This window comes from Neopsephotus bourkii, unplaced genomic scaffold (genome assembly GCF_033783945.1).
Source record: "Neopsephotus bourkii isolate Nb327-2 ecotype Australia unplaced genomic scaffold, CSIRO-AGI_Nbou_v1 NB_1542, whole genome shotgun sequence".
In the NCBI taxonomy this organism is placed as follows: domain Eukaryota; kingdom Metazoa; phylum Chordata; class Aves; order Psittaciformes; family Psittacidae; genus Neopsephotus; species Neopsephotus bourkii.
In genome coordinates, this window is record NW_026902018.1 from 284,915 (window position 1) to 354,089 (window position 69,175).

The following is a 69,175-nucleotide window of genomic DNA, read 5'->3' on the forward strand; positions in this document are numbered from 1 at the left end:
GATCCCTTCCAATGCCTTAAACATGCGGAGTTTATTAAGTGCATTTTGACTTCAATCGCGCTGCTGGGGTGGCCACGGCTCCTTTCAGGGAGCGCTCGGTGCAGGTGATGAGATCAGTGCTCAGCACAGGCCGAGCTGCAAACTCGTTTCAGCAGCGTGCACAAGAGGGTCCTGGCTTGAATTAGCACAATGAGAGATCCGCCAAAATGGACTAAAAATGCTTTAGAAGCAGGAGGTTTAATATGACTTCAAAGCGTGCTGGAGAGGAGTAGAAATGGCTGTGTTGGGAGAACGTGGAGCATCCTCAGGCAAACAGGGCATCCCTAAAACACCCTTGGATATACATTTCCTTTTTTCCCTTTCCCCTGCTTGTGCTGGGTCACTTGATGATCTTAAAGATCTTTTCCAGCCTGGTTGATTCTATGATTCAATGATTCTATGCCTTTTCCCCTCCCAGTGTCACATCCCCACCACCACGGTATGGAGCAGACCCTGCCTTGATCTTGCCATCTTCATCATCTCGCCGGGGCTCCTGCTCTCTTCCCAAGGCTGTTTCAAGGGTCAGTGGAAGCCTTCTGCTGTCTGGGCATGTCTTGACCCCAGACCCTCAGCAGCAGCATCTTCACCTCGACCCTGAGCAGCACAGGACTGGAAAGGAGGGACCATGCATGAGGCTCGGCTGTGGGGTGCCCGGGAGGAGGCCGAGGGGCTCAGCCATGGAGCAGGGACAGCTCCAAAGGCACAATCCGGTGCCTTTGTGCCCCTGTTGAAGGTGTCCCGGCTGAGGGGTGCAGGGAGGGGGCCGCTTGGGCCCCCGCTCCACTGCGGACATTCCTCTCCCTTGCTTTGTGCTGCAGGAAGTCTGTGCTTCCTCCCTTCCCAGCGCTGCTCCCGCTCAATCGCTACCAGATGTGGTTCCCATGCGCTTCTCATTACCCTGGCCGGCTCCAGGCGCTGCCTGCTGCAGGCTGGTGGGCTGGAGCCTGCAGAGCATGGGGATACAGGGGACCTGGAGCAGATCTGTGAGCTGATGTGCATGGCAGGAGGCAGCTGGCTCTGGTCTGTAGAGGGCTCATGCTGCCTTTGGTGTTGGGATGGGATGCGGGTGTTGATTGCAGGGTGGACTTGCTGTGGTGGATGGAGCTGGAGCTGAAGGACAGGCACTCTGATGACACATGCATGAGTGGACATGGGGCTCTGAGCTGAGGGAAGAAGCTCAAGGAGATGAAGTGCAGCCGGGTCACCCACTGGGGACAATTTGCAGCCCCAGGCAGGATGAAGCTTCATGCATGTGCTATGAGGAGTCAACAAGAGAGCAGGATGCTCCTTGCTGCAGCACAGAGGGAGCCAGGGGAAGGGGTGTCAGCACCAGCCCTCCAACTCCATTTGGTGCTGGGTGCGTGGTCACCCACCACAGTGGCTTTGCCACCCATCCCCAGCCTCCTTCCCCCTTTTTTGGGCCACTCGAACCTTGTGTCTGGCCTTGGCCTCCTGCAGCTCATCCCTGGGTGAGCGTGTGGCCAGGGCCGCCGGAGCCTCACAGCCTCAGGCTCACCGGATTGATTCCAATTTAAACAGTGCAGAGTAAAAGTGTTTCCCCCACTCTGGCCTCTGGAGCTGAATATCTGAACGGGAATTTCACCCCTGAGCTGCAGCTAAAATAAGATCTGGATCGAGGTGGTCGCTGGCTCGGTGGTGCGAGGTGAAACTTTCCTGCTGCCTCCCTGATGGCTGCATGGAGCTGGTAGAGCAAAGGCTACAGACATGGAAAAGTGAGGTTTGACCTGCTTGCAAAATTAGAAACATGGCCGGGCTTTGGCTGTCCAGCTGAGCATCCATGGAACCCAAGGAGATGCTGCACACACACACACGCCCTGACGGCACAGCAATCCCTGCGGGGAGACAGGGATGCTCAGCCACGGTGAACTCATGTTGGTTGTAGCTCAGCAGCGCAGGAGCCCCAGAGCAGAGGGGTTGTCAGAATGTCTGCTTGATGTGGGGGGGCAGGTCTCTACCACTCCATGGATACCTGATCCTGCTGGGTGAGCCAGGCACGGGAGCTGCACGGGGCTCTGGGGTCACTGCAGGGTGCTTCATACATGGGTGGGAGATGGGGTGGGAGAGAGAAGAAGTGGGGGCTTGGCCTGCAAGGACTGCGAGAGTGCAAAGGATGCAAAAGGTGCCATGAGCTGTAAGGGATGCAGCAGACCACAGCCAGTCTTTTCCACCTCCTGCCCCGGGGCTGCCCCTGCCTCTTTGTTTCAGCCTTCTGCACTGACCCAAACCCGTGGGTCCTGTCCAAGGACTGCTCCAGAGGGTCCATCTCGCAGCCACCCCATGAGCAGGGACAGCTACAGGACATGCTCCCTTCCCCTAAGGATATCGTCAGGGTCTTCAGACATCCCTTGTAAAAAGCAGGTAAAGCAGGTAGCGATGCTGGGGATGCCTCTGCCTACCTCCTGCTGATTATTGTCCCTCTCCTGCTCGAGTACGCTCATGCTTCCTGTGCAGAAATAGGGATTTTCCCCAAGTGATACCAGACAGAGCTTCCAGAGGCTGGAATGAAGGCTCAAGCGCTTGGATCTGCTCATACGCATTTGCAGCCCCAAAGCTCTGCAGCTGATGAGCTTCACCCCTTTGCTCTGTGCACTTCATTAGGGCAAGGGCTTGACTGGTGCTCTGAATCAGGCAGCTCTGAGGAGAAGGACTTTGGGGTGTTGGGTGAGGAGAAGCTCCCCATGACCTGGCTTCAGTGAGCGCTTGAGCCCCAGAACCCCCCGTGTGCTGGGCTGCACCCCCAGAGCGTGAGCAGCAGCTCAGGGAGGGGATCCTGCCCCTCTGCTGTGCTCTGGGGAGACCCCCCCTGCAGCCCTGATCCAGCTCTGGGGCAGCAGCACAAGAGGGACGTGGAGCTGTTGGAGCGAGTGCAGAGGAGGCCATGGGGATGCTGCGAGGGCTGGAGCAGCTCTGCTCTGGAGCCAGGCTGAGAGAGCTGGGCTGGGGCAGCCTGGAGAAGAGAAGGCTCCTGAAGGGGAGACCTTAGAGCAGCTCCAGTGCCTAAAGGGGCTGCAGGAAACCTGGAGAGGGGCTTGGGACAAGGGCCTGTAGGGACAGGCCAAGGGGAATGGCTTGAACCTGCCCGAGGGGAGACTGAGCTGAGCTCTTAGGCAGAAGCTCTTCCCTGTGAGGGTGCTGAGGCGCTGGCACAGGGTGCCCAGAGAAGCTGTGGCTGCCCCATCCCTGGCAGTGCTCAAGGCCAGGTTGGACACAGGGGCTTGGAGCATCCTGCTCCAGTGGAAGGGGTCCCTGCCTGTGGCAGGGGTTGAGGCTGGATGATCTTTAAGGTTCCTTCCAACCCAAACCAGGCTGGGACTCACCCATATGTCCAGGGGACATTCCAGTGCTTCCAGACTGGCCATACCTGGAGTCCGCTCTCCTAGGGAAGGCAACCAGGGACCATTCCATCCACTTTTGGGGCAAAGAAGAAAAGGGCCATTTCCTCATGTATAACACACCCACTTGAAGACACCATGTGAAATATCAGTTGAATATATACTTATATCCCCATAGCCCTGACTGGTGTGGTGATGGTGGAGCTGATGGAGCTCCCTAAGCGCCTCACAATACCCCCTCCAGTATGAGATCCCCCTGGCACTGATGGGAGACACATCCCCAATACAGTGTTGGGAGCCTGCTGTCCTGCCCATGTTTCATTCCCATTGGAGCTCCTCTTCGGAGTTTATTTTTGGTAGGGCCTGAAATAGAATCTGGATCATTGGCATCGGGCTCCCTTTTATCGCTGCTTGCGGGCCAAGCCAAAGCAAACGTGCTCTTGTCCAACCCAATGGTTCCTTCTTCAGGTTGGAAAAGCGGGAGGCAATGGGAAGCAGATCGGTGTCGCAGTGCTGGTGAAGATTGGCCACGAGTGCTCATGTGCTCCTCTGCTCCCCTGCATGAGGTGCTGGTGGAGAGGAGGGCTGGTAGCTGTGGGACAGCATCACAGCATCATCTGCCAGCCTCAGCCACTGCTCTGCCCTGGTCACATGCAGTGCCTTCAGTGAAGCCATCACGCTGTCACCAAAGGCGTGACCTGTCTGTCAGGGAAGGTGGCTCCTGCTCCATCCCAGGGGAGCAGAAGCCCTGGATTTGCTCCACATTATGACCTCCTCCTGTGGTTGGGTTCTGCTGCTTTTTCCTTCGAGGTCAGTGATTCCTGCACCTCCAGGAGAGCAGAGCAAAGCAGCTTAGAAAAGCAAATGGAAGTGCTGTGGGGCTCAGCTGCAGAGGAAGCTGTTCTGTTTGTCAGCCTCTGCTAGCTTGTGGAACCCTCAGGAAAGTCCCTTCAGCAGTGTCTACCTGGGGTGCTGCCAGTCAGAGATGAGTACAGTGCATCCTGCAGGCCCCAGTAGGATGCTTGGAAAGGAGAATCACAACCACACTATGTGGACAAACCAGCTCCTGGTGATACTGAGGAGTGGCAATGCCTCATCCCTTGCGATGGCAACGTCCCTCATGGCCTGTGGAAGCGCATGAAGAAGCATCTGACCCACCTGAGCTGGAAGGACCCTGCTGGAGATACCTGGAGGCTATGGTGGACCTCAGGGTGACATTGGCTTGTTGCTGCCCTTCTCCAGAGGAAGGCAAAGCTGGCAGTGGGAGACGCTGGGAAGGTCATGGGCAGCCACCTGAAGGAAGCTGCTGATGCTCCACACAGTAGGGTCCAGTGTGGGCCTCCCAGGTCAAGAGGGATATAAAGAAACTGGAGGGGCTGGAGGAGGACAACCAGCATGGCCACGGAGCTGGCACACATTGAGGATGCTGGATATGCGGGATGAGGGGCTCCTCATCCTGCCCTAGGGCTGATCTTTGCAGCCCCTGCCTGTACCTGCTGCCAGTCCATGCATCTCCCACTGCATCTGGCTCAGGACCAGGCTGAGCACCCCAGTGAGGCTGGGTGCTGCCCAGCACATCCCTGCCCTGGGGGCAGCTGGAGCACAGAGAGACAGCACCTGGCTATGGAAGAAATACACTTTTATTGGGAAGCGCTCTGCAGAGATGCCGGGCTCTGTCGTACCGAACGGTACCTCCAACGCCGCTGGGGGGGAGGGAGAGCCCAAAGGACATCAGCACTGGCCATAACCAGGGCCCTCCTCCAGGCCAGAAGCAACCCCAGGGCTGGAGGGGAGGGTAGCATCGGTCGAAACCAGCTCGACCCCATGCCGGGCATGGCACGGCTGCGGCAGCACCAGCAATGGAGCCGTGCCTGCAGCCCAGGGTGCCGGGGCAGGGGCTCGGTGCCGGTGATGGGCGCGGGGACCCCGCACCCTGCTGCACCCCAAGCATGGGGTGTGGGAAGCGAGCGGCTCCGTTACTGCAGAATACACTGTGGGTACAAGCGCTGCTTATGCGATCAATAATACTGCTACAAAAAGGGGGGGGGGGGATGCCAAGCATGGACCCCCCCGGGGCTGGTGGCCAGGCCAACTCCCTGCGGTCCTGTCAGGGAGCAGGCAGCGGGGCATGGATGGGGAGGACCAGGTCCTGGAGCAGGGGAGACTAAAGGAGAGAGGGGGGTGAGAGAGATGGAGAGAAGGGGAATTGGAGGCTCAGGACTGCTCCTGTGCCCCCTGCCCTGCGCAGGCGCCCATGCCCACCGGCCGTGCTGGCAAATGTCCTTCCTCCGGCACGGGGCCGGCTGGCAGGGGCTGGTGCCCAGCTCCCCGTCACTGCACGGCCTGAGCGGGCGCGGCGGCGGCTCTGGGAGGCTCCAGGCTGGCTTCTCGGCTCTTCTTCCTGGGGGGCTTTTTGATGGGGGTTTTCTTGGCCGCCTGCTCGCCGGAGGGAGCCGGGTCCTGGCTGCTGCCGGTGCTCAGCTTCTCCACCCACTTGTGCTCCCCGGCCACCGGCTCGGCCGCCCCGGGGATCAGTTTCTGCAGGGGGGGAGAAGCGGGCAGCAGGGGCTTGCTGGTCTTCTGGCCGCCGGCGGCCGCCGAGCGCTTGGCTTTCTGCGGGGGAGTGGGCTTCTCCCGCTGCACTCCCACTCCGTTGGCCCGGGCGCCTCCGTCCCCCTTGTTGAGGCTCTGAGTCTTTTCCTTCAGCTGGGCAGCCAGCTCGGAGGCCAGCTGGGGATGGAGGGGCTCGGAGCGGGGTTTGCCAGCGCCGGGGCTGCGCGGAGCATCCCTGGTGTCCCCAGCCCTCCTCTCTGCCTGGAAGGCGCCCATCTTCCGGAAGGCGTTCTGCACCGCCCCATTGATGCTCTCTGTGGGCTCCGAGCTGGCTTTGCTCCTCTGCTTGGGCTTGGAGGGCGACTGGGGCTCCCCGGGCAGGCTGGCTTTGCCCTCAGGGACACCGGGCTCCTTCGGTTGCTTCTGTGCTTTCTCCTTGCCCCGCGCGCTGCCCCTCTCCTCTACCCTGCCCTGCACGCCGGCCGATGTCTCGCTCGGGCTCCTCTTCCTCTTGGCCAAGCCCTGTCCGTGCTCGGGGCTGTCGGAGCGGGCAGCTGCTCGCTCTGGGGACCGGCTGCACACCGGCAGCGAGTTGGACTGGCTGGAGCTGTACCTGCCGTGGATCCAGGAGACCTTGGGCTTTGTGGCTGGGTCTGGGGGACGGGGCTTGGCCCGTTCTGGGGACGGTGGCTTCCCGGGGCTGCGTGGCTCTGCGGTGCCATCCTCCTCCTCCTTGGACTGCTTGGAGAGACGGGCAACCCGGGCATAGAGCGCGGCACCGGCCGAGCCCGAGCCACAGGACGAGCGCTCGCTGTCTGAGGACTTGAGCAGGGGCGTTTCGCTGCTGTCAGCCGGGAAGGCTCGCACCGAGCCCGTCTCCTTCAGGAAGGTGTATTCCCCCGCTTCCTCCCCGCCGGCCGGGGCCGCCAGCTTGTCCCCGGGGCTGGCAGGTGTCCCCCGGTCCCTGCTGTCACCCACGCTCTCTGCAGGAAGAGAGCACGGGGGGCGTCAGGAGGGGGAGGTCTGAGATGCTCCTGCAGCACGATGGGACAGCATCCCCCTCGGCGTCCCACACCCCGGTGTTGTCCCCAGCTCCCTCCTCCCAGTCACAAGAAGGCCTTAAAGCAACCCCAAAGGAGGGAGCTGTGAAACCAAATGGGGGGAACATTGTCACCTGCATCCCTTCTCAGGGGATGGGGAGCCAGGGTAATAGTCCCCACCCCCCAAGGGTGATGTCTCTCCACTGAGCAGGAGATGGCCCCGAGGAGCCCTGGGGAAGCACTGTTCCCTGCTCACCTTCGTGGGGGACGCAGTACACCGGCCCCTCATCCGTGGTGTCGAAGGAGGAGAAGGAACCGCGGGATGACCAGGACGGGGAAGGCTGCTCCACCACAGAGGGCGGCTCAATGAAGCTGCAGTTCAGGGTGTTCTCCAGGTCATGGTGGGCAACTGCAAGGGCAAAGAACTGCTGTCAGTGCCAGGACTGCCGGACACCCCAGCCCAGCCAGCAGGGTGGGCAGAGAACCACAGGGCCATGGCAGCACCCAGCTCGGTGGAGGGGCCCGACCCACTTCAAGACTTAGGCACCTCCAGATGCTCTGGTAACCAAGAAGCCCCCAGCATCGTGGCCTGTACCAGCACCAGTGCGGCAGCAGGGCCAGGGCAGTGATTGGCCCCCTTCACTGGGCACTGGTGAGGCCGCACCTCAAATCCTGTGGTCAGCTCTGGGCCCCTTTGGTGTTGACAATTACCCCCAGGTATTTGTCACCTCTGCCCACACATCCCAACACCTAAGGCACGCTGCAATTTCCTGCCTGGCCTGAGGGATTCTTGCACATCCCTGCTTTACAATAAAATAACTCTCAGTGTCATTGGGATGTCCTCCTCTCCCAGCACATTGATTCTTTATTAGGACTGCGTTAAAACGAGGGCAGCGATGCCCACCTGCCCCTGCCCAGTTTGGCTTCTTGCAGAAAGGAAAGAAAACCCCAATACAGCGATATTTCAAGAGCAAACGGCTGCAGAGGGGAGGTGGCAGTTCCAGTATGGCTTTCCTTTAAAACAAACCAAAAAGGGAAAATTAAAAGCAGCTGGCTGGAAGTAGATGAAGGGAGACGCTTCCTGAGAGGAGGCGTGATGAGCGGTCCACAAGGCGCCTCTGGGACCTCAATGAGACCCAGGATATGGCTAGAAGATACAAAGAGGATGTGCAGCACACCCAGAGGGGGCTGGAGGCTCCTGCGTGGTCCCTTGGGATTTACCTCCCCTGGCTGATATATGCCCCTGGCTGATGGGCTGGGAGAAACATGGATGCTTCTCACCAGTCCCCTCCTGCCACTGCTCCCCAGAATCTCCCAGGGCCACAGCATGAAGGTGCCAACCTCAGCCCTGCCTTGGCAGTGCAGCCACTAGGGTCAGCTCACGCTGTGGGCCTGCTGGCTGCCAGCTCGGTGCGATCCCCAGGGAGATGCTGCAGATCCCAAGCTGATGCCAAGGCTGGGAAGAAGCTTTCCAAGGGGACACCTGGGGCTACTGATGAGCTTCAGGAAGACATGGTATCCCACCTGGGAAGGTTCTACCATGCTCACAGGCTTGTGCTCACTGTTATTGACCGTGATCATGTTTGAGCCCAGAGGGGAAACCCACCCAGTGTCAGCAAACACAGGGCTGGGGCAGCAGCTCTGCAAGGACATGAGTGGATCCAGAGCAACCATCTGCTGGGCATCCACAGCTTCAGGCAGCACCGGTTTACCCATGACATCCCCACAGGGTCCTGAGCATCTCCAGCTCTAGTCTGGCCTTTGGGATGGGGCATTCCAGCATCCCTGGACCTTCCTGCTGGTGCAGGACCAACATGGCAGCAGGCTACTGTGTTGTGGCCCCTGTGGCTTGCAGGTGGAGCTGTGTGCTGATGTGGCACCGCGGTCACCGGCACCACCGGGATGGAGCTGCTCCAGGCACGCAGCAGCTCCCCCTTGCCCAGGGGGTCCCCAGAGCCAGCAGGGGCTGGAGGTGTTGCTGCACCATGCACTAGAGCTGCCAAACCCCACTGGCTCCAGCACGGGCTGACGTGATGAACACAAGGCAAGCCCTGACCAAAGCCTGTTCCCTTTTCCTAACAGCCCCCGGCCTCCCCACCAGGCTCTGGGAATAGCCACAGCCCTGCCAGGACACGAGGCTATCCCGAGCATCCCTCTGGCACTGTCCTCACCCCTTCCCGGGCCTGCTGCCGTCCTGTTTACACAGAGGAGCTGGATGGGCTCCAGCTGCCTCTGGGCTGACGCAGGGAAGGTGCAGGCAGCCCCCCTTGAGCTCCCCCTGCCCTTGCCGCACACAGGCACCCTCTGTCCTTCCCAAGCCCTGCCCGGCCCCTTCCACAAACACCGCCTCTGTTATCCTTGCACTAGGAATGTTTCTCCGGCCCCGACACACCCTGCTCCATGGCAGGGCTTTGCTGTGCCCCACACGGCAAGGAGGCTGTGATGAAGCTCAGGAACCGTGTGCTGGGATGGGGCCATGTCCCACCCTGAATGGGGGACTTGGTATCATGCTGAGCCCCTGTCCAGTGGGATGTCTGAATGTCACTGCACACCCAGGGAAGGGAGGCTGAGCCCCACGGCAGCGCAGCATCCCCTGGTTTATTCAATGGGGTCCCCTTGGGGGCAGTGCATCCCCAGCTCCTCACGCTGGGATGAGCACAGGGAGGGTCTGGTGCAGGGGACGCTGTCCCCCAGCTCTAGGTCAGGCCCTTTGCCACATGTGAGCATCTCCTGCAAGTGCAGTTTGTGCCCAGGCAGTGGGGCGAGCTCACCCAACGTCCCTGCCCTCCATCCTCACCCCTGCTGCATGCCCCAGCTGGGATGCTCAGGCTCCACACAAAGTTCGGGCAGGGTTAGGTCAGGACCAAAAGGCCAAACGAGGCAATTCCCTGGTGCAACAGGGACATTCCCCTACCTGGGGAACCTCAAATCCCCCCAGAGCAGCTCAGCAGAGCTCAGTTCAGGAGGCAGCCACCCTTGCAAAGCAAAATGATAGCATTGACATCCAGAAGCTGCAGAAAGGGCTCAGCACCCGTGAGCCATGCGCTCACACCAAGCCCTTTGATGGAGCTGGGGACCTGTGTGTCCCCGTCCCCGCTGTGCTGTGCTCACTGGGGGCTGTGAGTCCTGCTATGTCCTGTGAGGGCTGTGGCTCTGTGCCCCGTCCCCAGATGGCAGCACCTTACCCACGACCTTGGGCAGCTTCTGGCGGCGCAGGGGGATGCGCGGGAGCTTCATGCCGATGCGGCTGAACCGCCCGCACAGGCGTCTCGGTGGCTTCTTGGCTGCTGCTGGGTCCTGGCCAGAGCTGCAAGAGAAGGTGAGAGCCCCATCAGAGAGGCACCAGCAGCCACCCTGTGGTGGGTACAGCATTCATGGGGTGATGGAGAGAGTCAGGGGCCTGCAGAGACAAAGGGCGTTAGGGGGAAATATTGGGGCAGGTGAAAGGGGGGTCAGGGACCTGCTGGGAGTGCTGCCGGCGTGGGACCGGCTCACACCACACCGGGATGCAGAGCAGCGCCAGGGGGTGGTGGCAAGGCCAGAGCCGGCCATGGCTATTGGCATCCCAAAGCACCGGGAATGCCCAGCCAAGACCCCAGAACAAACAAGTGGCTTCTCTTTATTTGCTCTTTGGTTTTGAGGCGTTTTCAGGCAGTTGTGCCCATCACTGTGCCCATCACTTGGGATGCTGAAGCATTTTCAGGCAGTTGTGTGCATCACTGTGCCCATCACTTGGGATGCTGAAGTGTTTTCAGGCACTTGTGCCCATCACTGTGCCCATCACTTGGGATGTTGAAGCATTTTCAGGCAGTTGTGCCCATCACTGTGCCCATCACTTGGGATGCTGAAGCATTTTCAGGCAGTTGTGCCCATCACTGTGCCCATCACTTGGGATGTTGAAGCGTTTTCAGGCAGTTGTGCCCATCACTTGGGATGTTGAAGCGTTTTCAGGCAGTTGTGCCCATCACTGTGCCCATCACTTGGGATGTTGAAGCATTTTCAGGCACTTGTGCCCATCACTGTGCCCATCACTTGGGATGTTGAAGCGTTCTCAGGCAGTTGTGCCCATTACTGTGCCCATCACTTGGGATGTTGAAGCATTTTCAGGCACTTGTGCCCATCACTGTGCCCATCACTTGGGATGTTGAAGTGTTTTCAGGCAGTTGTGTGCATCACTGTGCCCATCACTTGGGATGCTGAAGCGTTTTCAGGCAGTTGTGCCCATCACTGTGCCCATCACTTGGGATGCTCCACAAGGCAGTGCCGTGGGGGTGGCACTGGGGGTGACCTGGATTTTGGGGGACACTGCAGAGGTCCAGGCACCATGTGAGAGAGGGAACTCATGTCCCCTCTCCCTGTCCAACACTTCACCACAGGACATTGTGCCGGTGCTTTTCTCTGTGGGTAATTGCCTGCAGCCCTTCTGAGCCAGATGTGCAGGACAGGGCTGAGCTGGCATGGCTGCAACGGGAAAATCCCAGAGCAGCAGCTGCCAGCATGAGAGAAGGGATTCACCATGGCCAGAGGAACTGCCACATCCTGGCCCGTGCTGAGCAGCACAAACCTTTCCCCCTGTAATGGGGATGTCACCCGGCACTGCCAGCATGCTGCCAGCATCAGCATCCCAGCCTGGCAGTGCTGCACCCCCCTCCAGGACTCATGCCATAGCCCAGGGGGTTGTTCCTGGGGGTCTTGGTCACATCTTGATGCCCTCACTGTGTTTTAGGGTTCCTTTTGCAGATGAGCTCCATCCTCCCAGATGATGGAGAGTACCTAGTAGGTCTCTATGAAGTGGTGGCCCATGAGAGCGAAACAGTCAGGGCAGAGGCTCACTCACCCTGAGTCCCTCCATCACCTGCTGCTTGGGTGCTGCCCTGAGGATGCAGCAGGACCTGCTCATACCCCTGGGATGTGCAGGACACACGGTGCTGCTCTGCCTCAGTTTCCCCGCAGCACCGCTGTCTCAGTGCGGTCCCTGCATCCCCATCCTGGTCCCAGCCATGCACTGGTCACCGATGTCCCCAGCCATCCCCTTTCCTGCTCAGGCTTTGTGTCAAAGCCCGCCCGGAGCCCGCCTGGCCCTGGTACTCACCCACAGGCTTCGTCCTTCTTGCGGCAGATGCAGCAGCAGCAGAGCAGGGAGAGCAGGAGGATGAGCAGCAGTGCCAGAAGCGCTCCTGCACCGATCACCCCCATCCGCTGGTTGGCCTCTGCAAGACAGAGCAGGTGCCTCAGCCCCATCCAGCCCCAGGCACCCCCAGTGCCCATTCTGTGCCCATCCCGGCTCTCACCCATGTGGCAGGCGCCCGTCAGCGGGTTGCAGGCATCATCGTGGCACCTGCAGGCTTCAGCGCAGTTGGCTCCATAGCGGCCGGGCGGGCACGTGAGGTTACAGCTGGGAGGAAACAGTGATCATGAGCCAGGCTGGAAAAGACCTTTAGGATCACCCTGTCCAACTGCTCCCAGCACTGCCAAGGCCACCACTAACCCATGGCACTGAGGGCCTTGGCTACACGGTGCAGTGGCTTCAGGGATGCTGGTGGCACTGACCCCTCCGGCAGCTGTTCACCACCAGCAGCGTCCTGGCCGGAGCGGCTGCAGCCGCAAGGAGCCAGCGGGCCCTGGCCCAAACCCGCTCCCCTGGGAATGTCCCGGCCCTCGGCACCGTGCCTGGGGGTGGCTCAGCCCATTTCATCCTCCAACAGCTCCCAAAGCCCAGCCTCGTGCCTGCCAGGCGCTGGGTGCCGGCTGGGTGCACACCGAGCCCGTGGCTGCTCCGGCAGCTGGGAGCAGGGACCACTCCTTGGCAAAACTGCTCATCCCACCACCCGGACCTGCATTTCCCCACGGCTATGGGGCTCTCTGGGAGAGCGCAGGGCAGGAGTTTGCTTTCCTGTCACCTCTGGTCCTGACACCTCTGGGAATGATGTGGAGGAGATACACAACTCTCTGCACGCCGCACATCCTCCCAGTGCAGAGCTGAGAGAACCCCCTCCACAGGGAGGACATCGTTGTGCCTTCCTTCCAGAAATCATCCCTTTCTAGCAAAATTATACACTGACAAATGCATGAGTTTGCACATAGTCGCAGGGTGAGCCTGGAGTGCACCCATACAGCACAGCTCAGCCCACAGATACAGTGCTGCTGGGGATGCTGCTGGGGCTGTGGCTGCATCCCGAGCATCCTGGTCCCCACATTCCTGGTGCTGTGCTGGGATCTCAGAAGTCTAATCCATGTGCTGCTGTCTGGCACTCCGCTGAGAGCAGCACCAGCACCCAGCTCCTTCCCCCCCTGCTGACAAAGGTGGACACGATGCCCTGGCCTGAGCTGCTGCCACTGCCCATCCAGCTCTTTTAGCAGCAGGAGGGGTTGGTGAAGTCCCCAAACCGCACCCAAAACCCAAATACTCCTTGTTCATATGTCCTCAGTGAAACACTGGCATGGGCAGGACGCCAGCTCCGAATCCCTCTTCTGCCATCGCCCCTGCAATTAATGATGGGAAAATCCGAGCAACACCGGCACTGTGGGAGCTGTCTGCATGCCCCAGGCAGAAGGAAATGCTTTTCTGCCTTTCCACACAGTCCCACACTGCACAAAACCACCAGGGAATGCAAGCAGGATATCCAATGTCCCTGTGCCCCCTTCTTGGGCAGGAGGAGGGCTGGGGGGCTCTTCCCAGGGATGAGGAAGACTCTGACCAGAGCTGTAGCTTGCAGCAGGAGCACCCTGTGGATGCCATGTGTGTGAGGCTTTTTGCTATTCTGGGATGTGGTTTTCTCTTTCTTTTCGGCTAGAAATTCCACCCTGGACTTAAAATCCCCCAAGAAACCACTGTTTTGTCGACAGCGTTTGTTTTTGCCAGATAGACATTTCCTACAGCAAAATCCCTCTCTTGCTAAGGGCTCCGCGAGCGCGTCCTTTCGCCCCCTTCCAAAATTCATCTCTATTATTGCCCACGAGTGCTTCCACCACAGGAAACCTCTTGCCTGGGAACCTCCTTAGGCAGGAATAGGGCTGGGGGGCTCTTCCCAGGGGTGAGGAAGACCCAGGAGCCCTGGAGTGCACCCCAAGCACACCCACTGTGGCTCACTTACTAGGTGCCATGGGAGCCGGGGTGGCAGAGGCAGCGGCCTGTCTCGAAGTGGCACTGGCCATTGACGCAGTCACTGCAGACAAAGGCGCAGTTCTCCCCGTATGTCCCATTCCGGCACTTCGTTTCACACCTGAAATGGGAGGGATGAGGGCAGGCGATGGAGCACCCATGGATCCTGGGGAATGCTGGCATCCATCCCCCCAACCCTCCTGCCTGCAGGCAGGGAGATGGGCTGTGTGTTATCACCCCTGTTTGGGTGCTTCAAAGCCCTGGAACTAATCCTAGGCACAACAGCCTGTGGGAATGCATCTCAGCTTGAGAGCTGAGCCCTGCCACAAGCACCCAGCACTGCATAGGGGCATAGGCAGGGGTCTCACAGGCTCCCTTCAGTGTCATGGCTGTGCCAGTGGGCTCAGCCCATCCCTACCCTCCCCTTCTGGCTGCAGAAAGCCAGGCAGGGAGCAGGAGGGATGCTGGGCATCACCTGCCCAGTCCCAGCTGCAGCACTCACCGGTCTCCAATCCAGCCGGGGTTGCAGTGGGAGCACTTGCCGTTGATGTGGTTGCAGGTGTGACCATCCTTGCAGGGGGGACAGAGCTTCTCACAGCCCTCTCCATAGAAGCCGGGCGAGCAGGGCTGGTCGCACTTGGTGCCGTTCCAGCCCGCCTCGCAGGTCAGGCAGCGCCCGTCCGCCACGGTGCACGGCTGCAGGCTCTTGCACTGCCCGCACCTGCAATGGCAACTTCCCTTTGTTCAACATCTCCCTTCCCTCCCTTACTTCAGCAAAGAGGGGGATTTGATAACAGAGAACAGAAAATATGGCTCCAAGTAGTAATAATCTACCCTTACTATCTCGTTCTCTGGAATTGCATTCAGAAGTATCAGTGCGAAATACCTCCTTCCCCTCCCCGGCGTGTCCCGAACTCACAGCCTAGCATGACTATGACTGCGAGGGGGAGCCCACCAGCCTGCACAGCATCCCTCTCTCCTCCTGCCACCACCTCCCACTGAGCCCAGGGGCACCAGGCACTCACCGCCTCCTGCATCCCTGCCCGTAGAACCCCGCAGGGCACGGCTCCCGGCAGTACTTCCCGCGGTATCCCGGCTCACACGTGCACGTCCCATCCACCTGGTTGCACTTGCCCTTGTAGCACTGGCAGTAGCGGTCGCAGCGGGGCCCGAACGTCCGCTCCCGGCACTGGCAGCGCCCCGTGAACTGCTCGCAGGGGGAGTTGTTGCAGGAGCACTGGTTGTTGCAGCCGCGGCCCCACCAGCCGGGCTGGCACAGGCAGTTCCCCGTCTGCTGGTCGCACTGGGAGTTGTGGCTGCAGTAGCAGGAGCTGGAGCACTGCGGTCCCCACCAGTTGGGCTCGCAGGTGCACTTGCCTGTCTTCTGGTCACACTTGCCGTGCTTGCAGAGGCAGATGTTCTCGCACTTGGGACCCCAGCGGTTGGCGTTGCAGGTGCACTGCCCCGTCACGTCCTCGCACTGCCCGTTGGGGTGGCAGCTGCACATCTCCTTGCAGTCGGGACCCCAGAACTGCCGGGGACACTCTGCGGGCAGAGCCATCAGCCCTGGCACTGCCTGCGGGAAACAACCCCGCCTCCAGGGGAGACCCCTGCTCCCAAAGGGATGCTCAAGCACAGTGACTCCCCTCCTCCAGTGCAGCGACCCCCCCTTCTCTGGTGCGCTGGGTCTCAGAGCAGACCCCTCCAAAGGGATGATGCCCTGGCCACAAAGCCGGAGCAGAGCATCCACCTCTGGGAAGTCACCCCGGGATGAGCTAACCCCCAGCAAACCCCACCGAGGACACCTCCTGCCATGCTGGTACTCACTGGTGTCGCAGTTGGCGCCAAAGTAGCCATGGCGGCAGCGGCACTCGCTGGGCCGGACGCACACCTCATTCTCCTTGCAGGTGAAGTTCCCCTCGCACACAGCTGGATGGATGGACAGGCATCAGGAGGCAGCACGATGCTGCTGGACCCATCCCTGTTCCCAAACACACCCCGGCCCCATGGAGTGCGTGGTGGCATTCCAGGTGCTGTGGCACAGTGACCGTCCTGGCAAGCAGCCGGTCAGGCTGGATGGGACCCTGGCCAACAAAAGGCCACCGGCCTCCTGCCACCCCGTTCAGCTCCATCCCCGCACCAGCCTCCTGCCACCCAGCCCCATCCATCCCTGTGCGTGTCTGCACCCAGCAGCCGCTCAGCTCCCTGTCACCAGCAGAAGCAACCCTGTGCTGGGACTGCCTGTGGGCACCGGAGAACAGGAACATGGGTTGGGGGGATCACAGGCAGTCCCCTATCCCCTCCACTCATTACAGACACAGTGGTGTCACTGCCACCCCACCACTGCCTCTCCTGCTGGGCCACCAGCCCCTCTGCTGTGAGGGGTCCCTGTGCTGGGCAGGAGCAGGATGGGGACAGGCAGCATCATGGCGCAAGCTGGCACAGGCAGGTCCTGCACGGCCCTAGATGAGCCACCATAGGAGCCACACGGGAGAGCAGACCACCCATCCCATTCACCTTACCTGGGAGCTGTTAGACCTACGGTGATGGATACTATAGAACCCCCTAAAATAGACAGATTACACAGGTTAGGAGCAGTGAGTCTAAGGGTTAGAGCAGGTTGGGGGGGGCAAGGAGATGGGGAAAGCTTGCTGGTGGGACCATCCTCCCCCCAGTGTCCTGGCAGACCCTGTTCTCCCTCACGCCGAATGGACCATGCCCTGTTCCTGGTGCGCAGGCATCCAACGCATGCAGCGAGCGGTTACACGGGCTCATGCACGGTGGGTTAGTTGGTTATGTGTCCTGGCTGCTGGCTGCACACTGCTGGTGCCCCAGGCTGCTGCACTGAGCTCCTCCGTCTCTCTCTCCTGGGGCAAGGGGATTCCTGTGGCCAGCAGAGGCTGTGGGGATAGCTCAGGAACCGGGAACAGCCCCGTGCCTGTGGATCAGCGCAGAGGATCAGAGCTCCAGGGCCTCATGCTCAGCATCCGTGCCCCTGCAAGAACTGTATCGCCTGGTGTGGCCCAGGCTGGGGCTGCCCCAGCAGCCTCTCCCCACTGGGGCCACCATGGACACGTGCCTGGTCCCAGCAGCTCTGCCTTGGCTCCTCACGCTGCTGTGGGGAGTCTCTGGGTCCCATCCCTGCAGTTGCACCTCCCCTGTCCCCACGCTTCACCCAGGGAGCCCTGGCTGACCCTTGGGTCCCAGAGCAGCACCCCCAGAAACCCACCAGCCTGGGAGCGGGGGGGATGCTCCATGTGGAGGAGCCGTCTGGTGCCTGGGGCACCCCAGGGTGTCACTGTGGGTTCAGGGGATACCCCAGCACCCCAGCACTGGGGCTGAGCACCCGTTCCATCCACACGCTGCTGGCTTCAAGTACCACAGGGAGGCAGGACAGGCCCCAGCATCCCCAGGGAGCCTGGCTGCAGGCAGGGGTCCCTGGGACAGGAGGTCCCCACTGTGGGGCACATCAGGGTGGCCCCTGATAACGGCAGTGAGGCCAGGAGGGCTTATGAAAGGATGGGCAGATGAGCAGTGTCCGACACAGGAAGACACCAGTGCTTACCTATTACACACTCGCTTCCTTGTTGCCTCCATCCTGGGCAGCACATGAGCACCGCGGAGCTACAGAGGGCAAGAAAAAGCACCATGACCGGTTATGACCCTCAGAAAGCCCTGGTCTTTCCCAAAACTCCATGGAGAACACCGGTGCCATGATGGTGAGAGGTCTCACTCCCGGACAGTCGAAGCCTGCTTGGAGGCTGCTTCCCTTGCCTCCCACGGGACAAGGAACGCTGCTGGCTGCTCCTCAACCATGCAGAGCTGCTGGGGGCTCCATGGGCACTGGGTTCAGCCAGGAGTGAGGCCAGGACCACTTCCTCTTTGAGCCAGGAGTGGTGAAACAAGGAAACGGTGTGTTTGGAACTGGTATTGACAAAAGAAATCCCCCCAAACCCCTAAAAGCTGGGAAAAGAACATGTCGAGCGCAGCTCCTGGGGGATATCCCCCACATAGAAGCTGTGTGATGCCAACTGCATGTGCCTGGGATGTATCCCTGAGCCCTTGAGTGCCCAGGAGTGCCACCATCCCCAGGGAGCCGACCCTGGCCAGCACCAGGATGGGGTCTCAGAGCCCCTCAGAGGCTCAGCCAGAGATGCTCAGGTCCTTACTGGGATGGGACACCCGGGGACACCTCATGACACTTATTCAATGACCCCCCAAGTGAAAGGCTGGGGGCTCCCAACGCTGCAACCCAGGTGTGGGGAACACGCTCCCTGTTTCAGGACACTGCAGGAAACCCCCTCATCCCTGGGGGGACCCGCTCATTCCTGCATGGACCCTGCTCCTCCCTGGTGGTACCAAACTGCCTGGTCCCGGCCAGCCCCAGGACCGATGCTGAGAGCTCCAAAGGCCCCGAGTGGGTGCTGCAGTCAATGCAGGGCCGCTCACTCTGCAGAGCAGCCTGGAATGCGTTCTGCTCTTTCTCTTTTTTTTCCCCCTTTTCCTCTTTATAAGTAACAAATGCAGAAGAGGAGGAGACAGTGAGGAAGTATCCGCTCAAACCCAGCGCAGTCACAGGACCGTGTCTGCCTGCCAGACAGCCTTGTCCTGGGGCCGGGGAGGGAGCTGCCAGCAGCCCCCAGCCCAGCACCGGTACTGGGGGCACTGGAGGCAGGTCCCAGCGCCCGCCCGGCCCCGCCAGGAGCAGCGCGTCCCCTGCTCACAGCGGATGCGGAAAAGTTGGACAAGAGGCAGAAAAGAACCACAAAAATGATTCAAGGCCTGGAAAGAATGCCTCGCAGACGGAGCCCAAAATAGCTCCATCCTTCAGCTGCCGAAGCGCCTGCAAGATGCTGCGATGGCAGCCGGAGAAACCCCCCATGTGGGGACCGCGGGGCTCAAGTGAGGGGGCTCTGCCCTGGGCAAGCACGCAAGGGGATGCAGGGTGTTAATGGCAAAGGGGGTTCAACCACCAAACCGCCCCCCCAGAGACCGGGTGGGCTGCAGACAAGGTTCTTCTCTGCATGAGGCTTCAGGCTGCCCTCCCCTAAGCGCCCGCTGTGCTGGGGTGCAGCAGGAAGGGTCCGTGGTGTCCTGACCCTCTCAAAGCAGCCACTGTCCCACCTGGGCCTGCTTTTATTGCTCCCCCCTCTGGGAATGCAGCATTTGGTGGTTTTTCGATGAAACCACAGCAGGTTTGCAAGGGGAAACCCTTCTGCCTGGGAAACCTCCTCCCTCAAAGGGCTGCCAAAACGGGCATTACAAGGGAGGCACCAAAACGCATCACCTGTGATGAAAGCCCCGCGGTTGATGGTGGGGAGCTGCTGAAACAGTGGCAGGAGGGAGAAACCCCTCCCTGGCCATGAGCTGGAGGAGGTGGACAGCACTGTGACCACCACCAGCCCACCCGCAGCACTGGGATTGTGTTTACCTTGTGGCTGACAGCTAATCCCTGCTTCCCCATGCCTGCTGCTGGCATCCAGCACCCCTCTGCTCAACCCTCATCTCCTCTCTCAGTGATTTTGATGGCAAATAAACTCGCTCCCATTGCGAGCAGAGGCAGCTGGGACGCAGCATGGGGTCACTGGTGCTCCCAGTGTGGCACGCGGACTGGTCCCTGAGCACAGCCAGCCCCGGGTAGGGGTGGTGCTGGCTGCAGCATGACCCATGGGACATGGATCTAAAGCACATCTTGTGGTCTCAGCTCCTGCAAAGAGGGCTTGCTCCATGCATCCCATGACCACTGGAACTGGGGCAACTGGGAGATCTGTTTAAAAGGATGCTCGCGCCCCACAGGGACCTGCCACTGCAGATATGCTGGGTGCAAATCCACCTTCTATTCCCTCTTCTCCAAAGCACTTCAAACACTGGGAAAAGAAGAAAGAAAAGCTGTCCAGGATGTGGGAGCTCTGCTGATGCGGAAGGAAGGAGCAGGGATGTGGGGACAGCTGGGGCCTTGACCTGCAAGGACAATCGCTCCATGCCCAGCGCGTGGGCACCTCCATGGGTGCTCTGGGGGCTTCTATGGAGGCAAAATGATTTTCTTGTGATGAACTGCTCCCTGAAGCACCTCCCCTTCACCCACAGCTATGGAGGGGGCTCCTCAGGCCGGAGGCACAGCTCGAGACAGCCCCCCTAAAACAGTGAGGATTGGGCTCACATCCCCAGAGCAGAAGAGAGACCCTGGGGACCACTGCTGTGGTCCATGTCAGATGGTCCCATGTGAGACCTCCTGCTCTCAGCTGGTGAGCACACAGCGTGTCCCCACAGCCCACAGCACTGCTGTCCCCTCCTCACCCTGTGGCCATCCTGAGTCCTCCCCACCCCACTGCTTCTCCCAAGGATCACCCTGGCACTGAGCTCCTTCTTTCTCCCTATCACCCATCACTTGGTGCCACCCAGCTCCCCCCCCTGTGGCACACAGGGACCACGGGGTCCCAGCCAGCAGCATCCCCCCTGGATGACGCCAGCTCCAGGTCCGCAGCCCAACCCCAACGCCGAGGTGCAAGGCAGAGATTCCCTGGAGCAGGATCGTGGAAACTCTTCAGGCAGAGAAAGGAAAGAAGCAAAAGCTCAAAAGCAACGCTCAGCAAAAGAAAGCGTTGGTGAGAACAGGATGGGGACAAGGCAGTGCCCAGGCACCACCTGCACCCCAAACACCAGCATCGGAGAGTAGCACCCCAGCTTGTAACTTGGTTATAAAAGAACTTCAACATTAGGAAAGAAAACTCTAACACCAGATTGCCCCCACACATCCCTTTTCTGCCCCACATAGCTCCTCAGATTGTTGCTCACTAGCCAGGAGGTCACAGAAGGAGCTGAAGCAGAATCCTCCTCTCAAGCCCCCCCCAAACTCATGACTGGCATCCTCAAGGGATGGAGATCTCACAACCACAGATCCAACCAGCAGCTTCACCCAACTTGGGTGGGGGACACTGGGACCTGTCCCAAAGCCCCAGGGCCAGGGAAGGACCCACAGCACCCCAGTTCTTGGAGGCACTAAGGTGGGTTTTGATGGTGACACATGGGGCATCCTCCATGCCAAGGAGGACATCTCAGGGGCTGTCCCCTCCCCACCTTGTCTGGCACCCAGGCTGCCTCCAGGCCCCATGGAGGATGGACATCACTCCCTGCATCCTGCCCGCTTGCTGGCGAATGCCCAGTGTCCAAGGCCCCCAGCGCTGGGTGCAGCATCCCTCCAGCAGGAATGGTGCAAAGGGAAGCACTCAGACACGGCATCCTCAGCACGTGGGGCTGGATGCTGGGAACAGGACAGGGTAGGGGGGACACTGTTTCACATTCCTGCTGCCATCCCCGGACATGGTGGCAGTTTTACTGGGACAGATGATGGGCAGCGAGGAGGAACCACTTCCACATCCCACATCCACAGCAGCCACCGCTCTGGCTCCTGAAATGCCTCCTTAGGAAACTCAGGCTGTAACTTGAGGAGGGGGCACCAGCCCCTGCGGCCCTGCTGAATGGAGCCATTATGCGGCCCCTCTCGCTCTCAGCACATGTTTTCCTTGTGGACTCATCTGACCTCACAGGCGAGATGTAAAGGTGCATTTATGGCCTGGGCCCCCCAGCAAGGGCAGGGGCTGGAGCTCTCCCAGCCAGGAGGCAGTGGCTGTGGGCACTCTCCCCCCTTGACTGGGGCCAGCACCAAGCCCCTGTGCTGCAGAGAAGCTTGGCCCGAGGCGATGCTCTGCAGTGACCTGTGGTAGAGGCAGAGCTCAGTGGGGACAAGGAGGTGGCACCCCCAGGGCTCTGTCACCGCCCCGATCAGGCAGGCAGGATGTGACCCCGGGGGGTAGTGCCAGCACTCGCTTGTTGAAACCAAACCCGAGGGTGCTGGAGCTGCCAAGTCCACCATCTCGAGCAGCCCTGGGCAGCTCCACCAGCGTACCCAAAGCATCCTGCATCCTGCTCGGCCATGGGACTGCCTGCGGGGGGTACAGGACCGCCCCCCCCACCCCCCCCCCCAGTGCAACCCGATGCCCGGAGGCACCACAGCAGAACCGGCCCCAGGGGTGCAGGATTGATCCCCACAGCACGCCTCGATGATCACCGGAGGCACCCAAGAAAAGGTCCCCACAGCAGGATCGGCCCCGGGGGCTGCAGGACCGGGTCTCCACAGCACTCCCGGCCGCCGCGAAGTGCAGGACCGGCCCCGGAGCACTCAGAACCGGCTCCGCGCAGCAGGGCTGCCCCAAAGGCGTGCAGGACCGGCCCGGTGTGCCCAGAACCGGCTCCCCGCAGCTCTCCCGGCGGCCAGGACCGGACCCCCATCCCCGGCCCCGCGCGGGCCGAGCTCCTCGCCCCTTCCCGGCTCCCCCCGTCTCAACTCCTCACAAGCTGGATTTCACCCTAGCAGGCGCCCAGCCCCGGGTCCGTGTGTGTGTGTGTGTGTGTGTGTGTGTGTGTCCCGTGTCCCCCCCTCCCCATCCCGCCGCACCCCGCGCCCCGGCCCCGCCGCTCGCTGGGTCCCGTCCCGTCCGGTCCCGCCGCTCCTACCCTCCGGCCCTGCAGACGTTCCTGCCGCGGGGGCTCAGCTCCTGCGCGGCTCCGGGGCTCAGCACCCCCAGCACCAGCACCAGCACCAGCGGCAGCTCCGCGGCTCCGGCTCGGGCGCGGCGGGGCGGTCGCAGCCCGCGGGCCGCCATCACCGTCGGAGCGGCGGGGCCCGGCCTGACCCGGCCCATCCCATACAGGGCGCTTCCCCCCCGCGCTTCTCCCCGCCGCCCGCCCCGGCTCCACCGTGCCCGGCGCCCGCCCTGCCCTGGCCGCTGCTCGGCGGGCGGAAGCCGCAGTGTGAGCGCTCCGCCGCCGCCGCCCCCCGCCCCCCCCCCCCCCCCCCCCCCCCGGCAGCAGCGGTTCCCGCATTGGTTCCCGTGACGCCGGGCCAGGCTCCGGGGGCCGCGCCCCCACCGCGGGCAGAGCCGCCCCGACGGGCCCGGGGGTCCCCGGGTGGGCAGCGCCGAGGAATGCGCGGGGGGATCCCCGAGGGAAGGGTGCGGGTCCTGGCCCCCAGCTCAGCCCGGGGCTCCGGGGGCTCCTGGGGATCCCGTGACTCCGGCGTGGGGATGGCACCCAGGGGTGCAGCAGCGCCGGGATCCAGCCGAGCCGGGGTTCCGACAGCCCTGGGGCTGGGCCGCCTTAGGTAGCCGACAACCACAGGGCCCGTCTGCCCTGGAATGTGGAGCCCCAGCTGGGCTCCGGGGAGACCTTAGAGCAGCTCCAGTGCCTGAAGGGGCTGCAGGAAAGCTGGAGAGGGGCTTGGGACAAGGGCCTGTAGGGACAGGCCAAGGGGAATGGCTTGAACCTGCCCGAGGGGAGACTGAGCTGAGCTCTTAGGCAGAAGCTCTTCCCTGTGAGGGTGCTGAGGCGCTGGCACAGGGTGCCCAGAGAAGCTGTGGCTGCCCCATCCCTGGCAGTGTTCAAGGCCAGGTTGGACACAGGGGCTTGGAGCAAGCTGCTCCAGTGGAAGGGGTCCCTGCCCATGGCAGGGGTTGGAGCTGGAGGAGCTTTGAGGTCCCTTCCAACCCAAACAAGGCTGGGATTCTGTTTCTATGTGCCTGGCTGTCCCAGGGTCCATCTCCTGGTATCTGGCATCTCCATGCATCTGGCAGTGCTGGGCTCAGCCTGCTGGGAACCACACAGGGACCTGTGGAAGCCAAGTGGTACCCACAATAGTGGAACCAAGGTACCTTGACCCTGAACAGGGACAGAAGAGCTTCAGAGCTAACCCACCATAAGGACACATCTATGGACCTGGGGGACACATGGGGCACCCCCAGCCTGGTCAGTGACCCTCCTCAGTCCAACAGCGCAGCAACACTGAAAGCGCCCCATGAGCCTGGTTGATGTCATCCATTGCACACCATCTGCAGCTCCTTCTGAAGGCCTCAGGCCTTCCGAGCATGTGTGCTTCAGCGTGGGGGGACTGGCAGAGCTGCCACCACTTGACGCCTCCTCTTCCTTCAGGACAAGCAGCTCCAGCAGCAAGAGCTCAAACCGAGCAAGGTGGGAGAAGGCTGAGGTCCAGCTGGGTCAGTGCACCCAGATACAGAAGGGGCAGTTGTTTTGTGGCTGAGCATGGATCAAGGCTGCTGGGAACACGGAGGCTGCGGGGTGGCAGGGCACAGGTGAACGGGAGGCAGCCCCCTGAGCCCGTTCTTTAAGGCAGGGGAGTCTCAGCTGGAGAAACAGCAGAAGAGGAGCACCCCTGGAGGGCCTGAGCTCCCCGCTTTGGCTTGGGGGTGGCTCACCCCCAGGGCCTGAGCTGCTGCCCCGGCTGCCTGGCAGGGAAGCCCAGAGCTGCCTGTGGTCCTGGAGAGCTCCGGCCAAGCCCAGGGAAAGCTGCTCCTTAGCTCAGTGTGAACGGCCCCAGGAGCAGACTCAGGGTGAGGAGAGGCTCTCCCGTAGCTCCCATCCCCTTTCCACAGCCTGGGGGATGCTCCAGGGCTCCTGGTCCCCTCCAAGCCCATTGCAGAGCTCCACAGCTTCTCATTCCCAGGAAGTCTGGCCTCACTCCGTAGATCCTGTCTCTGGCTCCATTCCTCAGGCCCTGGCCCTGGCCAAAGTGTGCAGCTGGACGGGGCTGAGAGCAGGCACAAACCCCCCTTCGGGTCCCGGGCAGTGATGCACAGCCCAGGGACAGATGGTTCCCAGTAACTTCCAGGGGTGGCTGCCCCATCCCTGGCAGTGCTCAAGGCCAGGTTGGACACAGGGGCTTGGAGCAAGCTGCTCCAGGGGAAGGGGTCCCTGCCCATGGCAGGGGCTGGAACTCAATGAGCTTTGAGGTCCCTTCAACCCAAATCAGGCTGGGATTTAGTGAACAGAAGAGAGGAGCAAGAACAGCTGCAATTTACTCATCACCGTTCTCCACCAATCCAGTGTACAGCAGAGCCGAGCTGTGCTCCAGCTCTGGGTGCTCCCCCCTGCCTGCAACACAGCCCTGACCCAGGACCGGAGCTGGGGACCGTGAGCAGGGCAGGGGCTGGCTGCCTCTCCGTGCTCCTCCTGCCCCACTGGACAAGCCCAGGCTCTGCTGAGCCCATGGCAGAGAGCAGGCAGCCAAACCTGGGGCTGCAATGGGAACCCCCCGGGGCAGCGCTCACAGCACAGCCCCTGCGAGAGGATGGGGGGACAGCCCTACAGTAGTGTGGGGTTCAGAGAGCAACAAGGACATGTCCCCTCCTCGGGAAAAGGGTGCTGGGAGGGCACCTGCAACAGGGCAGAGCAGCAGTGGTCATAGGTGAAGGCACAAGAGGTGGTGGGCTGGAGGCACAGGTGGGGTTAGTGGCTGGAGCTAAAGAAGGTGCCAGCAAGGAGCCGCCGCTTGATCTCCCTCCAGAGAAGGTTCCGCTCCCGGTTCGCCCGCTCCATGAAGCCCCGGTTTTCCTGGGCCCGGCGGGACAGGTAGGGCAGCACCTCCTGCACCGGCCCGTAGGGCACATACTTGTAGACAGGGAAGCCAGCCTGACCTGGAGGAGAGAGAGGGGCTGGAAAGGACCAAGAAAGCCAAAAAAGGGGGAAGGAAGGAAAAAAAGAGGAAAAAAAAAGACAAAAGAGGGGGAGAAGGAAGCCAAAAGCCTCCCCCTCACCTCCCATCCCTCCCGTGCCCCTCAGGCTGTGCCAGTGAGCGGAGGATGCGGGTGGGAGGGATGCAGCGGCTGGAGGCTGTGGTCCAGCACTGGGGAGGGGAGCCTGGGAGCAGGCGGATGAGGCCGAGCCTGCTCAGCACAGGGAGCTTGGGAAGGCGCCGAGGTCACCAGGAGCCCTGGGAATGTCGGGAGCGGGGCCGGGCCAAGGGAAGAAGCGTTCAACCAGAAACATCAAGTTAACACATTTTTGCAGCATGAGCAGAGGAGGCTGCAGCCAAACCCCGCTGGCGATGGGAGCTCTGGGGCAGAGCCACGGCCGGGCTGGACAACGGCCCCTCTGCCTCCCACAGCTCCCCTGGGTGCAGGGCTCTGCTCTGGCCACCAGTGCGGGCAAGGGGATCATTCCCTGACCTGGACCCTTGCGCATCCCTGGCTCTGGGCCCCAGTGTTACCGGGGCCAGGGGCAGAGGAGAGGACAAGGTCACCCAAGAGGCTGTTGCCCAGTGCTGGGTGTGCAGCTCCATCAGAGCCAGAGGGTACAAGGGAGGTTTGTGCCTGCCAGGACCAGCCTCTGCCACCCCTCAGACAACCCAGTCTCTGCTCATAGACCACAGTGGGAATCTCCCTGTGCAGCCATCATGGTCTTATGGGACCTCCAAAAGACAGATGTGAATCTCCACCTGCATCCTGCCCAAACCCATGCAGGAGTCACAGCATTCCGCACAGCTGGGAAAGGGAAGGGGCAAGCTGGAGAGATGGGACATGCAAACCTCATGGAGCTCAATGAGGCCAAGTGCAAGGCCCTGCCCTGGGTCAGGGCAAGCCCCAGCACAGATGCAGGCTGGATGTAGCAGCCCTGAGAAGGACTTGGGGATGCTGGGTGAGGAGAAGCTCCTCCTGGCCCTGCTTCAGTGTGTGCTTGAGATCAGAACCCACTCTGTGAGGGTGCTGAGGTGCTGGCACAGGGTGCCCAGAGAAGCCGTGGCTGCCCCATCCCTGGCAGTGCTCAAGGCCAGGTTGGACACAGGGGCTTGGAGCAAGCTGCTCCAGTGGAAGGGGTCCCTGCCCATGGCAGGGGTTGGAGCTGGAGGAGCTTTAAGGTCCCTTCCAACCCAAACCAGGCTGGGATTCTGTGACAGAGGCCGCAGGGCACTGTTCTCAACCAGTGGTGCTCTCACAGGCACATCCTGGCTCTGTCCACCCTGCAGACCCCAAGGGTGACTCCATAGGGCAGGAACACGACTGCCGCATCCCTGCTGCTCCCAGCACTCACCTAGGGGGAAGGTGATCTGGTCGCACATGCCCAGTAGCTGCCCGAAGTACACCTTCTTCTCCAAGGGGTGGATGCCAAGCTCCATCATCCTGCAAGCCAAGCCTTGGCATGAGGAACAGCAGAGACAGCAGAGCACATGGGGTGGCATCCCACTGGGTGAGACCCGACAAGCCACATCTCACTGCAGCTCTGCTGGATGCCCAGTCCCTGCCATGCCTGGCCAGCAGTCACCTGCGCAGGGTGAACTTCACTGTGTCCTCATTGTGAGATGCCACCATCACATTGGCTTTCCGGCTGTGCTTGATCTCCTCCAGGATATAGTCCAGGCACCTGCAAGGCGGTACAGGGGCTCGTGGTGAGGCTGCTGAAGCCTGTACCTGGTGGGATGAGAGGGAGGACCGTGGCTGGGGCTGCCCCTACCTGTGGTACATCTCATTGGTCTTCTCATAGGTGGGGTTGATGGGATCCTCGTAGCCGATCTGGGCCGCCCGCTCCCGCTCTTGCTCCATGTAGGCACCACGGACCAGCTTGGTGCCGAAGTGCCAGCCCTCCCGGCGCGACAGCTCCACGTCCACCGTCACGTTGTCATAAGCCTCCTGGGACCAGGGGGAAGAGATGGCACAAGGCCATTGCACCAGTGCCTCCAAGGCAACCATCCCTGAGCTATGCATCCCCATGGCTTCAAGAGCTAAGGTCTCCATCCAGCAGGTCCTTCCTGCCCAGCCTGCAGCTGGAGCTCACCTTCAGGTAGCACTGGTAGGTGTTGAAGATGATGGCCCGCTCCCTGTTGAAGCGGCGCTGCATCTCCAGGGTGAGGCGGCTGATGGCGGGCTGGAAGTAGCTCTGCTCTGCGTCCACCATCAGCCTCACGCCCGTCTCGGTGGCTCTCTGGGGGGGAGTGACATGTGGGGTGAGTTCATGGGGGCACCTGACACCTGTGGCCAGGTTGGACACAGGGGCTTGGAGCTATCTGCTCCAGTGGAAGGTGTCCCTGCCCGTGACAGGGGGTTGGCACTGGATGAGCTTTAAGGTCCCTTCCAACTCAAAGGATTCTGATACCATGTCACCCCCTCTGTGTAAGAGCCTATGCCCAGCTTCCACATCCCCAGCTCCCCCTCACCTTGGCAAGGACATCCATCCGCTGCAGCATCCTCTTCATCTGCAGATCCTCCTCTTCAGTGAAGCGTGAGAGCAGAGGCTCAAGCTGCCCAGTCTGAAAGCAGAACAGGCTGTGACACCCTGCCTGCATCCAGCCTTGCCCATGGGGCAGAAACAGCCCTGGGGGAAGCCCATCTGTGGGGCTGCTGCCACTCCAGCTCCCAGCACCCACCCTGCCAGCTTGGTAGCTGCACACAGTGGGTCATGGTGTGGCCAGGCTCTGCTAGCACAGACAGCAGCCAGCATCACGGCCACCAGCCCATGCACCCGCACCCTGCTGGCAGGGTACCACCGATGGACACCCACCTGCATGTTGGGCACAAGCAGCAGCTTGGAGAGCTTGGTGCGGCTGTCAATCAGGCTGTTCCAGTCCAGCAGGTCCACGGTGCTGGGAGCAGAGAGCTGGCTCCATGCTCATGTCTTGCAGGGGTAGGGAGGTCTTTACCAGCTCCCAACCCCTCTAGCAAGTGAGGTGCCACCCTAACCTGTCTTGTCACCTCCACCCAGACCTCCTCTATGCTTGGTCGCTGAGTCCAGTGCTGCCCTTTGGAGACCTGCCTTTGCTGCTGCACCCCAGCCTGAGGTACAGAGACAAGGGCCCCCAGTGTCCTGCATCACATGCAGCTTACCCGCTTATGCCCAGGTTCTCTCCTGTGAACCAGCGCTGGGTCTCTGCCTTGGTTGCGATGCCGAGGTTGGCCAGGGACTCCTGCCACCAGAAGGAACATCAGTGTTCTCACTGCTCCAGGTTCAGGGGGGTGCAGGTCTCTCCGGCAGCACATCCACCTCCCTCGGGCATCACCCGCCTCACCCGCAGCTTCTCTGCCTCCAGGCGCATCTCCAGTGCTGCCCGCCCGGCCTGGCCCTGCTCCGCTGCCATCTGATGGAAGAACCTCCGCCACTTGACCAGCACCTCTGAGAACTGCAGCTGCGGAGGGAGCCTGAGCTGAGGCCCCCGGCCCGGAGCACCCCATCCTGCCACAGCTTTGCCAGACTGTACCCCAATGGCAGACCCTGACCCTACAGCAGCGCACCTTGGCCAAGCAGGTGCCAAGCCCAGCAGTGCAGGACCCCCATGCCCTCGGAACTTTACACTTCCGAGATCTTCTTGTGTCCCCAAAAGCTGAGGCAGGGTCTTCAGGGTGGTCTTGGGCACACGGGGGACAGTCTGTTGGTGTCCACTGCCCTCTGCTATCTGTAGAGATGCCGCTGCAGCAAGCCTGGCATCCCAAAGTGCCTGCCCCACAGAAGCATCACCCATGGCCTTGGCTCTGCCCCACGTCACCTTGGTCAGAGCCCTGGCACTCACCAGGAACTGAGGTCTGCCCAGTGCCGTCAGCTTGATGGCTGAGAAGCCGTCCTCAGAGCTGCCACCTGCATGGAGGAGCAGCAGCAGAGCTGACCCGAGGCAGGGTGCTGGGGCACCACAGTATGGCAGCAGGGTCCCTGCAGCCCCCAGGCCCAGCGGGGCTCCTCAGGACATGTGAAGCACTTACTTGAGGCATCGATGCAGCGGAGGAAGGTCTCCATGTGCTGGTCACACTTGGCCTCATCAGCATAGAAATAAGTGCGGGCGCTGATGACCCCACCACGGCGGTCCCCAAATCCCGGGTGCGCTCGGTATTGCTTCTCCCTTTGCTCTGCTCCTGAAGGTGAAAGGGATGGAGATGGGCTCCGCAGCCCCGCCGAGCTCCTGAAACCTCCCAGGGGCTTCTGCCGTGGGTGCTGGGGAGAGAGGCTCTGGCTTGGCCCTGGGCAGAGCCCCTGCAGGCTGCAGAGCGCCCGGCCTGCCCTGCTGCCAAGCACAGGATGAGCCTCTGCTCCTCTGGCCAAGAGCCACGATGCTCCTCATCCAGCTCATGTTTGAGGCTGCAGGAGCTGGGTCCTTCCCCCACACCACTCGTGCCCTGCCCCGTCACTGGGCCTTCAGGCTATCTCCTATCAGCAGGAGAGGCTGGGGCACTCACCTCCCATCTCCTTCTCGGCTGCAGAGGTGCAGGAGCTAAGAAGAGAAACAGGGAAGGTAAGGACCAGGTCAGCAACTCCCTGCAACCCCACACTGGTGGCCAGGGCAGCTCTGGGGCTCCCCTGCTGCTGCTGCCCTGGACCTTGCATTTCCCTCACCATCCCATCACCAATGGATCAAGTGATGCTCAGCCTGAGCTCTACTGCCAGGTCAGATGGCACAGATGCCATCAGATGCTGCAAACTCATGGAAAGCAAGGGGGTTTCACCATCCAGGCAAGTGTTACCTGGAGGCCCTGAGGCAGCACAGGGAGGATGCTCTGTCCCAGGGTCCAGAGCTGCTCTCAAACAGCCCATCCTGTGGCAAGGACAAGGTCAGCATTGGTGGTGCCAAGGGCTCATCTCCACCACACCACTCATTGAGTGGCACCAAACTCAACCTGACACCTCCCACTTTGCAGGCAGCAGCATCCAGACCAGGAGCAGGGAGCTTGATGCAGGGCCCATCAAGCTGTGGATCCTGAGCTGCTCCATGCTCCTCTGTGCCTTGGCAGTAGCCCGTCACTTACAGACTCAGCTTCAACTCCAGCTGACCTCAGATGTAATTTCAAGCCCAAGCTCTTTGCCACAGCGATAACAGGGCTCTGACAGCCTGGGGGATACTGGCCAAGTCATGAGATCCTCCTCGGGCAGGAAAGCCTTCTTGATGACACCCTCATCCAGCCACAGACCCTGGGTCTCACCCAGGAGCACTGCCAGCCCCTGGACAGCAGCCCTGAGTGACAGCGGAGCCATCCCCTCCAAGACATCTCTGCCTTGGAGTCACTGCCCTGAGACTGCTTGTACCCAGCAGTGGGAAAGAACACGGGGAGCGAAGCCACCCGTCCAGAGCCAGAGGACTTGCACAAGAGAGCGGAGGCGCGTGACATGGTCTCAGAACGTGTTCTCCCACATGGAAACCCTGTGACAGGGATTAGGGGTTGCTGGAAGCATAAACAAGCGGAGACAAGCCCTTTCCTCCTGCTTCCTGGAGCCAGGAACATCCCCACATCGCTCAAAGCGCAGCAAAGCCTGGTGTGAGCTGGGGCAGGGGCAGCTGGAGCCTGTGGGGAGCAGCAGGCACCGTGTCCAGCAGGCTCTGCCCCCAGATACAGAGGGTGGAAGAAGAGACAGTGAAGTCCATGTGAATCACTGAATGGTTTAGGTTGGAAGGGACCTTAAAGCTCCTCCAGCTCCAACCCCTGCCACGGGCAGGGACCCCTTCCACTGGAGCAGCTTGCTCCAAGCCCCTGTGTCCAACCTGGCCTTGAGCACTGCCAGGGATGGGGCAGCCACAGCTTCTCTGGGCACCCTGTGCCAGCGCCTCAGCACCCTCACAGGGAAGAGCTTCTGCCTTATCTCCAACCTGAATCTCCCCTGTTTCAGTCTGAACCCATCACTCTTGTCCTATTGCTACAGTCCCTGATGAAGAGTCCCTCTCCAGCATCCTTGTAGCCCCTCTCAGGCACTGGAAGCTGCTCTGAGGTCTCCACACAACTTCTCTTCTCCAGGCTGAACAGCCCCAGTGTTCTCAGCCTGTCTCCATACGGGAGGTGCTCCAGCCCTGATCATCGTCCTGGTCTCTGGACACTCCAACAGCTCCATGTGCTTCTTATGTTGAGGACACCAGAGCTGCACACAGTGCTGCAAGTGGGGCCTCATGAGAGCAGAGCAGAGGGATGGAGGGTCCCTGTGGATCCAGCAGCGTGGCGCAGGGGAAGACACACTGTTGTGACTCTGAGAACATGCCAAGAGAGATGGGTCCTGCAGGCAGGTCCCATTTGCAGCTGTGAACCCCAAAGCACACCTTGTGCGCAGCATCCAAGATGCTGAGGACAAGCTGCAGGGAGCATAAACCTCCTCTGGCCTACCTAGGGTGAACGCTGGCCACAAGATCAGCAAACATCACCCTTGAATTTGAAGTGGTTTCTGCTCCTGAAGCCAAACACACCCTTTCCAACAGCATTCCTGCAGCATGACTGCATGGAGCCCTTGTTCCCCGAGGGGGGCATTCGAGGCAGTGCCATGGTGCTCGCTTTATTGTTCTGCATCGAGCAGAATAAAGGAAGCTCCTTCCAGCTGCAGAAACAGCTCTTCCTTGAGCTCACCGTCCGCTTTCTTTGCAGGGTTAGTCTTGGCCAACAAAGCCATTCCTGCGCTAGCCAAGTGCCACTTAACCCGGCTCATACCTGCCCAACCCTCCTGCACACTGAGAGCAGGGCACATCTCCAGGCACTGCCCCACTGCTCCTGGCAGGCTGTGACCAGCAGGGAGCCACATTCAGGACCCAGGAGCTCACAGTCACCCAAACCATGCACAAAGCAAAGCAGGTGATGAAGACTTGATGCAGCCCATGGGGTTGCAGGGGGTGGTGATCCGGCTGCCGCAGCAGAGTGCGGCTGTCGGGAAGGTTCTGATCAGGCTCCAATAACCAGGAGGAACACACAGATCCCTCTGTCAAAACGAAGCAGGAATCATCCGTTTCACCCATGGGTGCCATGAGAACAGTGCATTTGCTTTGCTCATCAGCAAACAGGCCTGGCAGAGCAGATGGGGGCACACCAAGGAGAAGTGGTCCCTCAGTTACCACATCCAAGGAAAACGCCCTGGTCCCATGAAGCCCAGGCTGGAGCTATGGGTGAAACTGTGCAGCTAGGAATAAAGCAAAGCTCTTGGCAGAAGAGGCCTTCAAGCCTGCCCATGTGCGAGCTGCCAGCATGCACCAGCCAAGAACCTCCTCACATTGCTTCAGACTAAGCAGAAACCATCCTGGGGACCATGGGGCACATGCATGAGTGTGCTGGGAGCAGGAGGAGGGGAGGTGTCAGCGTTGGGAGGCTGGTTGCCAGGCAGCATCGTAATCCCATGGGACAGATATCAGGTCTCCACACAAGAACTCTCTAGAGGGAGCAAAGTCCACACGCTGCATGGCAGAGCCGCTCAGGGCACCTGACAGTGCTGGGGGCAGGAGAAGGGCATTGCCCTGCTGCCATCTCCAGCTTGCTCCATAAGAGCCAGGAAACCCAGCATGGCTCTGCCTGATGGAAACAAGAGCAGACGGCACCAGGAGACCAAAAAGCCTGCTGGCTGCATCTGGTTTGTGCCTCTGCCACAGGGTGAAACCCCAAAGTGCTGGTGGGACAGAAGGGTGCAGCTCCAGAGCCCAGCACCCACGAACTGGGGCTGCTCATCCCTCTCAGCCTCCCACAGCCCAGCTCAGCAGCACTGGCAGAGCTTGGGGTTTTGCCCCTGAACACAGCCAAGGAGGACCCAGAGTGATGCTTGGCATGGGCCAGGGTCTAACAGCCCTTCCAATGTCACCCACTGCTCATCCCTGCCCCAAGACATCCCTGGATGATCTCCAGGACAGCATTTTTCACTCCTTACTGATCATCCGTTGGAGCAAACCCTACTGGGGCTTAGGCAGGGTGGCATCAGAGGGAATGGGGTCCAATGCAGGGCTGTACCAAGGGTGGGATAGACCCATGCAGCACAGGCAAAGCTCACCTAGCAAGGAGCCCTACACATGCAACTCCCAAACCTTCTCCAGCAGGAGGACCAGCACAGCCCAGAGAGCTCCCAAACCACTGACAGCCCTGGGCAGGATGCAGGTGCCCTTGGTGATTAGCCATAGGCACAGCCAGGCAAGGAAGGGCAGCACCAGCTCACTGCGACCAGCTCAGCCCCATGGCGATAGACAACATCCGCTGGGAAGAGGCTGCTGCTCCTGAACAGACCAGAGCTCCTCGCCATCCAAAGACCCACCCCAGGCTGCAGCAATGTATTGGGAGCATTTATACATTAAACTCCCAAAGCACAGTCGGCAAGAAGTGGCTGGAAGGGTGCAGCCCTGCATCCCCTGCAGCTCCCACACCAGTGCTGCGGCCTGCACACTGCTCCCACCATGGACAAGCAGGATGCTCACACAGATGGGGATTACTGGGAAGCAGCAGCAAGAAGGGAGCCCCTGATAAGCAGCACTCAGGTGGCGAGCAGAGATAAGGCTCCCAGCAGTGTCTGGGAGGAGACAGCAGCATCTGCAACCCCACAGTGACCCAAACCCCACTTGCCAGGCACCCCAAAAGCCATTTGTGCTGTATTGTCAACAGGTGACAAGCGTGTGGCAGCCGAATGGTGCCCCTGGTGCGCACAGGGACACGGGACTGCTGTAGCCTCATCCAGGGAGTGCTGCGTCATCCCTGTGACCGTGACACAGTGATCCCATGAGCGGAGCTGCATCAAGTGGAGCCCGAGGTGTGGGAAACTGCCAACGGCTTTGGGCTGGAGCCTGGCCTTGGCAGACGGTGGGAGACCGGGAACACTGCCTGGGGTGTGCAGGGGGAAAGGACCCCTGGGGCAGGGCAGCACCCAGGAGGGAAGGGGCAATGGGGGGGGCAGCACCCAGGAGGGAAGGGGCAATGGGGGGGGCGCAGCACCCAGGAGGGAAGGGGCAATGGGGGGGGGGCAGCACCCAGGAGGGAAGGGGCAATGGGGGGGGCAGCACCCAGGAGGGAAGGGGCAATGGGGGGGGCAGCACCCAGGAGGGAAGGGGCAATGGGGAGCACCCAGGAGGGAAGGGGCAATGGGGGGGGGGCGCAGCACCCAGGAGGGAAGGGGCAATGGGGGGGGCAGCACCCAGGAGGGAAGGGGCAATGGGGGGGGCAGCACCCAGGAGGGAAGGGGCAATGGGGGGGCAGAACCCCAGCAGGATGCTGGGGGGGGCGGATGGCGGCACCCGGGGGGTGCTGGTGGTGGGAGCTCGCCAAGGGCGGCGTGGCCGTGACGCACAACACCCCCCAGCCAATAGGAGCGGGGGGGATGGGCGGGAGCAGCCAATAGCGGCTCGGCCAAGTCCCGCGCCCCGCGCGCGCTGTCCCGCCACCGCCACCGCCTCCTCGCGGGTCCCCGCGCTCACTCCAGCTCCTGGCGCTCGGCCTCCTCGGCGCTCAGGTCCTCCTCCACGCTGTAGTCCAGCACGGCGCCCACGCCGAACGCCAGGTTCCGCCGGATGAGCGGCTTGATGGCCTCCTGGTCCTCCCCGGCCACGAACTGCCCGTAGAAGGTCATCTTCATCAGCCGCTCGAACAGCGCCTGCCCTAGCACCCGCTGGCACAGCCGCAGCAGCTGTGGAACAACAGCAGATCAGAGACCGGCAGAGCCCCGCGTCGACAGCCCCCCGGGACCAGCACCTCCCGGAGCGGGCAACCCCCGCGACGAGGACCCTCCGGGCCAGAGACATCCCGGAGCAGGCACAGCGACACCCTCCCGGGACCGGCACCCTCTCCCCCGGTCCAGAGCCGGCGGTTCCCCCGCCGGGCGCCCGGGGACCAGCCCCAGGCACTCACCTCCCGGTTGTGCTCCACCAGCGGCCCCACAGCGCAGAGCCCCAGCACCACGAGCCCGCGCAGCAGCTCGGCGCTGCTCTTGCTGCGGAACGCTTCCCGCGTGTCCCCGAAATCCACGGCCGGCGGCGGGGCCCGCTCCGCGCCCCACGGCGGGGGAGGCGGCGGCGGCAGCTCCTGTCGGGCCCCGCTGCCCGCAGCCGGCAGCGGAGCAGCCCCGCGGGGCGCGGTGGCCGGGGCGGAGCGCGGGCGGCGGGGGGCGCCCAGGCGGGCGGCAGCGCAGAGCGCCCGGGCCGTGAGCGGCGGAGCCATGGGCACGGCGGGGCCGCCCGCACCGCGCCACCGCCTTAAGTATCGGCCGCCCGGCACCGCCCCGCCCCGCCCCGCCGCCCGGCACCGGGACCGCACTGCCCCGCGCACCCGGTTCCCATCCCCTCGGTCAGCTCCATCCCTCCGAGGAGGGCACAGAGGGCAGGAGGGGACCCCCTGAGTGGGGCTGGAGGAAGCCCCATGCCCCTGAGGGGGGGATGGAGGGGGGGTCAAAGAGAGACCCGTGCCCTTGAGGAGCCCCAGGGAGTGCTATGGAGGTTCCGAGGGGGGACCTGAAGTGGTCCCCATCCCACTGAAGGGGCCCGAAGTGAGTACTGGGACCAACCCTGCAGGGATAATGGGCTCCTGACTGCTGGAGGACCACAGGGTCCTCAAGAGGGGCCCGAGCCCAGCTCCTCAGTGACACCTTGTGCTTGGGGATGCTCAGCGCAGGCAGAAGCACCCTGCCAGCTTTGCTGCGGTGGGAAACCAAGTCCTGAGCAGAGTGGAGGAAGAGCCCGAAGCTTTGAGTACCTCCAGCAGTTGTGATGCGAAACTTATCTGCCCCAAAGCACCCCCCAGGGCAGCAAACGGCAACCACTGGACGTCAGTCCCTGTCTGGGTGAGCAACAGCTACCTCAGGATCAGCATGAATACATGAATAGTTACAGTAGATGTTTTTTCCTCCATGCTGCAGCACTGGCATTGCTGTAATTATCAGTGAAAACACGGAGGTTCCATGAACTCATTTGCAAGGTTTCCTTTTGAGATGTCCCATCCTTCCATGGTGAGAGCCAGCTAGTGGCACTGACAGTGCACAGAACTGTGTGGCAAGCCCGCTATGGGAAACCATCTATCTCCTTCAACATATTCCTTGTGCTGCATTAACTCTTCCACGCTACTGAGAGCAAAACGATTCTGTTTCAGCTCCTTGCTGCAACAAGGTTATGCACACGAAGTCTTGGGCTCCATCCTCCTGTCAGGCAGTTGGAGGCAGCGATCAGGTCCCCCCTGAGCCTTCTCTTCTCCAGACTGAACCCCCCAGCTCCCTCAGCCCTTCCCCATCACACTTGGGCTCCAGGCCCTGCACCAGCCCCAGTGCCCTTCTCTGGCCCCGCTCCAGCCCCTCAATGTCTCTCTTGCAGTGAGGGGCCCAGAGCTGAGCACAGGATTTGAGGTGCGGCCTCACCAGTGCCCAGTGCAGGGGCACAATCCCTGCCCTGGCCCTGCTGCCGCACTGGTGCTGATCCAGGCCAGGATGCTGGGGGTTGCCTGGGCACAAGCTGCTCATGTTCAGCTCCATCAACCAGCACCCCCAGCTCCTTCTCCATGAGCAGTTTCCAGCTGCTTTTTCCCAAGCCTGGAGCGTTGCAGGGAGTTGTGACTCCAATGCTGGACCTGGCACTCTGCCTGGTGAGCCCCATCCCATTGGCACAGCCCATGATCCAGCCTGTCCAGACCCCTCTGCAGAGCCTTCCTCACCGCCATCTTCCTCCAGCCCAGTGCTCAGGAAAGGCCAATCCTGCCTCATCCTTGGGACCAGGGCTGGATCCTCGCTCTCCAGAGCTCTTGCCCTGCAGCAGCCCTTGCCAGGCTGCGCGCCCCACTCCCAGCATCCATCCTCTGCCGTTTCCCTGGAGAATGCTGATTCTGATCCTCCTGTGCCGGGTGTTTCTCATGCTGATCATGTGCGTGATTCATGTCCAGCACTAAAGTGCTTCCACCTCAGGCCAGCATGCTGGGAGGGACATCTGTCCCCTGGCAGCAAGCAGGCAGGGACTGGGGAGCAGTGCAGATCATCAGCTGGTACCCAGCCCAGCGTAATAAAAGAGGCTGCCTCTGAAATGGCACCTGGGAAATATCCTGGGCAGAGAAAACCCCATCAGGGTTCCCACATTGGGTAATTGCTCCTTTTGCAGAGGGTCCCCCTGGTTTTCCATCTGCAGCTGGGAGCGGCTCATCTGAGATGCCCACGAGTGTGCCTGGTGGAAAGGGAAGGGCAGTGGATGCCTGGAACAGTTTTGCTGCACTTAGAGCTGAGGAAGGATGGTGCTGAAAGGGTTCTGTGGAAATGGGCTCTGGGAACAGGCACAAAAAGCCTTTTCTCTGAGCTGGCAGCCTCAGCAGGGGGGATGCCAGAGCGCGGCTTCAGCCCTTTGTGAAGGATTAAACACCTCGTGCTGGGCGGCATTCCTGGGATATCAGCGAGGGAGAGGAGCGCTTGGAGGCGGAGGCAGGGCTGGGGGAAGAGAAGGGGCTGCTGAGCTCTGCATCCCCACAGAGCACGGCCATAGCCCCCTGAGGGAGGGCTGGGAGCAAAGGGGCAGCCCTGGGCAGGGACAGCAGGAGCTGTTGGTGTGTGTGCCTCCGAGGACAGCTCACCAACCTGCACCTTCCAAACCTCACCGCTTCCTCCCAGGTGATGGGACGTGGTGGCATGGGTTAGTGGTGGCCTTGGCAGTGCTGAGGCATGGTTGGACTTGATGATTTTAAAGGTCTTTGCCAACTGGATTGATTCTATGATGCTATAGCACCAGTAAGGGGCCCTTCTACTCTTTTTTCCCCCCAGCCTTTTCAAGATTGGCTAGACAGGGTGCTGGGACATCTGGTCTAGCTTGACAAGAAAAGTTGGATCAGATGATCCTTGAGGTCCCTTCCAAGCTGAGATTCTATAATTCTATGCTCCAGGGCATGCACCAGAACCCTTGTGCAGTCAGGAAGGGGCTGCTCAGAGCTGCCCATCGCTCAGGAGGTTAATGCACCTGTGTCAGGGATCCTGAAACCACCTGTGGGTGGGATGGTCCATAGGTGTTCCTGCTGCTCCTCGGGTCACATGGAATCCCAGGCTGGTTTGTGTTGGAAGGGACCTTAAAGCTCCTCCAGCTCCAACCCCTGCCACGGGCAGGGACCCCTTCCACTGGAGCAGCTTGCTCCAAGCCCCTGTGTCCAACCTGGCCTTGAGCACTGCCAGGGATGGGGCAGGGATGCTCTGTGCCTGGCACGGGCATGGAAGAAGATGCGGAGGCGATAGCACCTTCCTGCCGCTGGGCGTCGCTGCTGCTCCACCAGTGCCGGTGCCGCTTGTACCGGTGGGGCCGGTACCGGGCTGCGGTGCGCGTGTGAGCGCTGCTCGGTTCCCGCAGCATCCCCTGCTCTGCAGCCGGGCACGGCCCCGCACGGCCCCCGGTGCCCCCGCCGCGCCTCCCGGTGCAAGGCAGAGCAGAGCGGGGTGTCTCACAGAGCAGGGTGTCTCACCCAGGTCTCAGTGCTCAGGCAGCCTCGGAGGAGCTTGTCCTGCTTTGTGTTCGCTTTGTCTTGGTTGTCTCCATCCCCAGCCCCGCATCCGGGACACCCTGAAGTTCTCCCTTGGATTCACAGAATCCCAGCCTGGTCTCTGTTGGGAAGGACCTTAAAGCTCATCCAGTTCCATCCTCTGCCACGGGCAGGGACCCCTTCCACTGGAGCAGCTTGCTCACAGGCTTGTCCCTCCTGTCAATGGCATTTTATTGCTGCTCCCAGGGACAGTGGCTGGAGCTGCTGCAGAGAGCATCCTGGGATGAGCTCCAGCCCATCTATCACACACTGACTTGGCGTTTATGAGGGATCTGAAGTCATAAATTCTCCCTGCGATGTGCTTGGGAGTCGGTGTCAAGGACGGGCTCAGCAAAGCCTCTGCAGATGCTGTGTGCCTAGAAGACAGTCCTTACTCGTTCCTTTTTCTCTTGGAAGCATCTCTGATTGCAGAGGATGGACAGCAATGAAAGGCCACGGTGGGGGTGGTGGAAGACAGACGAGAATAACTCATCTCCCAGACCTCCTTTTGGCTGCTCAGCATCACTAGAGGGCATCAATAGGAAACACAGAATGCTCCCACAGAGCCAACAGTTGGGGCCTGGTGCCACATTTCTCCCCCCATTCCTGGGTCACGGTCCCAAACCAGGTGATAAACAATACACAAATGGTCCAAAGGTGGACATTTTTCCCGGGAGGGGGCTGGGATAAACCTGCTTTGTCGTGACATTTGCTCGGTAAGGAAGCTCTGGCTGGCGGTGCCCAGCGCTGCTGGTGCTCAGCACAGCACAGGCGCCCTGACAGCAATTGGGCTGCTAAAGCTGCTAAAAAGAAAAGCTCTTCCTTGTTTTTTCTCTCCTTTCCAAAGGAACACCACAGCATCGCACCTTCCTCCCATCCAGACCAGCAGCCTCCTCAGGCAGGCGGGCTGCATGGGACCAGATGAGCTCTGAGGTCCCTTCCAACCCATGTCATTCTCTGATTCCATGCAGGGTGCTGAGCTCTAAAGTTGTGTCAGTTCGGTTTTCTGCAATATTTCGTTCAGAGAATGGGGAATTTTCTCTGGTCCTGGGGGAAACAGGGAAGCAAAGGTGGATCAAACACCTGAAACATCCAGTTAATCACAGAATCCCAGACTGGTTTGAGCTGGGAGGGAACTTAAAGCTCTTCCAGTTCCAATCTCTGCCATGGGCAGGGACACCTTCCACTAGAGCAGCTTGTTCTAAACCCCATCCCTGGTGCTTTGTGGATCCCCCATATTTGATGTGCCCACCAGCCCTGCTGTCCCCTGCTCAGCCCCAAGGAGAGAAGAGGCATCCCTCCAGCTCAAGATAGACCCTTGGAGCCCCCCAGCCTCCTCTAATCCTGTGGTGTTGGTTTGAGCTCCCACTTGTGCCCATCTCCCGGGCTTTCTCTCACATTGTATTTCCCTACCTTGTTTATGGGAGTGAACAGGAGCACCTAGAGAAGCACAGGGGGCTTTGCCCAAGCTGGAACTCCCCAGCATCTCCAGCTTCCTGCTCCTGCCTTACAGACACCTCTGCGCTTCTCTGGGACTGCTTGAGCCTTCGGAATCTGTCACAAGCTGCTGCTCACTGTTCCCATATTGCTGACATTTCTCTGCTGACTATTCATATACCTTGATCTTAGCATCCTGTAACTACTTCCTTCCTGACATCAACCTCACCTCCTATCCCCTTGATAATGAAATAGTTCTAGATACTGGTTACAGCCTTATGCTGTGAAAACCATGGCGTGGAAAGCACTGGTTCCTTCTCTATTTGACCTCTTTGCTGCTTCTCTCCATCACAAGACGTGAGTGCTGCCTCTCTTTTCTCTCCATTACACTTCCAGGAGCTTCGTCTGTTGTTTTTTATGTTCCTTGCTGGCTATAACTCACTTGGCTCCTCAGCCTTTCTCAATCAACCCCCATGTGCTTGAGCTTTCCCTTTACGCTCATCCTTAGACCCTCATTCCCATTTTTATAGGATTTCTTTTGATTTTCAGGGCAGGAAAGTGCTCCTGATGCAGCAATATTGGCCTTTTACTGTTGTCCTGTGGTTCCCCTGCACCAGGATGTTTATCTGCTGTGAACCTGATAGACTCTCTTTTAGTAACTTCCCTCAGTACTGGATGTCTTTTTCCTTCAGGATGCCACCCCCAGGGGCTGTTGCTGGGGATGGAGCATCCCCACTGCTTTAAGTTTGTGCTTGTGCAGATACTGTCTTGTTTCAGGATGCTCTATTTCTTTTACTGTCAAACCCAGTGAATGATGCTCTCTGTGGTTGCTGTGCCCCACATCATGCCCTGCTGGTCCTTCCATACTGCTCAGCTGCAAGACTGGAGGAGCTGCCCTCATCCACCTCCCCAGTCCCAGCACTCTGGAGAGGGAAGAGTGGCCAGGGAACATTCCATCTGGGTAAGGCTGTGTCCTCCTGCATTGGTTCCTTGTGATGGAATGTCAAAATGAGATGGTTTAGATATAAAAAGTTGCTGTTTATTCCGCCAAATGCTTGTTGAATGAGGCCTTAACTTGAGAATAATTGCAGATAAAATGAAGCTATATTTTTGATGAATAAATTGTTCTTCTTTCAAATGTGCTCAATTGGAAGTTTAGTGCTATGATAAATCCTCACTAACTTCTGCTCCTGAGAGAAGCAGCAGACAGGGAGGGAACGTGCCCAGCCCCGGTGTGGGACAGATGGTCCATGCAGCAATCCTGCAGGAAAACAGAGCCTCCTCCTGCCAGGGGAGTGATGGGAGCTGCCAGGGCTGAGCATGGGCACACTGAGGACTGGCAGCCCTGAGGGTAATGGGGTGGAATGCAAGAGAGGCGGGTCAAAGACTAGTCATTACAGGGAGGATGTGTGCCCAAAACGATACAACTGCTCTCTGCCAGTCAGTCTGTCCACCCATCCCTCCATCCCTCCTTCTTTCCATCCCTCCCTCCATCCTTTCATCCCTCCATCTCTGTACTGGCTGTGCATGGGAAGGTTATGGTACTTGGTGGTCTACGGGGGTGGCCTCTGTGAGAAGCTTCCAGAAGCTTCCCCTGTGTTTGGTGGAGCTGATGCCAGCCAGCTCTTAGACAGACCTGCTGCTGGCCAAGGCTGATCCCATTAGCGATGGTGGCAGCACCTCTGGGGTGATGTAAAGAGGGCAAATCCCCTGTGCAATTGCAGCCAGAGAGAGGAGTGAGGAAATGTGAGAGCAGCAGCTCTGCAGACACCACGGTCAGTGCAGGAGGTGAGGAGCTGCTCCATGTGCTGGAGCAGAGATTCCCCTGCAGTCCATGGTGCAGAGTGCGGTGAGGAAGGCTGTGCCCTGCAGCCCATGGGGGTCCACAGTTGAGCAGATTCCACCTGCAGCCTTCCAGTGTCTGAAGGGGGCTACAAGGATGCTGGAAAGGGACTCTTCGTTAGGGACTGCAGGGATAGGACAAGGGGTGATGGGTTCAAACTGGAACAGGGGATGTTCAGGTTAGGTATAAGGAAGTTCTTCCCTTGGAGCAAGCTGCTCTAGTAGAAGGTGTTCCTGCCTGTGGCAGGGGGTTGGGACTGGAGGAGCTTTAAGGTCCCTTCCAACCAAAACCAGTCTGGGAGTCTATGATTCTATGACCCAGGGCCACTGGTCCTCTCTGGGGACATGTGCTGATGTGCACCAGGGGCAGGGCACGGGGCGGAGCAGGTCCCTGCCTTGGTGCTGCAATGTCCAGAGCTTGGAGGGCCACACGTCACAGATGTGACCTCGAAAGGACAGCTCTAAGCTGCTCTGCTTCAGGAGAAGCTTAGCACTTAAAGCTGATTCCAACAGCTTTTGCCTAAAGTTTTAAGCCCCGTCACTAATCAGCTGCTGCTTTATGGCTGCTGTAAAAGAGCAGAAAGAAATCAAGACATCTCCCGAAGGTGATGGTGGGGAAGCGCTTCCCGACTCCTGCATTCATCACCTGCAGTGCCGGCATTTACGAGCGCATGGAGCCATAAATCCATGTGGGGCTGACAGCAGCCCGGGACTCGGTGCTGAAGGGGAAATGTTGTGTCTGAATCTGTGTCCTGCCCTGGGAGAAGCTTTATTCATGCTCTGCAGGCTGAGCCCAGCGCATCCGAGCCCTGGGATGCTCAGCTCTGGTTCTGTGGGCTCTCCTGCCTGCTCCAACCGGGTCAGTTTCTGTTCCAGAGCCCGCTGCGGGCAGGAGAATGGGGCTGTTGGGAGGGAAGGGCAGGCACCAAGCCTCCTGTGCCCACCAGTGCAGCACCAGGGGCTTTTCCATGTCATCCATGGGCCAAGACTAAACATGGCTCAGCTGGGGTGAGGGGAGGCAGAGGGAAGGGCTCAATCCCCATCCTGGTGAGCACAAACAGGACAAGGTGCCCATGAAAACCAGCAGCGGTGTCAAAGATACCTTGGTCACCAGCGCTCCAGTGCCCTGTGAAACACACCAGCGCTCCAGTGCCTTGTGAAATCCTGCCTTTGCAAACCTAAGGAAACTCCATGTGTGTGTTCAGGGGAGAGGTCTGAGCCACCCCCAGCTGCCACCTTCACTCCCATTACCCATGGATTAACATCTTGTGAGAGAGCTGTCCAGAAGAGTGAGTAATCACAGCTTGTGCGGAGTCACAGAGGGATATGGGCACAGCACCTCTTACAAATCAATGCAAAGACCCTGCACATTAAATCCTTCTTCCCCCTGCCATAAAGGGCTTCATTGTGCTGGAACAGTAAAAGTATCAGGAGCTGTTATTAATGAGGATGTGCCACAACTGCTGACTCCAATGCAAACGCGTCTCCATATGGTCATTACAGTTGAAGGACAAACCCAATATTTTATGTTTCTCACAGTTACTGTTCATCAGATGTTTATGAAAATGCATAATGACTGTGCCTGATGAGCTTGTTGTTCAATGAAGGGAATGAGATGAGGACCCAAATAATTAAGACCATTAAATTAATATCTTAATTATGTGATACATTTCCAAACATTTTCTAGAATGCATTTTATTTTTATTTAACCTAATATATGTTTATCTGCAGCTCGTGCTGGGATCTGTGCAATAAACCCACAACAACACTCCCAGTTCTGTTTTTATTGCCCTTTTGGAAGCTACTGAGGGCCCAGGTCCTGCTGCCCAGTCCCTGGGATGTCTGATGCTCAGATGGGCTCTGAGCAGGGCTCTTTATCACTTAGCTCAGGAGCACTGAATGCATTACGGTGCTGACCGCCCTCCTCCAGGCCCTGCCTGGGCTTATTCTCCTCCTCACCCTGACGAAGCTCCTGCCAGCTCAGGCCCATGCACAGGCTCTGCAAGTGACAGCCAGTGCTGGTTTTCCTCAGCAAGCAATTCATTAACGTCATATCAATGTTGGTTAACTTCACCTCCTCACTCTGCACCTGACCACCTGCATCGTGTGTGGCCGCACTCAGCTCCAGCGAGGCGGTGGCTGCATCTGCCTGCCAAGGACAGCATCCCCCCGTTGGCATGGGCATGACAAACGGGAGGTGAGCACAAAAGAGCTGCAGGAAGGGCAGAGGGGTTGGAAAACCTGCCTTGACCTGGGAGGTGAAGGGGCTGGCTCGAGGTGGGCTGCCTGCAGTGCAGGGTTCCTCGCTTTGGGAGTGCAGTGCTGGGTAGGGACAGATGCTCACCTGGATGAACAGGACAGCACAGAGAGAAGAGCCTGAAGTGGAAACAGGCACTAAGATGGGTCAGACCAGAAATAAAGAAAGAGCATGAACAGCTCAAGCGAGGTTGTGTCAGATTTGGTGTCGCTGAAATCTCCTGGAGAGCTGTCAAGGAGCCTTGGGTCTCTGCATCAGTCCTCTGAGGTCAGTGGGAAGAGAGGGTGAGAGATGGTATGACCTAAACCCTGTGGGTTTGGGGTGTGTGGAGATGGTGGAGCTGTTCCTGCACATCCCTTCCCCTTGCCTGCACCCATGCCCTTGTCATTTTGAAGCCGCATGTCCCCATGCACCTCCAGTCTCCTCCTGCACATCCCTCGTAGTCCTGCTCTCTCAGAACACTGGTGCTCACCCCATGGCCCAAGGACACTTCCTGGGAATGGGTCATGGGGCGGTTTTGGGAGCAGCTGGTGGTGTCCTATCGCTGCTCTCTCGTGGCTGGGTCCCAGGCTCAGGCTGTGCACATCGCTTTGGGAAATCAGGGCAGTTTCTCCCCAAATCCATGCCGTAAACCAGCAGTTGGGGTCCTTTCCATTCCGCTTCCTGACTGCACTATAAGCAGAAACGTCCCTGCATGCAGTTAACATGTCAGGCAAGGAGATTTGAGGCTTGTGCTCCTCAGCAGATCTGCTAACTGCTCTCTGAAACACAGCTACGGGTAACTCAGTAATAACCAATGCCCCATTAACAGCCAGCGAGGCCTTGCAGCAGCTTTCGAGAGGCTTGCTGTAATTAGCTGAAAGTTCTGTAAACTATAAATGTGCAATTAGAGTCTGTCTAATGACCTGCAGTGATGGAGGGCCCGGGCACAGACACCTCCCTGGCTGAGAGCAGCACATCCGAGCAGCACACCCGAGCAGCACATCTGAGCATCACATCTGAGCAGCACATCCGAGCAGCACACCCGAGCAGCACATCTGAGCATCACATCTGAGCAGCACATCCGAGCAGCACATCCGATCATCACATCCCAGCAGCACATCCGAGCATCACACCCGAGCAGCACATCCGAGCAGCACATCCGAGCAGCACATCCCAGCAGCACATCTGAGCATCACATCCGAGCATCACATCCGAGCATCACATCTGAGCAGCACATCTGAGCATCACACCCGAGCAGCACATCCGAGCAGCACACCCGAGCATCACACCCGAGCATCACACCCGAGCAGCACACCCGAGCATCACATCCGAGCAGCACACCCGAGCATCACACCCGAGCATCACACCCGAGCAGCACATCCGAGCAGCACATCCGAGCTGCGCCTCATGTTCCACTTGCACAAAGGTGTTTTCTCAAACACCTTTATTGAAACTGGATTGTATGAGTTTTCCATTGGCTGCACACAATTGTGAATGAGCCCCAGGCACCTTGCTCCCCTGCCTGTGCATTGGGTTCACCTCAGCAGGCCACATGCTGCAAACATAAAAGCTGATGCACTCACAGGCTTGTCACCCCTTTAGTGCAGTGCTGAGTGCTCACCCCTTGCACCCAAAGGGAACAACACTTCCGCTCTGCAGAGGATGATGCTCTCAAGGGTTTCCATTCATGGGCTCTTGGTCTTCTGTTCACTGAAGCCCTCTTAGAGCAAAGCTCATGATTAGTGCCAGGCTTGTCACAAACAGCCACCGTCAGCACATGTGGGTCTCTGGGAGCTGGTGTCCCACCACAGCAACCTGCTGGTGTCCATAGCCTCATGCTTGCTCCAGGGATAGTGGGGCTTCTAAAGGAGCAGGATTATTCTCTTGCTTGAAATGAAGAAGTGCCTCTGGCCAGGGCCTTCTCTGTGGTAGAGGTTGGGCTTGATGAGCTAAAAGGTCCTTTTCAACCCAACTGATCCTGTGACTCTGTGAGAGGATGTCCCTGGATGGGCAGGTCCCTGCCCCCAGGTCCCCATTCCCTGAATGGGCAGGGCAGTGGCAAGAGGCTGCAGGAAAGGTGGGAGCTGTCTAGTGGCCAGGATGGGGATGGTGATGCTTCCCTTCACAGGGATGTGGGACATGTTGCCTGGGGGACTGTGAATAACAGCCAGTGGGTGAGGCAGGCTGCTGGAGCAGGCACAAGGTGCAGCATCACCCAGCAGGTCTTTGGGTTGCAGGGATACATGGATTCAGCCACATACACCAGGAATGGCCACAGGAGCTGTGCAGTGTCCTTGCCCCTAGCACCAGTGTCCCTGCTCCTGCTGCACCATGGCTGAGCCTCTCTGCTGAGCACAGAGATCGTTGCTTTTATAGGCACTACAGCAGTCATCACTTTATTCGAATGGAGGCTTCTTATGGTTTAATATCATTAAATACAGATGCAACTTGTGTTCTCTAAAGCCATAATGCCCCTTCCAGTTACTGCCTTACAATTAACTGGGCTATAAAGCTTTCAAACATATTGCAGACACTAATTCAACTGGATGGTGAAGAAACATGGTTTTATTGGGCAATTACAGTGCTTGGAACATGTTCCAGCCCGTGTGATATCTTCCCAATGGTAACAGGGGCAATCAGGCCATGCCACTAAGAACGGGTCAGAGGTGCTCTCGACAAGCCGTGTCTCCAGGCTGCAGGGGTGGTTTTATTTACATCTTAATAAAAAGTTACCAGGAGGGATGTCAGAGCTGGTGCAGGCAGAGAGCACAGCGGGCTGTGCACACCAGAGCTGCGCTGGGTCCTCATCTCCTGGGGTACCTGCGGGTTGTCCCAGAGACAGTGCCATCGCTACTGCCATGGGAGACACACGACATGACACTACACAACACACACCAGTCATGTAGGCATATCTGGGTGTGTATCTGCCCCATCCCTGGCAGTGCTCAAGGCCAGGTTGGACACAGGGGCTTGGAGCAAGCTGCTCCAGTGGAAGGGGTCCCTGCCCGTGGCAGTGGGTTGGAACTGGATGATCTTAAGCTCCCTTTTCCCCCCAAACCATTCTGTGATTCTATGATTCTGTGAGGGTTCAGTCCCTGACTGGGGCTGGGTGACAGCATGGCCCAGAAGGTAGCTGGGGGCTGCAGGCGCAATGCTTGTTTCAAGAGTGCTTTGTGCCACAGGACAGCTTGGGTAAGGGATGGGATGGAGCCTGTTCAGAGACCCCTTGATGAAGCACTGCTGAGAGGTAGCAAAGGAGGCAGGTGTGGTTTCCTGGTCTCCATCCTGCCAGGTGCCGTTCTCACTGCAGTGCTTTGCTGCCCTGCACAAAAGAACGCCTCATCTGCGGATGGTTCCAGGGCAGGGAGGGGAGAAGTGCTGCCTTGTCACATGTGGTGCCTCTGTGGTGCAGGGAATGCCTTTGGACAGGTGTCCCTCATGCATAAGTCATGATCCTGCCTGTGTTCAGAGAGGAAGACCTGGTGCCACAAGCTGGCCTGGGAGGTCACATATTCCATGCTGAGGAAGGCAAAAGAAAAAGCAACCTGGCTGAGCCTTTGCCCTCAGGACCTTTTCCTGGTTGCCCCCGGAGCTCAGCCACAGCAACCATCAATGTAAGCATCAATGCAAGCAGCATGGCCATGAGCAGCAGAGGGTGGTGGTGGTGAGGCTGTGGACAACTGCTGGTGCTGCCACAGCTTCTGTGAGCAGAAAGGTGTGAAGCGGGCATTTGTTCTGGGGCTGTCTTTGGAGTTAATAACCACAGGTGAGAAAGAAACTGGAGTCAAATGCTCCTTCTTGGCCACACTGATCTACACAGCCCAGACTGGGAGTAAGAGCAGGATATGTTCATATTTCTCTTTATTTTTTCTGCCTATTTTCAAAATGGAGAAATTTTGTTAAGTCTTGAAGAAAAATGGTTTTATTTCTGCTATAACAGCAGAACTTTGTGTCCCTGTTTATTCTCCGTATGACTAGTTACCTTCAAGAAATAGTTACTCATTGTACGTTTCTCTCTGGAGAGGAAGGTCATATCCTTCATGAATGGAAAAACTAATTGGAGAAGTAATTCAGCAGTTGCCTGATAGGTCAGATATCAGGTCAGCGCATTATTGTGGCGATGGGTTTGCTCCTTCAGTGAGTACTGAAGAAGGGGTGTTGTGTTAAACAAGGATAAATTTTACCACCCAGTGGAGGAGGAGAGGGAATGTGCTCAGCAGTAGCGTGCACCCAGCCTGGGAGCCACTCGTCCATGGCTCCAGAGTAACTTCACCTCCTGTCCATGAAGATGGGGTTGACAAACCCATCACCATGAGTGATGCAGGTGAATGGACATTCCTCTTCCCCAGACTTTGCAAAAGGTGCAGCTGCATCTGGTACAGAGATGAAAAACCCACTCCACCAGCAACAAGACTACTCCTGATGTCTTATGGCATCTGCTGGGTTTGGACACTTCCCAGGCAAGGCACCACTGAGCATTGAATTGTCAGCGTGCAGCTCCAGAACCATGTGAGAGATGAGGAGCAGAAAGGGGAACAGTGCAGGAGGACAGAAATGGGACTGACATTTGAAGGGCATGATGGAGCTGGCCTGGAGGCAAGGAAGGAGTGGGAGGAATGGATAAGGGAGGTGGAGGAGACCTGAAATGTTCCATAACCATGACTGTGGGAGCCATAACTGCAGGCAGATGGATGAAATGGGCATTTGTTCCAGCCTGCCACACAAAGGGGTCAGCCCTGGCTGGAGACTTCTGTGTTGTCATGGCCCAGCCTGGCTGGGAAACCCGCCTGAGAGCTGGGGCTGAGCAGACACACGTCAGCAGCTCCCCAATGGACTCAGGAACTCCTCACACTGGACGTCAGCAGGAACAAATACAACCTTGGGCACAGACCAGCTCAGGGAGTTAGACCTCATCAGCAGCCATCTGGCCGGTGCTGCTGGGGGCTTAATGCTAGCAGGGAAAATGAGATCAGTCAGGACCAAGAGCAAACACTGGATTGACTAGAGAACCGAATCAAAGACAGCCCAGGCAGAGCATCAGAGTGCCTTCTTCTCATAAAAGCAGGTCTTTTACCAAAGAGTCTCCCTGGTCTCTGTGAATGAGATGGGAATGGAGCAGGAGGGGGACCTATCTCCATCCCCTCTTCTGAGCCCTTTGCACTATGATCAGCACTATGAACACGAGGGTTGTGCTGGCTGTAGGTGCTCTCCAGCTCCAACCTGCTCTGTGTGACAGGCTTTTGAGCCTCCCTCTCCTGCAGGTGCCATCTCTGCTCCTCAGGAGCCTGAAGAGCATTTCAGTGCCCTGTGCTCCAGCCCGTGGTGCATCGGATTTGGCTCCCCTGTTTCCTTCTGAAAGGTAGCACCAGTTGGTGGCAAGTCTCCTTGCCGCAGGGCTGGGGTGGGAACCTCCATTAACCTGCCCATTGCCTGTGAGAGGAGGCACTGACCCTGCTGTTTGTCATTTAATTTGAGTTTATTGACTTGTCTGTCACAGCCTGGGAGCTGTGGTGCTCAGGATGCAGTGCTTGGGGGATGCTGGTAACAGTTATGTGTTCCTCCTGCTTCTCCTGGCCAGGCTGGAGCAACCCTGGGAGGCTCAGGGCCTGCAGGTGGGATGTGAGCAGAGCCAGGTGCTGTCACCCACATCACCCAGAACACCACGGTGACAGTGCTGTCCTCCACACCCTGGTTAAGAAGGCAGCCCCGCAGTGACTAATCAGTAAGGGCCACTTGTTGGCATCTTTCTGCAGAGCTCTGATGTCTGGAAGCACTGTTGCATCCCAGTGGCATTTTCTGAGCAATGGAGGGAGCAGTGAGGACCATTGGGAACAGATGCTGCAGTAGATGGTTAGTGTGCTGACTGCAGGTTATTGCATGTGTCAGAGCGGGGACCTGCCAGCCTCAGCAGCTCCAGGGATGGTGGGGTACCACCAGATGCTGCAGTAGAAGGTGCAGCACCTTCTGCACGTGTGGGATAATTCTGCATTCTGAGAGCTAGAGCCTGGCTTCTTCCCAGGGTACCAGTGAAGAGTCTCTGCCAGAATCACTGCTGTGCTCAGCAGCCCATGAATGCAGCACTCACAGTGACCCATGGGCAACCTGCAGTGGGTCAGACCTGTAGGGCTCCTTGGGGAAGCACTGAGCTGTAACAATCCACTTATGGAAAGGGCCGAGTTCTCTGGGTGATCCCAGCACCTCCCCAGCCCTGCCAAGATCTCAGTGTGATTTATCAATCTCTCCATCCTTTATGTCAGCCACAAATTTTTATGAATGACTTTTTAATATGTGTGTTCCAATCATTGATGAGAATATTGACTACTTTAAGCCTCCTGCTACAAAGCATTGCAAGAAAAACAGATTTGATGACATCTCCTCATCATGACTCTGTGTGAGCTCTTACCTGAGTCTCAGCCTGTCTCATGTGTTTCACCCTGATGCGGTCGAGTGCTCATTTTTAATCAGCCATGAGGCACTAAGTCAGGCACATTCCCCAAGCTGAAGTACCTCATAGAATCATTATCACATCTATTCTGTTCCTTCTATCAACTGCACATGTAATCTCCTCTGTGAATGCAATAAAGGCTGACAAGAACGCTTTTCCATAAACTCATATTGATTTGCATTAATTCTCCAGCTTCCTTTCAACTGATTCCTGCATCACTTCCACTTGGTTTTGCCCATCTCTGGTGCTCAGAAGCAAGCTCATGGAGCCTGGGGTCTCCCTTGGGATGACAGTTTCCCCACTGGCCCAAGATTCATGGGGGATGCTCCTGAGCAGCCTTCTCCAGACCTGCCCATTGTGCCATTCGGTGCTGTTTAACACCATCCTGGATCTTTAAACTGCTGCTTAGTTTTTCAGCATCCTCTTGTAACACTGGCACAGAGGCAGCCCACAAACATTTGTTGAATTTCTGCCCTGTCAAAAGTTTGGTCATCTCTGTAAAGGAAACCTCAGCACTGCTTCTTTCTGTTCACATAGTGTTTCAATTGCATTCTCACTGCCATTCAGTCACTGAGTTGTGCATTTCTAACGGACGAGTGTAGTGTCTTGTATCAATTTTATGTACTTCATAACTTCTAATTCAAAATCAATGGTTCTCTATTTCCCCCCTACGCTGCTCTTTGTTATAGAGTGCTTTTTGTGTTATTTATTTCTAGTAGCTGCCTCCACTTCACCACTGAAGATGATGGCGTTTGGCCAGACATGGCCTCTTATTTGATTATGCACTTATGGCTCTTGCCCTCTGAGAAAACCCTGGTTTCACTCCCATTTTTCTGCCAGCAGTTTGTGGTTCCCACTCAGTTCTGTTTGCAGTTCACCTCCCTGCTGAGATGCTCTCCTTTGGTAACACCAGGGGAGAAACTCCTGGTCCTGGCTCCTTCTGTCTTCCCCAGCGCTAGGGAGGAGCATGGCTCTATCTGCTTCTCCAGAGTCCCTTCCTGCTCCAATCCCAGTAATGGTACAAACATGATTATTACAGGAGTCCTTGAGCCACTTTGACACTGGCAATGACTTTTCCTACCACCTTCCTGCTGGTACTTCTCAGCCAAATTAACTATTCTAGAAGTAGATTTCCAATCACAACAGGGACAACCTGTTCCCACCTCATGTGTGGTTTCGCCATCAATATAAGCCGTTTGCTTTTCACAGGACTGACTATACCAGAGTGGGCAGATAAAAGCCCCCTTGGGACTGATATGGAAGGACTGGCCCCCTCCAAAAGGCAGAGAGAGACCTCCATGCCATTCTGGAGCTGGGCAGAGTCACTGCCCATCTCCAGCAAGCTGGAGCACTTCTTGGGCCCCTGCTCTTTGGGAGCCTGCAAGCTTGCAAAGAGAACTGGACCAGTTGAAATTAATAATTCATGAGTGACAGTAGCAGTTTCCACCATTCAAGGAAGCAAAGGAAATTGTTCCATAAACATCTTTCTTTGCAATTTCCTACCGGTTACTTGAAATTTGATTTTCCATCCAGTTTGTTTCATCAGACTTCCCCAGAGTGACTTGGAAAGCGTCGCTGGCAGTTACCCAGCTGCAGCAGGGGAGAAACAGCAGTGGGGCAGCTCCATCTCACCTGCCCCAGTGGAACCAGGAGGAGGAGTGAGGGGGTCACCAGCAGAGAAACAGGCACCAGAAATCACGGGTGAGAAGCTGGGCCAGCACAACCTCAACTGCACGGCACTGCCATGATGTGGTGAGGTCCTTCCTCTTCATGGGGCTGGTGGAAGCAGCAGGCTCAGGGGCTGTAGGAGCAGCTGGAGGCCACCGGATTGTGTATGAACCTGGCACATCACCTTCCCTCTGCATTGCCAGCGGGTCAGCAAGCTGGGGATATTTACACATCAAAGATAGGGAGTCTTTTGCAAACTGAGTCTCTGGAGGGCAAAGACTAGACAAAGAGCTTGGGGGAAAGGCCAGTGTAGACCTTTGGCTGGATCCCCAAGTCTGCAGTGAACATTGCCACTGGTTTAAATACCACAGACTGAGAGCAGGAAAATGATCACCTGGAAACAAGTGATTCAAGGGGCTGGAACACAAGTGGTGAATAAATCTCCACAGCTTGCAGTAAACCAGTGCTCTGAACGTCCCTGCACGTGAAGGCTGCTATGCCAGGGGTCTGGGGAAGGTGGAGGGGGCAAGCTGCTCACCCCAAAGGCCATATCAAGATTTCCCTATCATTCTGATACTGAGGAAGACAAGTGTTGAACAGGCAGCAGCCCTCACTGGACATCATTTAAGCCTGGAAGTGCTTACGGTGTCAGCTTTTTGAACATAATAGGGAATTACATGAATAGGCTGGCTGAGTTTTAGAACTAATAGCTCTGTTAAAAGCAGTTAGGATCAGGCCCTGCTCTGCGGTGCCTTGGCTGTCTCGTGGCCACGGCAGACACGGGTTTGCTGCCCTCTGACTCCAGCCAAGTAACACAATTATTTCTCTTCTGAAACAAATGCCATTAAATGAATACAGAAATTAAAGACAATTCACAGCCCCTGTCATGTCGAATGTCCTGGTTGGCTGATGCGTTTGCTTAGAGCAGGGCAGCACTCATCTCTCCCCGCTGGCAGACAGCTGTTCTCTTGGTCTTTTGCTTTGGAATAAAGACCCAAGAGGGCAATAACTTCTCTGAGTGAATCCATTGTGTGGTGGGGATGGGTGCAGGATGGTGGGAGGAAGCCTGGGACTGCATCTGGGAGAGAGGCAGCACGGGCTTCACACATGGAGCAGTGCCCATGCTCACCCGTAGACCCAAGAGGGACTTAGCACACATCAGAGACAAGAGCCACCATACATAAAGGGCAGATGCTCCCGTTTGGAGGAGAGGACTCTTGCCAGGGGTTCAAGTGGGACCTGGCTTCGCAGAGGTCAGACCCTTTGGATGGTCAGACAGACCCCATGATGGGCTCAGGTAACCTCTTGTTTAGGATCTTATCTCACACTGGTTTTACTATGACATCCACCGTCCTGTGGCACAGACCCCATGAAGCAGCATGTATTGCAACACCAGTGTCACACCCCTTCACTGTAAGGCCTAAAAGAGGTCTCCCTCAAGGTCCTGTTTTCAGCCTTTCACACAGCTCTGTTGCTCTGGAGACTGTTGAGTGTGCTCTGGAAGCTATTAGGGGTTTCTTGCAAAGTTTGACTAAAATTGGTCAAATTGTAATGGAGCATCACTCAGGTTTGGAATCGCTCCTTGAATCATAGTGTTTGAAGAGGGTTAATTCGTCTTAAGTAGAAAAACCTTCTACGTTTTCCACTGGATAGCCCAGGCCAAGGGAGGAGAGCGATAGGAGTAGAGCACTGCTAGTAATGAGGCTTTTAGTTAAGCATTAGAAATGTACCTTGTGGTGGTGGCAACTTTCACTGTAGGGGGATGTTCATATGGCAGCCCCATGACACCACACAACCTGGTGCCAGTCACTCACTCTCAATTCCTCTGCTGACTCCTCTTGTTGTGGGGCCAGTGAGATGGATGGAGTAGGAGAGGGATGTGACCAGGAAGGGAATGATGCGTTAGGAAGGCAGAGCTTTGCTGCAGAGATGGGGAATGAGCCAAACTTGGGGTCTGCCTTGGCCATAGGTGGGTTGGGCAGTGAAGACCATGGCTTAAGGGGGTGGGTGGAATGCTAGAGACACATTTCCCTGGGAGTTCTGCATGTGTGGAGTCTCACGTTGTTGCCTTGCCTGCAGAGCCATGCGAGCTGTGCCAGGGGCACCCACCATCCCTCAGATCTGTCCCTGCTTTCTGTCTGCTCAGGCCCACAAGCTCAGGGGAGATGGAGGGAGGTGGTGTTGAGCCCCACTTTGTTGTCTCCATCCTTTAACATAAAGCCTCTAGGGATGAAGCATAACCTGATTTCAGTGCTGAAGCCCCACACTGGAGAGGACTACCCAAAAGGTGGCTGGCAGAACTGCAGCGATGCCTTGGGCTACAAAGACACTAACTCAAAGCAGGGCTGACAATTTGCAGTACTTTTTCCAGGGTCTGATGGCAGATAACAGCCTTCTAAGCAGATAATTAATACAAATTCAGTGGCCACCTATGGGCCATTCCTTTGTTCGTTGGAGGGATGTGGATCTGAGCTCAAAGCAGCTTCCTCCCGACTGCTATGGCTCACTGCCTTTGCCAGCTCTCCCCAGGCTGTGTTGCGATGCTGCTCTGCTGTTCCAGAGCCCTGAACAATTCATGCTATGTTCTAGGAGGAAAAAACCCCAACCCAAACCTAATTTGTGTTTTCATGACACGTGAGCCCTCTATTGGGCCTTGTAAACTTTTCCTGACATTACCACTTCATAAAAACTTTGATTTCAGCTGTTGACTAAATCTTTAATCTCCTTTCACCTGCCAGGTCTGTCTCGTTTCCTTACTTAGAAAACCAGGTTGGATTTGTTTTTGTGGCATCTTTCAAATGTCAGCAGTTACCAGACTAACACAGAATGCAAAGGCCTTAGCAAAGTCTTTTAAAGAGCCAGGGCATATAAATTTAAAGGCATGATATAATCTAGGAGGAATCCATCAGCCGCGGGAGCCTCTTGCATGAAGTGTATTGAGAGCTAAGCACAATATGAGCAGAAGGAAAATTGCTTTTTCCCTTTTGAATTTTGATTCACTTACCAGCAATATTTACTAGTAGCAGGCAGAGCCTATTTCTCATTTGCTGGGGAGATGGGAGAATTCTGGTGCCACTCATCTTGTCACCAAATGAAATCTGTTGACTTGCTGCCAGGTCACTGTGTTATTAACGGTACACTTGTAATCCCTTCCGTTTGGGAGGCCGGTGCATGGAGATGTGCGACTCTTGACCGTTGTTCACACACTGAAAGGGAAGACAGCAGTTCTGCAACCCCAGGGAGCTGCAGCTCCCTCCCTCACTTGCTCCTGCCCTGTTACCAGAGCCAGGCTGCGATCAGCACTGCTTCACCTGGGAACTAGCCAGAGGACAGGAGCCTGATGCAACCAATGGGCACCAGGCGCTCAGGCAGCTCCGAGCTTCTGTCTCTTAGGATGAATGTGGCGCTGCTCCTGCTCGCATCCCCTCTCTCTGGAGAGGAAAGGGCTGAACTTAATCATAGAATCATGGACAGGTTTGGGCTGGAAGGGACCAGCCCCAACCCGTGCCATGGGCAGGGACCCCTTCCACTGGAGCAGCTTGCTCCAAGCCCCTGTGTCCAACCTGGCCTTGAGCACTGCCAGGGATGGGGCAGCCACAGCTTCTCTGGGCACCCTGTGCCAGCGCCTCAGCACCCTCACAGGGAAGAGCTTCTGCCTAAGAGCTCAGCTCAGTCTCCCCTCGGGCAGGTTCAAGCCATTCCCCTTGGCCTGTCCCTACAGGCCCTTGTCCCAAGCCCCTCTCCAGCTTTCCTGCAGCCCCTTTAGGCACTGGAGCTGCTCTAAGGTCTCCCCTTCAGGAGCCTTCTCTTCTCCAGGCTGCCCCAGCCCAGCTCTCTCAGCCTGGCTCCAGAGCAGAGCTGCTCCAGCCCTCGCAGCATCCCCATGGCCTCCTCTGCACTCGCTCCAACAGGTCCACGTCCCTCCTGTGCTGCTGCCCCAGAGCTGGATCAGGGCTGCAGGTGGGTATCTGCAGAGCACAGCAGAGGGGCAGGATCCTTCTCTTCTGTCTTAATTTACAGTGATGCATTGGGTTTTGAACTTCCCTGATGAGACAGCCTCTGGCTGTGGTACCCAGGGGCTGCTCTAATGATGGTAACTTCCCTGGCCATTGCCAGACCAGGCTGCAAGGCTCCACGGCTGTGCCCTGCATCCCATCACCTCCTGACTGCTCCTGGGTAGGACTGGAGGAGCCCGGAGGTGAACTGACCTTGGAGCCCCCACTGGAGCTACCCCAGGCACAGATGGAGCGACTCATGGGCCCTTCCTGGGATTACACCATTCCTGTGCCCTTCCCGCTCACCATCTCCTCATTATCATTCCTTTTGCACACTTAATTAGCACATTCCTGCCTCTAAGTTATGGACTGCTTTCCTATATTTACACCCTCCTAAAACATCAAGGGAGAGGTCTGGAAATTACATCTCATGACAAGCATTAATTGTGTGAACTCCCAGGATTTACAGCGTTCTGCTTGCTCCCTGCTCCTCATGGAGGATGCTCATGCAAACACACAGTGACTGATTTACACGTACACACATGCTGCATCTATTCACACGCTGAATTACTGCTGTGTGTGCACATGCACGCACTGCAACCATCACCTCCAAGCCAGGGCTGCCCAGTCCACCTGTGCATGCTGTGGTCTGTGAGAGGTGATGGTCCGACAGGTAACCCAGCATCTCCTCATCAGACCAGGTGCCGCTGCTCTGGTTGTAACCATTCAGCTGCCTGTAAATCTCCCAGCAGAGCTATTGGGAGTGCAGAGTGCCTGGTTTATAGAGCATGGGAGCTCTATCTCAGCCCAGGCAGGACGTGCTGCCTCCTGCACTTATTGTTCTTCAGCAGGGAATTCCATGCTGTTGGGAAACATTGGTGGATTCGGCAGCCTTCCTGTGAGCCTGGCAGCATGGGCTGTGAGCACCAACCCACCACTGGGGCCATGGCACAGGTGAAATGGAGTCTGAAGGACCTGGCACCATGGCCCTGCACCCTTGGGGCTCACTGAGACTCCCTCAAAAGTGCAAGGGAAAAGGGACATCCCAGCGACAGAACTCACTGCAGAGGCTCCTGCTCTCCCAGAGGCATGCTCCTGAGCAGCCATGCCTCTGCACAGAGTATCGGGCTATAGTTTCAATAGCAATTGATATTCCTTCCTGCTGTATTTGTCTGATCTCTTTCTACAGTCTCTGCAGGAAAAGGGACTGTAGAGATGCCAGGGCACTGGGAGAAGGTTCAGGTGTCTGTGGACCTCTGCACTTCTCCTGGGGACCCTTCCCCTCTAGAACATGTCAGAAGAGGAGTGCTAACCCATGTTGTTCCTCGCTGGTGTGTGTTTGACTGTTATCACACACAGAAGCCTCATTGCTCTCCAGTGCAGTACAGTCCCCAGCTCTGTAAAGGATGCTGTGTGTGACTTGTTGGGTCTGGGCAGCTCACCCATGGTTACTGTAGGGGACACATGTAAAGTGTCTGAGCCTTGGGCTAACACATCGATCTGCCAGGGAGCAGCAAGAGGGGTGAGGAAATGCTGAGGTAAGGAACAACTCAGCCCCTGCTACTGAGAGTTAAGCACAGTGTTGTGCAAGCATTGTACCCCAGCAGCTCAGCAGGAGTGAGCACGGTTGGGTTATCAAGTGAGAGATGTGCATGCCATCCGCAGTTCTATACTGTGTCATCCCAGGAAAGATGCAACAATGCAGGCAGTAATTCTTCACCTTTTACAGCAGGTTTTATCCATCCACCTGGAATTTATAGGCCACAGCTTGTGACACACTCTCATGATTGGTTTTCGTTTAGGAATATGAAAAAATCTCTTGTGTGTGAGGATTCCCCATGGACAACAGGGAGGGAGAAACCTGGCAGGAGGTTTGCTGCTGAGTTCTGCCACCCAGTTCTCCAGCACCAGCATTTCTGCCACTCTGCTGCTGCACTGCGCCACGTCAGCAATAGGGAGTTGCTCTGCCTGTGTTTCCATAGGCTGAGGGGTTATTTACAGAATCAGACTGGTTTGGGTTGGAAGGGACCATCAGGCTCATCTATCCTATCTCTACATGTCCCTGTAGGTACTATGTGTTGCAGTATGATTTGTGTGCCTGATTCTTTTGAGCTCCTTTGCAAAGCCCAGCCCTGCAGAAGACTCCACTCTTCCCTCATCTCCACTCCATCCCTGTGCTGGCTGGGATGGAACGTGCTTGGATCATGGGATGTACAGCTTCAGGTGCACTTCTGTGTCAGAGAGCGGTTCTGTTTGAACTTCACATGGTGGGTTCCACATCTATGTCCACTTTTCCAGCTTGTTTCTTGCCAGATCCTGTTTCTTTTCAGTAATGGGATACTGACAGATTGCTGGAATGTGCATGTACTGTGCAGCCGCTTACAGAACCGCATGCACAAGTGATCTCCAACAGGCTTTCCCTACTGAGATCCTTGTAGCAGAAACTGTGCCATTGATTTTCCAGCATCCTATGAGCAACATTTATTTCCACGTTTGCCACACGCATATGCTCTGCTGTACAACAGCAATGCACATCACCTCACCATTCACCAGGTGGCTGAGTGTTCCCAGGCAAGACACAGAGCCATTCTGCACCTTCATGTCTGGAAGGGCAGATGAAGAACACCACATCCAGCTGAAAGACAGAGGGAATTTAGACAGGCAGCATTTAATAACGGGCCTAGAATAGGGCCAGTAACCAGAAACAGCAGTTTTGTTCTCACAAACCTCCCCCCTCATCCTGTTTTTTTTAATATCCATGGGGAATCAGGGCCTCTTCTTTAGCTTTTGTTTAAAAGACAGCACCTCCTATTCAACCAGGCAGCTTAACATGCTGCAGTGCCAACGCCGAGGAGAGAAACCTCATCCTGGTGCCTGCAGTGGTGTACAACCAGCTCACTTTGCCAGTGTTGATATGACAGGAGGGTTCTGCTGCTGGCTGCACATTGTATCAGCATCTCCAAAAACCTTACCTGGGGGGATTCTGGCAGGGCTGCTGCTCCTCTGAGACCTTCTACTTCCCTATGGGTCCTCCAAACCATCCCAGGATTTTCAGCATAGTCAAGGTCCACATCTTGCCCTGAGGGAGGAAAGCGGAGCTATTTACTGGCAAGACTTCCCAGAGGATGATATGGGCTGTGTGCGCTTGTTCAAAGTGGTTTTGGGGGCTGAAAGCCATCTTGCCAAGGCAGCATTTGCTGTCCTCTGGAGGAATTTCTTCATTTGGCAGCCTTGCAAAGCCCAGGTAATATAACCACAAATAAACCTGTGTGTAACAGGACATACATTGGTAGTGATAGGCTAAATCCTCGGTGGGTGTAAGTCAGTGTGGCATCACCAGCTTCCAGGGGGCTACACTGATTTCCACCCACTGTGCTAAGGCCAGACGTTTACATTTACAATGTACAGACATAATAAAATGAAATAGAAACAAAATCCTAAGCTCGATTCCATCTTAAAGCTTTATGTGAGCTATAAATGGGTTTGAAATAAATCACGTATCTCTCATGGGTCCTGTAAGTCAGACCCCTTGGCTTCCAGAGGAGCGCAGTACAAAGCCAATTGCTCACCCCAGCTACTTCTTCATGTGGAGATTTGCTACCCTGTGGACTGTGCTCCATACAAAGCACTGCTTGCCTTGGCTGAGGTGTCCAACTCTCCAGCAACAGGGGATGCTGGAATTAGGGCTGCATGGGGAATAAGAACTTTTCCTGGTGCTTCTGAGTCAGGAGATCCCCTCCAGGCACAGCCATCGCTGCTGTTCCACACTTCACTCCTTTTTTGTGGCTTCACATCTTTTCCCAGAGTTCATGATTTATGGAAAACTTGTTTAGACATTGGCTGAGACACTAAATAACATTTCCCTTACAGATCATCTACCACCGTGTTACCTTTCAGGTTCGTCTGACATTACCGTTGTTCAAAGGGATGGAAGGACAGCAGCTAAATTATTCACAGTCTTGCCTCCTAGGCTGTTTAAAACACGGCTGTGTTGTATTTAACAGTGCACACACCCCTAGGCAGAGAGCAGGGGTTGAAACGGGAGCCTGGTGGGATGGGTAGGGTTGGAAGTAACTAAAAGCAGACATAGAGAGGCAGCTCTGGCTCCTGCCTTCAGTGGAGCCTGCAACTCTGATGGATGCTCTGGGGCTTGCAGAGCAGGGAATCTGTTTTCTTTGCTGCTGTAAGGACTTCTCCTCAAGTCCTTCCATGGCTGCAGTGTTCACAGTGCGGGGTCATCCTCGGTGCCTGCACTCCCTTTGGCAGCTAACGTGCAGGAAAGCAGCTTATTGGGTCAGGGCTGCTGCACTGAATGGACTGTGTCTAAACAGGACATAGTGGGCATCCTGGCACCGGGAGCCTGTTTGTCCAAAACCTCTGTTTGCTAAGAAAATAAGGGGAAATGCTGCAACCTTAGATTGCAACCAAATCCTGGGATTTATCGCTGCCTCCTGAGGGATTAGAGTAGCAAGAAGGAGCTGAGCCTGTGTTTTCTTTCTGCTGGGTGATTGTAGGGGATGCTGCCTCTTCTTACCCTTCCCTGACAAGCACTTCAGCTTTGCTTCATGCATCTAAGCCGTGTGATAAATTGTTGGGGGGATCCCATAGCCTTTGCAGCAGCTTAAGGTACTGTGTGGGTTTGTGGCTTCCCAAAGGGCCCAGTGGAGCAGGAAGCAGCCATCCTGTGACTGCACATGGCCCCACTCCTGTGTCATTTCTCTGCTGTTTGTGTGCTTCCCAGTGCCTGTCACAGTTACTCCTGCAATGGTGGTGTCTACTGCACAGCTCCTGCATGCCATAGCACAATTGAGGCATCCTTAGACTGCTCCACCCAGGTCCTTCTGGCCCCATGTGTGGGTTACATGGGACTTTCTCAGAGGATAAGGCTCTGTGCCAGCTCCAGAACAACTTTCAGGCCATCTTGTTGCACCCAGAGGAGCTATTGGCTTATGCCTTTTGTCTCCTTTTGAAGCTGCACTGCCCAGTACAGGAACTGTCCCCTTTGGTGGGTGCCAAACACCAGGCAGACATATGGCTCCACAGCAAAGTGAGGCGTTATTATCATATCAATATCCCATTATCATAATGAAATCCAAGGCAGGAAGCAGATGGCTGCCCATGGAACAAAGCCTGCCAGATGCAGCCAATTCCTTTATTACCAGTTGTGACAGGATCACAGAGTGCATGGCAAAGCATTTCTGCTCTTCCAGAGTTGCCCCCCTCATGTCAACATGCTTAGGAGCCTGCACACGTATGTGTAAACCCAATTATTTGCTAGCACATCCCCCATATGAAGACAATAAAGGGCAAGTATGACTCGATGTCTGTGATGGGCAATCACTGTGGCTGGTCTGACAGCGATACATACATTGTGTTTTTAAAGCATCTTTATTCAGTGAGACTGTCACTCACAAGCAATGTGTCTTATAAGCAGTTTTCCCCAGAGATTCCCCTTGTCTCTTCTCACCCTGACCCTGATGGTGTGCGTCCTGCGGCTGCCAGGGAGCCTTGTCCTTATCACACCCCCCTGTAGCCCTCCACTCTCTTGCTAAATCAGCCCGGGTCTCATCTCCTTCCAAGGCACCATTACGGAGTCAGGAGGCAGAGGGACTGCAGCAAACGCACCTCGTCTTAGCCTGGATAAAACACTTGATGGAAAAGCTCACAAAACCTTCCTGGCAAAGCCTCAGATGTCCTTGGCTCTGATGGCTCTGAGCGCTGCACAGGCAGCTGGAGATGGAGCAGTGGTCCGTAAAGAGGGAGAGTGTTTCAGAGCCAAGGACCAGCCAGAGGGGCTCTGCATGGGCATGGGTGCAGCCTGGATTTCACTCGGCACTTGGTGAACATCACCCTCATAAGTGGTTATCCCAGAGTTTATTTGTGCTACAGAGCCACTGGGAGCGGGGGGTGAGGTGCTGTGGATATGCTTGCCAGGCCACAGGGCTGGTTTGGGACTCATCATTAAGAGACGGTCTGTGTTTGGAAGGTGGACCCATGGACGGGGCTGATGCACAAAAGCTGCTGGGCAGAGACCGTGTGCCAGCAGCTGTTGAATGTGGGTGCTGTCTGAGAACAGACTTCAGTCCTTGTGCATGTGCCATAGGAGGGGGCCTGGGAAACCCTGAGACAAATGGATGTGGTGGCAAACATCATCCTTCTCCTTCCCTTCAAAAGTAGGGCACAAACACCTGGGAAGTGCAAAACACCTAAGAGGGAGGAAGGACTCAGTGTGTGACAAGCACAGCATGCCAGAAGGACTCAGTGGAGGGACTTTAGAACTCAGAGAGCACGAATGTGGTAGGGCTGCTGTGGGAGGAGATGGACAATAGCCATCAGGGGGCAATAGCCAAGAATGGCTAGAGAGCACGAGTTGCTTGGTCCAAGGCTGGGGAGGACACAACCAGTGTGGACCAGTACAAGGGCTGTGATCCCTGGCAAAGCCCCAGTGTGGCATGTCTCTGGGGTTGATGATTATCTCACCACTGGGGATTTAGAGTGGGAATTCAGGAAGGGCTGAACATCCCTGAGAGCCCAAATAATGTAATGCTGTTTTGGCTCAATCCAGACTGGTACGAGAGCTGAAAGACACAGGATGCCAAGGCAAGGCTGTGTATGGGCTTCAGAGGTGCACTATGAAAAGGTACTCCAAAATGATCCATTTTAAGTGGCCCAGGGCTTTATGACAGTGCATGGTCATTGGGTACTGGGCACATAGTAATGAGCCTTGTTCGTTAGAAATTAAAGATGAGGCCTTTCTATCTAAAGATAAAGCAGAAGGGCTGGTACCCACCAAGCACTCAGAAAACAAACACAGCCTGGAGAGGGAAAAAGCCAAGCTCAGACCTTGTGATGTGATCCAAGGGAAGCCAGGATGATGTCGTAGACATTCTGTCAACGTATTGTTTCAAATCAGTGCATCCCATTTGGCCTGGCTTTCCTCAAATAGGTCACCCCTTAATCTGATGCAGGCAATGAGCCACTTTCTTCCTATTTATTCTTTGATTCTGCTTTTCTTGCAGGTCTGCTTTTGCAACCAGCAGGATAAAAGAGTATTTACTGCTGGCATCTGAAAGCATTCTGCTCCAAGAGGTGTCTGCGTTTCATTTCAAACACATCAGGATGCCCCTAATTCCCCAGCCGTGGGAAGTTGGGTGTTGTGAACTTTGGAAGAGATTTCTATTGGTTCTGCAGTAGGGTTGTCGTGAAGCTTCATTTTAAAACCTAAAACAAAATGTCTGCTTGTCCAAATGAGAGAAATCTCTCAGCAAGGAATGGTGGAAGCACCTGTAGATGAGTGCAAACGGAGTTACTGCAATTAAACGTCATGCAAATAGGAAAATTCTCAGACATCTCCAAGAGGGCAAGAGAAATATCATTAACAGACTCAGAGCAATAAGGGCTGTGAAATACAAAGACTTGGGAAACGTTGACTGCAATGTATTAAAGGAAGCAGCAATACAACCTACCAGAAAAAGACATTTATTTGTATTTACTTTGCAGGATCCATGAGAGAATTTTCTTTTGGGAGCACAAAGCAATGGGAAATAGTTGATGTTTTTGCCACCTACCTTTGCAACTGTAGGTCCTGAGGCAGGCATCTTCTCCATGTGTGATGGATAAATCACCTGGGAAATGATTCAGGCTGTTTGCTTTTGCAGTTAATGACCTGTCCAATTAATAGGCAGTTCATGGCTCTTTTGGAGCTATTAGTTCAGGCTGCTTTCAGGTGAAGGGAAGAGGTTGCTGCATCTGATTCACATTTGTACGTTTCTCCAGCAAACCTCAATACTACAGACTCTTATTTTCAATGAAAGTTTAGATGATGGGACCTGCTGAGGGTGACTTCACTGAATAACTCACATCTGGAACAAAGTGTGGGAGCAAGGCCGGGTGTGCCAATTGTGTGCACAAGGGGAGATGCTGTCTGGGAGTGGGATACAGCCTGTGACTATAGCTGTGGCTGTTCAGCCAGGGAGCAACCACTGCTCTCCTTCCTGACCCCTCCAACATGCTCAGCGCACTGGGACCAGTTCCAGCACACAGAGAGTGATGGTACCATCCTCCACCCCTTTGGCTCAAATGAAATAGCCATAGTACATGATGTGGAAGTGATGGAGCATCTTGGACTTGCTTCATTACTGTCGGTGCTCACACTTGTTCAGTAAAAATAGATGTGAAGCTGAAGGACCCTGCCACTGAGTGCATATATCTGAAGGGGACTCTATAAACCTCTTTTGGCAGCTGAAACAGAATATAGAATAAAGATGAAATGAGCCCATCTATCCATGTCCCCTCCACAGCCCTTCAGCTTGACAGAAACTCACCTAACAAACTGTTAACAAATCCCTGCTTGGGAGGATTTTCCTGACCACCTATTCCAGTGCTCTGCTCTTCAGAGCAGGTCTCTGCAGACACCAGACAGTGGATATACAACCTCTGCTGAACTTCAGGCGTTGACCTTTTTGGACTTACAGTTTCCTGCCCTCATCAGCTTTGATCTCCTGTTGTATCAGAAGCATCCTGAATATTGCAAACCACGTGCAATTCAGAGCGTCACAAGAACTGAAGCTGCGTGAACAAGTTCAAAACAAATGGAGGATGCTGCGGCATCTTTCACTGCTCATTTTGCTTCAAGAAACAGCTACTAGGGAAAAAAGAGAAGAGTTTGAAGGCAGCTTTTCTTGGCAATTGCTTCCTCTGAAGCTCCTGGAGAGATTCACATTTTTCAGGCAAGTCAAGTGGAAGAGGCTAAGTGCACCCAGCTGTAGTACAGAAAATTGGGGTGTGCTGCAGTCCATGTAGAAAATAAACCCATGAACAATATGCTTTTAAGCTGAGGGCACACAAAGAAGACAAAATCATAGGATTACTTGCGATTGATCTCAAGAGAGCAGCCAATCTTGCAATTTTGGGGGCTTGCTGAGGCTCTGATAAAAGACAAGGCTGCAACTGAGATCTGAGGAGAGGAAATACAGGGAGAAAGGAAGCGAGAAATGCTGTGTGAGAAGCACCAGCTGTAATTCTTGACAAAACAGCCACAGCTCACAAAAAGATCCCCAGGACTCGGGAATTTGGTCACTGGGAGGAGAAAGAGGGAGTCCGGATGCTGACAGAAGGGGGTTGAGCCATGGAAGGAGTCTTCCTGAAATTCTGAATACAATGGCTATTTGGAAAAGTGCCTGATGTCACCAGCATCTGGTACGTGCCAAGGATGGCTCCTTCCTGAGCTCAGAGCACACGGGCAGGGTCTGGCAAGTTGGTGCTTGCAAAGCTGGTGCTCACAATGCGGACAGGATGTCAGCTCCGAGCCATGTGAATGTGAATCCAGAGGTACAGCAGAGATGATCATCTAATCACAGCCTGGTTTGGGTTGAAGGGACCTTAAAGCTTCTCCAGCTCCAACCCCTGCCACGGGCAGGGACCCCTTCCACTGGAGCAGCTTGCTCCAAGCCCCTGTGTCCAACCTGGCCTTGAACACTGCCAGGGATGGGGCAGCCACAGCTTCTCTGGGCACCCTGTGCCAGCGCCTCAGCACCCTCACAGGGAAGAGCTTCTGCCTAAGAGCTCAGCTCAGTCTCCCCTCGGGCAGGTTCAAGCCATTCCCCTTGGCCTGTCCCTACAGGCCCTTGTCCCAAGCCCCTCTCCAGGTTTCCTGCAGCCCCTTTAGGCACTGGAGCTGCTCTAAGGTCTCCCCTTCAGGAGCCTTCTCTTCTCCAGGCTGCCCCAGCCCAGCTCTCTCAGCCTGGCTCCATGGGGGCAGAAGGCGAGCAGAACAAGCTGTCTTCCCTCACTGGGTGCTTTGCACAGAGCAGCACTCGTGCTGCTTTACTGGACACAGAGCACATTTGCGCCTGCGGCACAAAACCATGGGGTGTCCTGAACTTTCCGACAAGTGTAGGCTGCATCTCTGCTGACAGCTTTTCAGTTGCAAACTCCCAGGTAATGGATGATGAAGACAAATTGCCTGTTATGTGATTTAAAGTGAATTTTGCCTGTCAGCACGGCTAAAATAAATGTGTTCATTTCCTTACAGTGGCTGATCTGTCACATTAACCCGAGTCCTCATCGTCTGCAATCGAGTCTAATGGTGGGAATTGGAGATTTGATTGTCTTAAAAAGTGAATTTATCACGTCCTTAATTTTCGCCTTGCATGAAGAGCCAGCTCTGATGTTTGTCTTGATGCCCTCCAGTGCTTTCCCCTCATGAACCCAGCACGGGCAGGGCGAGGAGCTGCTCCCGCTGCAGCCATCCATGCACACACACCATTTGCTGGCCACATCAGCTCACAGCAAGCCCAGGTCACCTCTCCCTTGCCTCGAAGCAAAGACCTCATGCTGGCTCCTGGTGCTGTTCGTGTCTCTAATCTGCAAAGCAATGGTACAACTCCTGCCCTTTCCCATGCAGCCTGCCACGAACGAGTTACCTGAGAGCAATTACAATGATTGCTGTTAATTCTGTGGCTTAATTTATCAGCTGAAACTCATGTTGGTTTTCCTGTTATTTCTGTGCCTGACTTGGGATTAAAGCCCTGCTTTCCTTCCTGGTGTGCAGTGAAATAAAACACCAGTGTTCCCACCAGCTTCTTCAGCTCCCTATTGTCTCTGATGTAGTCAGAATTAATAAAGGCCAGATATCAACTTGTCAGCCCATGGGGCGCGGGGAACCTTGTCTGCTGTGATTAGTTTAGGAGTGCTCCTTAGAAAGACACTGAGTTTAAACCTCCACAGCAGCAAGGGGAAACTCTCCACAGCTCTTGTGGTGCACCAGCACATCCTCAGACTCCTTCCCACACAGCACAGGAATATTTCTGCTCCTGCCTCATTATTAGCAATTTTATCAACTCTTTCTAATAACTGTCCTGCTGATCTGTATTCTTTGATGAATCCTCTATCTCCTTTTCCAGTGGGAACTCGCTATCTGTTGCTGTCTGCATCCCAAAGAGATGTAGAGCTGCTCCTGGTTAGTGGTGCTTCCCAGTTTGTGGTCCAGCCCTGCACTCACTCCTGCTCTTCTCTCCAGAGCCCAGAGTCCTTTGATGGACACTATCAGTGGGCTGGAACCCCTGAATGCTCCCCACTGTCTCCTCTAGCACTGCTGTGGACTCCCATCCTCCTGTCCCTTGTTGCTGCTGTGTCTCATCCCGGCACATGCGGCTGCAGAAGCTGCTCGCCCAGAGACCAGACTGCTGAAATAAACCCTTGTCCCCATCTGAAGCTGGGGTGCTGCTGAAGGAACTGGGGTTCACAGGAGCTGAGCTGAGCTGAGCCAAGCTGCTTTTCTTCCTGGCAGGTGCCCATGGCTAAGAAAAGATGTGTGACGGTGTGTCCACATCTTCACCTGGTTCTGTGCCCAGCCCTGGAGAGCCTCTTCACCTTCTGAGATGCATTTACACAGGGTCTGCATGGCCACAGACTGGGAAGAGACAGGGATACAGCTACACACTTCCCTTGTAGCCTTGTGGAGTGAATGTGATGTGGCTGAGGGCTCCGGGTACCACGAGGCTTCTCTCAGCAGAAGGACAGAAGTGTCCTCTATCCAGGACTTTATCCATATCAGGAAGGTAGCAATGAAATGGCACGTTGTTCCCTTGCATAGTGCAGAGAACAGTGTTTTTTGTTAAAAGGAATGTTTATTTAATGACAGATCTTTAAAACTTCATTTCTGGAGTAAACGAAGCCTGATCTGTCACTTGCAAAACTCCTGCAGCACTGGTGTAGCTGGAACGAGGCACAGGCGGTTTCAGGCTGGGAGATGGGCATGGGACAGCGGGGATCAATTTGTGTACTTGCTGGAGCAAGCTGCTCCAGTGGAAGGTGTCCCTGCCCATGGCACGGGGTTGGAGCTGGAGGAGCTTTAAGGTCTCTCCAACCCAAACCATTCCATCATTCTATGATCCTGTGACTGGGGACTGTATCTCACTGACCCTGCCAACCCGAGCACTGAGTCACATCCCAGTGCTTCCAGCTGTGTATGAGCAGAGGGACCCTTGGTGTGAGGAGGGGTGGGGATGGCTTTTTTGCCACCTTTGCCCTTCAGGAAGGGAACCCAGGGCTGTGCACTGGGGTGTCAAAAAACGGGTCCTGACACAGTGAGAGATCACAGTTTTCCTGGCTTGCAAGCCAGGCCCCCCCTTCCCATCCCATCCCATCCCATCCATCTGTCGGCGTCTGAGCTCTCTGTCTGCTCTGCTGCCTGCTTCCAGGGGCCACTCCATCACTTTTATATCCATTTCCGAGGCGTTGTATCATAAAGTTCATGTAATTATAGTCTCCCTCATGCTCACCCACTCTTCAGATCCTGCCTTCGCTGGGAGACAAGCTCATTTCTGCCCTCCCTGCCCTGCAGTAAGCTCAGAGACAGTGGGAACACCTCTGTCCTCCTGCCACGGCATAAGGGCTGTGGGACGGCTGAGCACAGGGCAAGGGAACAGTTAAATACCTTTTTATTCGGTGCATAT

The 69,175-nt window shown here is 56.9% G+C and overlaps 2 protein-coding genes across 3 annotated transcripts; both read right to left on the reverse strand.

Annotated features, from left to right (window-relative positions):
* Nucleotides 1-5,014: 5,014 nt before the first annotated feature.
* On the reverse strand, nt 5,015-22,929 carry SCARF2 (scavenger receptor class F member 2). Of its 2 annotated transcripts, XM_061370456.1 has the most exons (12): nt 22,602-22,665; nt 17,653-17,711; nt 16,610-16,652; nt 15,915-16,016; nt 15,113-15,632; nt 14,590-14,808; nt 14,080-14,208; nt 12,277-12,380; nt 12,078-12,195; nt 10,171-10,292; nt 7,242-7,394; nt 5,015-6,928 (listed from the first exon to the last, which is right to left on the reverse strand). In XM_061370456.1, exons 5-12 carry the CDS (start codon nt 15,592-15,594, stop codon nt 5,724-5,726), a joined length of 2,532 nt encoding a protein of 843 aa, XP_061226440.1. In that variant the 5' UTR covers nt 15,595-15,632; nt 15,915-16,016; nt 16,610-16,652; nt 17,653-17,711; nt 22,602-22,665; the 3' UTR covers nt 5,015-5,723. The 2 variants fall into 2 exon arrangements, with proteins under 2 accessions (XP_061226440.1, XP_061226439.1); XM_061370455.1 differs by lacking the exon at nt 16,610-16,652 and having other exon boundaries at nt 22,602-22,929.
* Nucleotides 22,930-25,318: 2,389 nt separating this feature from the next.
* On the reverse strand, nt 25,319-35,701 carry PRODH (proline dehydrogenase 1). Its single transcript, XM_061370457.1, has 14 exons — nt 35,474-35,701; nt 35,044-35,252; nt 30,092-30,126; nt 29,621-29,770; nt 29,434-29,498; nt 28,936-29,052; nt 28,754-28,833; nt 28,431-28,512; nt 28,087-28,179; nt 27,708-27,854; nt 27,387-27,562; nt 27,198-27,296; nt 26,967-27,055; nt 25,319-25,573 (listed from the first exon to the last, which is right to left on the reverse strand). The coding sequence occupies exons 2-14, from the start codon at nt 35,199-35,201 to the stop codon at nt 25,386-25,388; spliced, it is 1,479 nt and encodes a 492-aa protein (XP_061226441.1). The 5' UTR covers nt 35,202-35,252; nt 35,474-35,701; the 3' UTR covers nt 25,319-25,385.
* Nucleotides 35,702-69,175: the final 33,474 nt, after the last annotated feature.

Coding starts and splice junctions, on each gene's coding strand:
- SCARF2 (XM_061370455.1), bottom strand. CDS start 22,789: ATGGGCCGGGTCAGGCCGGGCCCCGCCGCTCCGACGGTGATGGCGGCC. Junction 12,381..14,079: donor CCCGGCTCCCATGGCACCTA/GTAAGTGAGCCA, acceptor GTTTCCTCCCAG/CTGTAACCTCACGTGCCCGC. Junction 7,395..10,170: donor GAAGCTGCCCAAGGTCGTGG/GTAAGGTGCTGC, acceptor TTGCCCTTGCAG/TTGCCCACCATGACCTGGAG.
- PRODH (XM_061370457.1), bottom strand. CDS start 35,201: ATGAAGATGACCTTCTACGGGCAGTTCGTGGCCGGGGAGGACCAGGAG. Junction 28,834..28,935: donor TGGAGGCAGAGAAGCTGCGG/GTGAGGCGGGTG, acceptor TTCTGGTGGCAG/GAGTCCCTGGCCAACCTCGG. Junction 27,297..27,386: donor ACCAATGAGATGTACCACAG/GTAGGGGCAGCC, acceptor ACCGCCTTGCAG/GTGCCTGGACTATATCCTGG.